Source organism: Lonchura striata, chromosome 37 (genome assembly GCF_046129695.1).
Source record: "Lonchura striata isolate bLonStr1 chromosome 37, bLonStr1.mat, whole genome shotgun sequence".
Lineage (NCBI taxonomy): Eukaryota > Metazoa > Chordata > Aves > Passeriformes > Estrildidae > Lonchura > Lonchura striata.
In genome coordinates this window covers 2,393,689-2,463,345 of record NC_134639.1, presented here as the reverse complement: position 1 = coordinate 2,463,345, position 69,657 = coordinate 2,393,689, and the positions used below count along the sequence as shown (strand labels likewise).

Here is a 69,657-nt window from a genome sequence, read left to right as displayed (position 1 = left end):
TCGGCCATGTGGCCGGCACCATTTTGAATAACATGTTTGCATAACTCGGGGATGGAACAGCAGGGCTTTAAACCAGGAGATTCGGGGTGTGGGACATGGGGGTCGGAGTGGCTTGAACTGGGATGGCCGGTCCCAGCACAAGAGAGGGACAGGGTGGAACGGGGAGCAGCAGGGAGACGGTGGCAACCCTGTGCCGGGGTTTGGCGGGGTCTGCTGCCCGATCCACCCTTAGGGGAAGTGGGAAGAGGATTGGGGGGGTGGAATGAGGGGTAGGTGAACCGAGACCCAAATTCTCCCCTTTTTGTTTAAATAATGTAAAAATAGAATGAAATAAAGGAAAATAATGACCCACCCTAAAATTCCCTTTGACCTGCTGGTCGTACAACAATCTCCCAACCTTTCCCCAAAAAATTACAGAACAGAAATCATCCCTGGTAGCATCAGGGAAATGATCAAAGATAAAGTTAACAAAAGATTTCAATTCCCTTTTCTTAAAAGAAACATTCCCCAAAACAAGGGAGGCTTTAACTTGGGAATAAAAATCCCTCCTGATTGGAGAAAGGCGGTTGCCCATTCTCCTAAGAAAGCAAAAATCCCCCGGAAGCAAAGGAGAGAAATAAAGCAGAAGGGGCTGGGTCAGTGCCAGAAAGGAAGGGCACGAAACTCACCAAATGGATGCCAGCAGAAAAGAAAAGAACCTCAGTGGGGCGGCAGGAGCATTGCAGGTCCCGTTGGTGCAAAGGCTTCACCCGAAGCTGCTGTTTCAAAGCGACGGGGTGTCTGCAGGTCACCAGGCAGCCGATCTCCTTGAACAAAGAGTGGTCGCCGGTGATACTGGACCCGAGCAGCGCTTTAAGTCCTCAAGGAGTGGGTCACGGATCCTATCTTCTCGGAGGAGTCGATCAGGGCTGACACCCCAGTGGTGTCGGCCAGTTCGGGCGCCAGTTGTCTCTAGGTCCCTTTGGTGGTTCCCCTGTGGATGGGGATTCCGAGGGGCAGAGACGATGGAATAAAGAGATCTCCAGCCATAGGCGGGTTGGCTCCGAAGCAGCTTTATTCTCTGAGGGCTAGGTGTCAGGGACTGAGCAAAGGGGTGCAGGAAGACAGCCTCACAGAAAGGGAGCTGGCTCCAAGAGCCCCGCGCAGGGGGCGGGCTGAAACATATATCTGGTCCAGGGTAGGAGGGTCAAGGTATGAGCTGTCCAATGGGGAACAAGCTCGGGAGTGGGGTAGGGGAAGACAGACAGGGGGAACATCCAATGGGTGTAAGAGGAAGGAGTGGCAACTGGGGAAAGACCAATGGGGTTACATAGAACAAGGAACTTTCCAGAACAGAAGGTGGATACCGCTAATGATTGATGCTACAAAGAGCGGCGGTAACACATAACTGACAGTTTGGGGGGCAGGGACTTAAACTACTTCCCATGGCATTGTTGGGGGGCTACTCTCCACACCCCCTCCCACAGGGCTAAAAAAAAATCTTTGGTGTGTCCTTGGGAAAATTCCTTCCCTCCCCATGTTCTTAATTTCGACCATTCTCACCAAAAGCTGAGTCAGCATGAAGTCAGTCCACAGATGGCACTGTCCATCATCCAGCAGGCCACAGGCGAGGAATCCCAGGCGCGCTTCTGGTTTCTCTCCTCCTGGCTGTCCTCCAGACTAAATGCCTTGGTGAAGGTCAGGTTTTTATCTTGAGCTTTCCGCTCCCTCTCTTCTTGAAATTGCGGAGAGTGTGTGCTGCTCTTCCGTTTTTGGTTTTTTTCTTCTTCTTTCTTTTTCTGCCGATGAAGGTTGGAGGTTGTTTGACGTTTCTTTTTCTTCTTTTTGTTGATGCCCACCCAGGGAGGCCAATTGTGAGAACCCCGGCCTTCCTCTGGAATCTCATGTGGTGGTGAAATTCCTCCTCCAACCTGTGCTTCCAAAGAAAAACTCCGCAGGCTTAGCTGTTCGGTCTCAAGGCAGTTTATTGCTAGTTATCTAACAGATTATGTTCTTGGACTGCGGCTATTTGATCAGTGGCCTGGGTAGAGGCACACACACACACTGACATCCTCTCTGTCTGCTGTCTTCTTCGTCTCTCCCTCTGCCCAGGGCTGCTGCTATCTTTTATAAGATACATTATGTATAACATGTTTACAATTATTCCCCAATACCTACTACCTACGTTGCCAAGTGTTTTTCTACTCTAAACCAATCTGTGAGTGCCAACATTACCAAGAACATGCAGGTAAGGAAAAAGAAGGAGGAAGAACAGAATCAGCCCACTTTCCTCCATCTTAGAACTTCTGACCCCCATGTATAAAGTGAAAACACCCCTGTACATGTGTTAAAACCCCCCTGTACAATACTAAAAAAATTTCCCCTCTACTTTGTAACTACTTTTACTATACTATCTAACCTTTTGTGACTGCTTGTTCCACCTCCAAAGTTGGTAATTAATTCCATGGCTCAAACTCAAAATCACAGCTGCTTTTCAGCTGTCTGCCAGTGTCTAGAATGCTTCTGACCAAGGCCTGGAACCTCTAAAAATGTCTGAGAGACATTTTGAGTTCCCACACCCATGGGCTTGTCTTGTTTGGGTGTTTTGAAGAAATGTGAATGTGCCTTTGTCACTAAATTTCTATACTGAAGAGCTCAAGAAAGAAGAGGCCTCTGGAGTAGTAAAGTTCATCACCAACCTCCAAGGTGCTGAGGATCCATCCCCATCAGAGCAGGAATGAACAGAAATGGGCACAGCTTTGTGGCTGCCCCAGCTCTGGGATGGGCCCTGGGCCTGGAGCAGGAGCAGCTCTGGAGGGCCCCAGGGCCGGGGCTCTTGTGATGGCCTGGGCAGATGGGATGGCAGGAGGGGCTGCAGAGCTCTCAGATCACCTGGAGAGGACAGCAGGACACCCAGGGAGCTCCTTTGCCTTGGCCAGGCCCCTTCCCCCATGGTGGGGCTGAGTCCTGGCTGAGCTGCAGCTGCTGCTGTGCCCTTGGCAGGGGCTGAGGCCGTGGGGCAGTGCCCAGAGCAGCCTGGCCTGAGCAGAGCTGTGGGGCCTGAGCCAGCTGGGCTGTGCTGGGGAGAGGCCCTTGGTGCTGCCCAGAGCTCAGGGCAGCTGGCAGAGCTGGCAGGGAGCTGGGCTGGGCTGGGAGAGCCTGGCACGGAAACCATCAGTGTCCATCTCAGCCTGGCTGAGCGGGCAGGGGCCAAGGACAGCAGAACATGGTCGGTAAGTTCTCTGTGTGGGAGCTGAGCTGGTGAGCCCTTGAGCCCTCCAAAGTGCTGGGGCTGCACCTCCAGCTCCAGAGAGGTGACAGATGGAGGCAGAGACAAATCATTCCTGCTGCATTCTTCATTGTGTTTGCCTGTACAGGTGACCTGGATCCATATGTAGATGAGCTGTTTTGTGTCTGAAAACACTGGTAAAGTAAGAAGAATATTATTTTTTAGCTAAAAATAATGCAGTGGCCCTTTGGTTTCACAGGCCTCAAAGTGTCAAAATGGCCTCCATGGTTCCATGAGGCCCTGCAGGGTCACAGTGGTTTTTTGGTTCCATGATGCCCCAGAGTGTCACAATGGCATCCTTTGTCCCACGGAGTCAGAATGGACCCTTCATCCCTTGGACACCCACAGTGTTCACTGTAGTCCCCTTGATTCCATGAGGCCCTGCCGTGCTCTAATGATCCCTTGGTTTTAGTGTGTCCCAAAGTGTCAGAATAGTCTCCATTGTTCCATGAGGCCTCGCAATGTCACTGTGCTCCCCTTGGTTCCACAGAGCCCCACAGTGGAACAATGGACTCTTGGTTCCATGAGGTTCCTCAGTCACAATGGTCTCCCTGGATCTGCAGCGTCACAATGGCACTTTGGCTCCGTGTGGCCACGCTGTGTCACAATGGCTCATGGTTCCATGAGGCCACACAGTTTAACAAGGGACCCTTGGTTCCACGAGGCCTTGCTGTGTCAGAGTGTCCCCTTGGTTCCCAGAGGTTTCTCAGTGTCACAATGATCTCCTTGGATCTGCACTATCACAATGGACCATTGGTTCAATGTGTCCCCAATGTGCCAAAATGGATTTTGGTTCCATGGGGTTCTGCGGTGTCACCATGGACCCTTTGTTCCATGAGTTTGGGCAGTGTCACAGGTGACTCCCGGGTTCTGTGAGGCCCCGCTGTCACCAAATCACAGAAATATCAGAATGAGGCTCCTTAACTCTAATTTGCTATTTCAGGAGGTTTCATTTATTCAGGCCTGAGGGCTAGTGAGGGATAACCCCTAACCTGACATGGACATGTAATTCTACCCGTGTGTTGCTCATATACAGTCACTAAATGCCAATTACAATTTACCCATTTCCATAAAACCCACCCCAAGTTCTCAGAATCAGTCCTTGTTTTCTCTGTCACTGCACCCTTGAGCCAGATGTCTTCTTCTTCTCTTCCAACTGTCCTTGTTGGGAAAGCAGCCCCTGCATGCCTTGTTCCTGTGCTGAAAGTTCACAGGCAGGGTAAAAATGGAATTAACCATTTTTGGTATCAGCCCAAGGCTTTGTGTGGCCAGGCAGGGGCAGCAGGAGGCAGAGCTGCCAGCAAAGGAAGAGGCCAGCCAGGTGGGGCAGCCGGAGGTGACAACAGCCTGCAGGGACAGAGGCGCAGGGCAGGGACACCGTGGGACAGCCTGGGCTGCAGAGGGCTCAGGGATGTGCAGCAGCTGCAAGGCCCTGACAGAGCCAACCTGTGCAGCCCTTTGGCCATGGCTGCTGGCCCTGGGCCTGAGCCAGGAGGAGGAGACAAGTGACCCTTGCAGCCCTGGGGCCTCAGTGCCTCCTTGTCCCTGCTCAGCAGCCTGGCAGGGGCCGCCCCATGGTCCTGCCCTTGGCATTGCACATCCCCACATGCCAGTGCCCATCCTGGGAAGAGCCCTGAGCAATGAGGGAGGGACAGGATCTGCCTTGCCAAGGACTGGGGCTCAGGCCTGGGCCCTTTGCATTCCTGAAACACATCCAGGTTTGCTCAGCACCAGAGACAACTTTGCCTTGTTTGTCCCACCTGTTATCAGTGCCTACAGTGTTCTGCTCTAACTGGAACCTGGGGACACTTTCTCAGTCCTGTCCCTCAGTGGGACCCATTAAAACTTCAGGAAACTTTGGAGTTTGATTGTAACTTTGAATTCTTGAGAGATTTCTGCCACTCCCTTTCAGGGACTGATGGCCAGGGACTCAGCAGCCAACCCACAGGAGAAGTCCTGATGCTGTGTCTGTGCTGCTGAGCTGGGCCGGGCTCCTGGCACAGAGGCAGCTCCTGGCCAGGGCAGCGCTGCAGAGAGACAGCTCTGGCCAGGAGCAGCTCCTGGGCACAGCCCAGCAGGGCTGGGGCACTGCCTGCAGCCAGCCCGGGCACAGCACAGAGGCACAGAGAGAGGAGAGGCAGTCTGGGCTGGGAGGGTGACTGAGCTCTCACTAGGGGAGAAATCTTCACAGCGTTTGAATGAATCATTCTCTGCCTCTAGGAAAATTCCACTTCCATTCCTGGAGGCTTCTCCTAAGGCTGGCCCGTGCCCCACTTTCCATGATCTTTTGCAAGGCCTCTCCCAGTTCCTCTGGGGCAGAGGATGTAGCCATACGGCAGACAGGGCAGTACCTGCAGGCAGCAAGGGCAGGCAGCAGCAGTGCCAAAGAGGTCAAAGGCAGCCTGGGGTGGCAGGACAGGAGAGACCCCATCAGGGGAGAAATCTGCACAGCCCCTGGACATGCTGAGTCTCTGGCTGCAGAGCAATGCAGGTGAGTTCCTGGAAGTGTCTCTGACAATGCCAGCACTGACAGGACCTGTCAGGGTGGCTCTCCTGGATGACCTGGCATGGAGCAGAACAAGCTCCAGAGCGGGGCTTCCCTGCTGCTCCCTCAGAGGCACAGGACATGTCCCTGCACAGGCAGAGCTGCCCCAGGGCCGTGGGGTGGGGATGGGCTCAGTGAGCGCTGGCAGGGAGTGGAGCTGGGCACAGGGAGACGCTGCTGGCAGGAACAGCCCCCTCAGCAGAGACATGGGCAGGGAGGGACAGGGAGCTGCTGCCACAAATGCCGGGCAGGGGGATGTGCCACCTCCCTGCTGTCCCTGTGGCTCAGACACCTTCCCCCTGCAGCTCCTGCCCAGGCTCCTTTCCCATCCCAAGCAGAGCCCCTGACCTCATCCCACACGGGCTCGGCTGTGCAGAGCCCTGCAGCAGCCAGAGCCCAGTCAGGGAAGGACAAGGCCATGATTTCCATCAGTCTCTCTGTCCCTCCTCCCCTGGCAGGAGCATTGTGACATTTCACTGCCATGCCCAGATGCCTGTGTTGTCCCCATTGCCACCATTGGGTTTTCTGAGGCAGTGCCAGGGTTTGGGGGTGGCAGGTGCCCGTCCAGGCAGGGAGCCTTGGGACCCTGCTGTGGACATGTGTCTGTGGGAGCAGAGTGCCCAGGTGCCCTCAGGGGCCCTTCAGCTGATTCCCTGGGTGTCCTGCAGGGCTGCAGGTGCCCTCCAGAAGGCACAGCTCTCCCGTGGTGTCTCTGGGCTGCGTGGGATCCTCATGGAGGAGACAGCTCAGTGTTAGAGCCAGGGAAATGCTGCTGGACACCTGCACCTGGGCAGCTGCAGTGATCCCTCTGTGCAGCAGCTTGGCAGGAGACAGCTGAGATCCCAGTGAGGCACCCTGAGGGAAGGCGAGGGCTCTGTCCATGTGCTGTCTGACCCCAGAGCCTCTGCTCGCAGCACTGCCCTGGTTCTCTCTAGGGGAACTCCTCTGCATGCCTCTCCTGCAGCTCGAAGCTGCCAGCCCTGATGGCCAGAGCTGCTCCATTGTCCCTGCACTGAGAGACCATCCCTGTGCCTCTCAGACCCACACGATTTCACCTGCAGTGCATTAGAAATGTCAGGGATTTCAAACAGCCACAACCACTCCTGATTGTGGCAGCTGCAGCTGGGTGAACAAATACAAGGAATTCCCTCAGCTCAGTTCTTCAGATGGGCAAAATGCAAACAGCAGAGCTGAAAAGATTTTTGGTGTTTCCAAGTTCATTTAATTGGTGATCACCCAGCATTCTCAGTTATCTCTCACTGCTCAAGAAGAAGGAATCCTCCTGAGCCCTGCTCTCAATTCCTGCAAAACCAAGAGCCCAGGTGAGGGGAATGTAGAGAAGTGTTCTTAAAAGGAGAGACCCTAAATGTTCCATTGCTATGAGATATGAAATAGACTTTGCTCATGGAAGTGTGGCCTGACTTAGTGCTGTAGTTTTCTCCTCAGGAGATAATAATTTCCTGTGGCAGAAATGTCCATCAGCAGCTCTGTCAGCCCCTTCCTCCTGCTGGCACTGGCAGACACGCGGCAGCTGCAGCTCCTGCACTTCTGCCTCTTCCTGGGCATCTCCCTGGCTGCCCTCCTGGGCAACGGCCGCACCATCAGCGCCGGAGCCTGCGGCCACCACCTGCGCACGCCCATGTGCTTCCTGCTCAACCTGGCCCTCAGCGACCTGGGCTCCATCTGCACCACTGTCCTCAAAGCCATGCACAATTCCCTCTGGGACACCAGGGACATCTCCTACTCAGGCTGTGCTGCACAGCTGCTTCTGTTTGTCTTTTTCATTTCAGCAGAGGTTTCCCTTCTCACTTTCATGTGCTACAACATCTACGTGTCCATCTGCAAACCCCTGCACTACGGGACCCTCCTGGGCAGCAGAGCTTGTGCCCACATGGCAGCAGCTGCCTGGGCCAGTGGCTTTCTCAATGCTCTGCTGCACACAGCCAATACATTTTCCATGCCCCTGGGCCAGGGCAATGCCCTGGGCCATTTCTTCTGTGAAATCCCACAGGTCCTCAAATGTTGCAGATGATAGATAGATATGATTGTTCTCTCAGCTAGCCGGATGTCACTTCTGCCCTTGGATGAATCCTGGAGTGAAATGGACTCTTCCATCCCACCCCCCAAAAGATTGTGGCTCATCCCACACCTCTGTACCTGCCCCTAAAACATCAAGTCTGTAACCCCATTGGCCCATGCCTTGTCCCGGCCCATCTGGGAGCCCCTGATAAAGGAGCTCCGAGGGGCCATGCGGTCTCTTGGACTTCTTCCCCCCTTGGAACCTCTCCCCACTCTTGGAACCTCTCCCCCTTCTTGGACTTCCTCCCCCCCTGGGGCTTCTCCTCTCCTAAACCCTCCGTCTGTCTCTCCCCTCCCCTGTCCTCTTAAGCTCGGCCACGTGCTACGCCTGACAGCACGAGGCTCGGGCATTCCTGGATCCCCAATAAACCTCTTTCCCCAAGAGCAAGCTTCAGAGATCTCTGCCTCCCTCCACCCACACTGTGCTGGAGCATGATCCCATCCCACACTCAAACTCTCCTGCTCACACTCTAAACTCAGGGAACTTGAGCTCCTTGCTGTTAGTGCCTTTTTGTCATTTGCCTGTTTTGTGTTCATGGTTTTCTCCTATGTGCAGATCTTCAGGGCTGTGGTAAGGATCCCCTCTGAGTAGGGATGGCACAAAGCCTTTCCCACCTGCCTCCCTCACCTGTCTGTGCTCTTCCTGTTTCTTGCACTGCAGCCTTTGCCTACCTGAAACCCCCCTCCCTCTCCTCCCCATCCCTGGATCTGGCAGTGTCAGTTCTGTACTCGGTGGTGCCTCCAGCCCTGAACCCCCTCATCTACATCCTGAGGAACCAGGAGTGAAAGGATGCCCTGAGGAAAATGATGACTGGCTGCTTCTCTGAAGCTACCTATTGCCTGTTTTCTTCTGCCAAACTTTTGGAATGGAACTCATGACACGCCCAACAGGCCTGTCCAGGTCCTTGGGTAATGTTCATTGTTTTTTTCGCTCATAAAAGTATCCTCAATAACATTTTTTAACCCCCACCATTTAATTCACTGTCTACCTCTTGAATGTGACTTATAAGCTCTGTTAACCAGGTTTGTGCTATCGCTACATTTGAACAAAATAAAGTACCCTGCAGTGCCTGTTTTATCTGGGATCCCAGCTCTGAGGCCTGCATGAAATTAGAGGGGAGAAGGGGAAGAGAGTTCCAGCAGAGCAGCACTGCCAGGGAGCAGCAGGGATTGTTCTTTTTGGAGCTGCCCTTCCCAAATCCACCCTCTCCTTGCCAGCCTTGAGGTGGCTGTGAGGCCGCAGTGCTCTGGCAGCTTGGTCACTGTCCTGCTGCGTGTCCATGCTGTGACCACAGGCAGGGACAGGCCGTGGGCACTGCTGGGACACAGCTGGGCTCCAGCACAGCAGCTCCATCAGCCAAGGGCATCTCCTGAGGGCAGGGTAGGAAGGCTTTGCTCTCCTCCAGAGATGCTGTCAGCAATGTGCTCCAGGAATGCCCTGGCACAGCAAAGCCCAGTGCCTGGGCAGAGGGGGAGTGTGCAGGGAGGGCACACAGCAGTGTCCTGGCACAGCCAGAGCTCCTGGCATGGCCCTGATGGAGCAGCAGAGTAGGGCCTGGGCTGTGTCTTTGTTCTGGGGACAGCCTGGGAAAGTGCCCCACGACAATTGTCCCACACCAGCCCCTGCAACCACCACTGCCAGCACTGGCCTCTCCCCCACCTGCAGGAGGTTGTTTGTCCCTGCATGGAGGGACACCAAGTGACCAGGCCAGCAGGCCATGTTTGCTCTGTACTGGGGAGATTTCAGCAGTGCATCCTGTGTGTGTGGGGAGATGAACCTGAGTGAGCACAAACACCATCAGCAGCACTTGGGGGTGGCACAATTCCAGTGGCACAAACAGTACCTTGAGGCCATTTTACTCTGAGAGTAACATCCTCGGGGAAACCACCTGAATTCTTTGCTGGGCTGTGGTTAGGACAGCATAGAGACAAATATCCTGGGCAGGGAGGCTCCAGGACAAAATGCTCAGGGCAGCCATGGACTGCAAAGAGAGACATTGGATGGAGTGAGGGTCTGTGGGGAGAAAACCCTGCTGCCTCCCTTCTGAACCACCCTGAGGACCTGGATCGGCTGTGCTGTGTTCTGGGCACTGATCTGGGACTGAGGGATGTGGAAAAGGCCTTTGGTGTCAGGCCTGTTGAGAAGGCTGGGCAGTGTCACTGTGGGACCTCTCTCAAACCCCCTGGAAAGGCCAGAGCCATCCCAGAGGGTCCTGGGCCCTTGGGAAGGGCAGCCATGGAACCAGTCTGGGCAGGGAGGGGCACTGGGAGAGTCACAGACTGGTCAGGCTCAGCAGGGAAGGGGATGTGGCAAATCCTCCTGCAGCCATTCCAGGCACTGTCAGGACAAGGCAGGGACTGCAGAACCCACGTGGGAGGGAAGAGAAGGGGATGTTGTGTGCCCAGGGTTCAGCAGGCCTGTGACAGGGTCTGCTGTGGTCTCCTCAGAGCCAGACTGGAGAGAGCTGGGCTAAAGAAGTGGAACATGGGGTGGGTGGGAATGTGGCTGAACAATGAGGGTCAAATGTCATCCATGGTACAGAGTCCTCTTGGCAGCCACGCCCTGGTGACATCCCTCAGTGACCAGCCCTTGACCACCACTGTGGATTATTTCTGTTATCTCTACAAGGACATGAAATGCACTTTCAATACTTTGTGGATGCTGCCAAATGGCAGGGAGTCTGTGACTGAACTCATCTAGTTAATGGTGACTGCTAAACATAACTGGGCAAGATGACTGAGTTGGGTAAATTTGTCTTGCCATCAGGTGCCAAGCAAGCCACAAGGAAAGGAAGAAAAAATGTATGCATGAGAAGAAAGGCAGTTCAACAGGGAAAAAAACAAAACCGACCAAAAAAACCCTCCAAACCCAACTAAAAAATGCACAGCAAGACACACTAACAGAAGAAAAGCAAATCCACAGGAAATTGCCTATCAGCAGAAAATGTTTGACAACCTTGTGGCAGGATAAGATTCTGTATGTGTAGGTGCTGCTTTGAAAGAAAAATCTCTTCAAACAGAAATTAATCCCCTACCCCCCTATTCACCCAGTTCTCTCAGTTGATTGCTGATCATGGTGTCACATGGAATGGAACATCCCTTGGGTCAGTCCAGTCCAGCTGCCGCATCCCTGTTTCCTCAGGAACACTTGCCCTCCCCAAGCCCAGAGGTTGGAGGGCTTGCAGACACACCTCATGCAGGGTGAGCACTGTGACAAGGACAGGAGAACAGAACAACATTTACTCTTATGAAGGACAGCAGAAAAATCCTTTTGCTCCATGTGGTGTCTGTGGCATGGTGGCAGAGGAAACTTTTCCTTTAAACATCCACCCCAGCACCAGCAGTCGGGGTGCCAGGAGGAGCTGTGTTTCCATGACAATCACCTCCAAGGTGGCTTGAACTCTTTCATGGGCGGCCAAGATTTCCTTCTCTGTAGGAGTGTAGTTGGTTTCAGACCCTCTGTAACTTTGGCTCCGGAATCCCAGTGGTCAGCCTCGAGTCTTCCCAGACACCTTCTGCCAAAGGCTCCAGGACAAACCATTGCTCCTGGCTACAGAGTAGAGCACATTCTTGACCTCAGGTCCTGTCCTGACTGGGCCAAGGGCTACAGCATGAGCGATCTCCTGCTTGATCTGGGCAAAGGCTTGCAGCTGCGCAGGGCCCCAGTGAAAATCGTTCTTCTTGTGGGTGACCAGGTAAAGAAGGCTCACAATCTGGTTGTACTCGGGAATGTGCATTCTCCAAAAGCTAATGGTGCATAGGAAAACTTGTGTTTCCTTCTTGCTTGCGGTGGTGTGTTTTTCTTTCATTTGATATTTGTTTAATATCTGTTTCCCCCCCCCCAACCCCCCTTTCCCTGCCCCTTTCCCTAGAACCTTCCCTGTCATTCATTCTAGCCCCCTCCTCAGCTTCCAGATGTTAGTTCTGCCCTAAACTCCTCCCCTGCTATTCCCTCATTGGTTGCTGTTCCTACACCCCTCCTCCTGAATTCTGTATAAAACCTTTGCCCCCCCGCCCGCCGGGGTCTTGGGGCTCATGGAATAAAACCATCTCGTTCACCCCCAAGTCCCGTGTCGCCTTCGTCTGTCCCTGCGCGCCACGAACTGAAACTGCAGAGCTTGCGGGGGAAAGCGGCCGCCCGTTCTCTTCCCTCACCGCCCAGCACGGCACCGCTCGGGGTGCCGCGGCGAGGAGCGCATGCCGCGCCACAACATATGGTAGCAGAGGATGGTTCCCTCCTTCGTCTTGTAAAAAAAAACGGGCAAATTCATGGGGGCGCCCGCCTCACAGAAGAAGAAGGAGGGAAGAGGAACATCTACGGCCGTAAAAGCTCTGCCTGATGCTAAGAGGAGCTGAGCGCCGAGCGAAAAACTGACGCTCCGGGACCCTCTTTGTTCTCGCCATCTTCCCGCCCGGGAGCAGCCGCGCTGCACGGGCAGCCGGGCTGCAGAGCTTTTTGGCGGGCAGACTTACCCGAGGACACAGAGAGCGGTTTTGGCAGCGGCTCGGGGGAACCTGAAGAGGGACTGACCGAGAAGAGGTTCCTCGGTCAGCATCTGCAGCGAGACCACCGGAGGCTGATAGTGGCCGAAACCAAGGCTTCGGGGACGAGTCTTGGTTTAACGGGAACACCCAGGCTTCCGGAAGGGCCAAACCGAAAGAGAAGGAACATCCCCAGTTTTTAGTGCGACTTTTCCATCGAGTCGAGGAGAAGATTCAAGCCATCTCCGTCCGAGCCTGCAAGGTAAGGTAGGCTACACGGGGTGGGGATCGCCCCGACGGGCGGCTGAGTCTGCCACTTTTTTTTTTTCTCGCGTTTTAACCCCCGTCTGCGCCCAGACTGGGGCTGTAGCCGTGCATGTCCCTGGCAAGCGGGTGAGTTTTCTTTTTCTGGGGGAAGCTAGCACTGAGTGCTATCCTTCGCCTAGTCTTCTGTGGGGACCTAGATTAGATCGCTTTTTCTTCTCCTCGAAAAAGTTGTCTTCTCTATCCTCCCCTCCCCATTCTGGGCTGGACGGAGGGGGTAGAAAAGACACCAGTAGGGATCAGCTAAGAGGGCGACACGTTAGCTATAGGAGCGTTGTTAAAAGGGGCCCTTTACACCCACGCATTGCGCCGACATCCAGCTGCGTCGGGCGGCCCCCCCCCCCCCCTCCTATAAATTTCCCCTTTTTGCTTCTGTGAAGCTCCCTATGCCCCCATCCCGTCGGACTTTCCTAAAACCCTTTCCTATCCTCCCTTGGGGATTGCTGTGGCCGAGCCGCCCCAAGTGCCCTGCTGGACACTGCTCAGGCCAAGTGCAGTGTACCCAGCACCCCCTCCCAAGATGGCGCTGGCCACGCCGCTCGGGACCCATTTCCCGCCTTGACCCTTCTTTTCCGCCCCTGGTTTCCCGCCAGTCCCATCTCTCCCCCAATAGCCCTGCACCGTCCCTGCACGAGGCTAGTCCCTATTGTGGGGAGGCGGGGTTGGATATTCCCCCATCCTTCTTCGGGCTCGTCCTCCGGGGGGAGGGTCGGGAGGGATCTTCTCCCGAGGAAATGGAGCCGAAACCCGGGACTGGGGATCCGTCATTTTGTCTTCCCCCTGAAATGGCGGCGCCCCGGTCCACCCCTTACCGATACCCCCTGTTAATCATGGCAATCACTAATTAAGTGATTGTCTGATTCCCCTATCCTATTCCTTAATGTACCCTACCCAATACTCCTTTTTATTTAACTACGAATTCCTCTTTTTGCTTTTGATTATTTTTGAATAATCTGTTTGTTGAGTTATATTTTATAGAAAAAAAAAATCATCCCAGTTAATTAATACTCAAGATATTATGCCCACCTCTCAAACGGACATTCAAATTGAACAAACCACATCGCTATCTGCTAACTCTACTTTAAGACAAGCGCCGTTATCCGCTGACTCTGCTTTAAGAATTTAAAAAGCTAAACATCACAAGCACCGCGACGAAGCAAATTCTAAATCAGATGAAGTCACAAATCCTGCTGTGCTTTGTACCCTTAATTTGGACTTTGATTTAGGACAATTTTATATATTCCAGATAAAGTTTTTATATATTTCATATGTTGTAATCACAATTAGTTTATAATTTTTTAATGTCTTTCAATTTATGGTTTTTTAATAATATGTAATGTTACAATTTGATTTTATATTAAGTTGTTTTGTTGTAATTATAATTAATTCAGTCTTTTCTGATATTTTTTAACTTAAAGGCTGTGTTTAACCATTATTGCTACAAGAATCACTCAGCTACTATATCGCTTCAGGCTTGCTGCATTGCTGCGAAATTTAAAAATTTATTAGTTATATTTAGTTGATCTTTTATTATATTTAATTCCAATAATTCCATTTAATTATTTTATTCAAATTAGATAGTTGTAATTTTAATCATTCTAATTAAATTTTTTAGTTTAATTTCTGTCAATTATTTCATTCTATTTCAATTATTTATATTATTTACATTATTTTAGATTGTTACTCAGAGCAGCAAAACAGCAAGTTTTGTGCAGTCTTGTGTCTAATTTAGGCTGTTACTACTCTTCCTGCCCTATAAATGCAATAATGTGTCTTTCATGTCCTTTAAATAATTTACAATGTTATCATATGATTTTATATTATTTGCATGTTTTATTAATTTGCTTAAACCACAAAATTCTCCTTCTTTTTGTAAAGGAAAAGAGGGAGATGCGGTGGTGTGTTTTTCTTTCATTTGATATTTGTTTAATATCTGTTTCCCCCCCCCAACCCCCCTTTCCCTGCCTCTTTCCCTAGAACCTTCCCTGTCATTCATTCTAGCCCCCTCCTCAGCTTCCAGATGTTAGTTCTGCCCTAAACTCCTCCCCTGCTATTCCCTCATTGGTTGCTGTTCCTACACCCCTCCTCCTGAATTCTGTATAAAACCTTTGCCCCCCCGCCTGCCGGGGTCTTGGGGCTCATGGAATAAAACCATCTCGTTCACCCCCAAGTCCCGTGTCGCCTTCGTCTGTACCTGCGCGCCACGAACTGAAACTGCAGAGCTTGCGGGGGAAAGCGGCCGCCCGTTCTCTTCCCTCACCGCCCAGCACGGCACCGCTCGGGGTGCCGCGGCGAGGAGCGCATGCCGCGCCACAACACTTGCTGCTTGGTGAAGACATCGCAGTGATCTTATTTGTGACCTCAGTGGGAATGTGACTCTGTCTGTCTTGCAACTTTGCTCCCAGGAACTGGATCTCTTGGGCAGGTCCCTTGACTTTGCTCTTCTTGATGGCGAAGCTGACTTCAAGCAGAATCTGGATGATGGGCTATTCTTTCTCAAACACTTCCATTGCTGTGTTCCCCCACACAAATATGCCATCGTTTTACTGCAGGTGTTCAGGAGCTTCTCCCTTTTCCAGTGCAGCCTGGATCAGTCCATGGCAGATGGTGGGGCTGTGCTTCCACCCCTGGGGCAGTCGGTTCCAGGTGCACTGCACGCTCCTCCATGTGAAAGCAAACTGAGGCCTGCATTCTGCTGCCAGAAGAATGGAGAAAAACGCCTTAGCAATGTTAATAGTGGCGTACCACTTTGCTGCCTTGGACTCCAGCTCGTGCTGGAGTTCCAGCATGTCTGGCACAGCAGCGCTCAGCAGTGGAGTCACTTCATTCAAGGCACAATAATGCACAATCTCCATTCTCTGCCAGACTTGCGCACAGGCCAAGTGGGGTTGTTGAAGGGCAAGTGGGTTTTGCTGAACACCCCTTAGCTCTCCAGCTCATGGATCATCCTCTGGATGGGGATCACAGCACCTCGATATATCCGATACTGCCAGTCGTGCACTGTCGAGGTGGCAATTAGTATTTGTTGCTCTTCCACCCTCAGGGGTCCTACTGCAGATGGGTTCTCTGATAGTCGAGGCAAGGTGTTCAATTGCTTAATGTCTTCTGCCTCTACAGCAGCTATGCCAAAAGCCCTCCTGAGTCCCTTTGGGTCTTTGTAATAGCCGTTCCGGAGGAAGTCTATGCCCAGAACACACGGGGCCTCTGGGCCGGTCACAATGGATGTTTCTGCCGCTCCTTCCCAGTCAGGCTCACCTCGGCTCCCAACAGGGTCAATTGTTGTGATCCCCCCGTCACCCCAGCAATGGAAACAGGTTCTGCCCCCACATGTCCTGATGGTATCAGGGTACAATGTGCACCAGGATCAACTAAGGCATCATATGTTTGTGGCCATTGGATCCACACCATCCAGAAGATCCAGTTTTCCTGTGCCTCTCTCTGGCTAGAGGCAGGGGCCTCTAACCCCGTTTATTATTTCTTTCCTAGGCATACATACTAGTGGTAGCTTCAAGGGGATCTGACAGATCATACCCAGCAGCTCGGTCATGGGAGGCTGAGGCTACCTTCACTTTACTGGAATTCCCTTGGTTAGTGTTTCCCTCCTTGAATGGACGCACCCTCACTGCCAGAACAGAAGTGGGTTTCCCATCTCTCCTTCCCATGTCTTCCCCATGCAAAAAAACCCCCACAAGTCAGCTTGTGGGGTGTATCCTCTCTCTCTAGCTGGGGGTATTGGGCTCTGACTATTGGGCCTGTGACTTGCACTGGTGCTGCACTGATCTTCCTCACCTCCTCCTTCATCTTCCTCATCTCCTCTTTAAACTCCTCTTTGAGTTCCTTGATCACAGCAGAGGCATGAGCCTGCATTGACCATACTCTCACAATTTCTAAACTTGTTGGCAGCAGAACCCACTGTCTCTCGGTTGGTATCAGCAGTAATCGTTGCAATGAAGGTGGTGTATTGACATGGCCCTAGATTTGCCAGACTCCACAGCATTTGCCCTTGTGCACCTGACCTTGTCGGGGTCATTATCATGCTGTCCATCCCTCCCAAAGAGTACCTCCAATACTGCCACTTTTCTCAGCTGTTGGATCCCTTCCTCAGGGGTCTTCCAGCTCATTCTATGGTGGTGCTCCTGCATTCTCTCCTCGTAGACAAACCTCTCTCTGACATTCATTAAAAGCCGCTCCCAGAGGAAAAGGGAGCCTGGCTCCCTTACAAAAATCTGATTCATACCTGGCTCCTGGGTCAAGGGTCCCAAATTCCTTGCCTCACCACCATCCAGTCGCATGCCTGTTCCCATAAGGTCCCAGACCCGCAGTAACCAGGTTGTATAAGCCTCATGTCCCTGTCGTACAATGTCTTTGTGCAGATTACAGAGACTTTTGTACGTCAGGGACTTGGTGATGATCTCAACCATTGGCTCCCCCGTGGGTGGCGAGTGCCCTCCTTTCTTATCCTTGTCTGGGTGTTCTGATTTCATCTCAGACCTCCTTGAGTGTGAATGAGGGCAGTGGGCAGTCAGCAGGGGCTGGCCGGGCGAGCTGCAATGCCTGGGCAGGGAGCTGCAGTCCCTAGAGAGGGCAGAACCAGAGACCATCTGGGCTTAACCGAGAGCTTTGGGTGTGCCTATAAGAGCAAATGAAGAAGCAGCACGGTGCCGAGATTCAGACTGTGCCAGAGCCTGGAGCGCCGTCAGGCAGTGCCGGGATCCCAGGTGTGGTTCTGGTCCCCAGAACCAAGGAATGGCAGCCCCAGCCTCAGAGCCAGTCAGAAAGCCAACCAAGTGAGACCAGAGGGAGGGCACCTTCCAGTTTCTCCTGGGTATGGCTGCAAAACAACCCATGCTGCTTCTTCCTCCACCTGTCTTTGGGGTGTGCTGGTGGCAGAGCCAGCCAGGTTGTGCTCTGCCTTCCAAGGCCTGTTGAGAGCAGGCATGAAAAACGCTGCGTGCACAGCAGAGAGTCCTGGAAGGTGCTGGCAAGAGCATCCTGCGGGAACAGGGCTCTGGGCTCTGGTTGGGAACAGCCTGGTTTTGCTGCCATGACCACAGGCTGGAGTTGAGGCAGGTGAAGAGGCAGTGGGCAGCTTGTGCTTGTAGAGGGCCTGGGGCTGCACCTCTGAGCCTCCACCTGGAAACACACTTGGGGGAATACGAGCTACAGCTGGAATGGCTGTCCTGAGAAGACCGGAAATTGTTCAGCCTCGCCAGCTTTTCTTAAGAGTGTGTTGGTGTTCCCCAGGAAAGCTACACATTTGGGGAAATGCCTTTGGAGGAAAGGGGCTTGCTTCTCAAGGACAGTGCTTCCCAGGGAGCTCCCAGTGATGCAGGTGCAAGGGTCCCCCTTTGGTTCTCTGGGGTCCTTTCAGTCCTTGAGGCATGTTGTGCTTGGCAGAGGGGCAGGGCAAGTGAGAAGGCTGTGAAGAGCAGGTTTGGCATCCGCCTCGACCTGCAGAGACCAACCCAAGCAGTAGTAGCAAGGTGTGATCCCCCGCTTTGGACAGAGGTGTGAGCAGGAGCATCTCTGTCCAGCTGTGAGCCCCAAAGCTCTCTGAGAACTGTGAATTAACAGCCTTTACGCACAAACTTTTCACATCTTCCCTGTCTGCTGTGTTTCAACTCTTGGCTACATGCATTTGCCCTTGCTTGGTAGAAGCTGCTGTGGCCCAGGGCCAGCACAGAGCTTGGCTGTGTGGGCCAGGCAGCGTGGAGAGTCTTGGCTGATCTTGGTGTGTGTCTGGCTGCAGAAAAGGCTTAGAAGGATTGCTTCCCAAGGTGTCCTGCTCCTTGGCTCTCCCTGTGCATCTTGAAGAGAACAAGGTAGGCCTTTCTGGCAGCTGGGCATCAGCAGGCCTTAAAATGGGGGCGTGTTGTGGAGCGAGCCCAGCTGAGACACCTTGAGAGGAGCCCAGGGCTCCTTGCTCCCCTCTGCTGACACCTGAGCATTTGTCTGGTTTCGGGATGACCCTGGCAGTGTCAGGGGTGCTATGTGGACACAATACAGGCAGTCCTGTCCTGCTGAGTCCCAGCAGTGCCTCACAGCAGTTCTGCATCCACGTCAGGATGCTGGCCAAGAGACGTCCTGGAAGCTGAGGCAGCAGATCTGAAGCTTGTGCAGCTGCCTACAGGTCAAGGCCAATGTTGTTCCCTCAGGATATAGCAGTCCTGAGGGGTCTCCCTCATTCAAAGAAATTGGCAGGCAAATGCACTGTCCACCAAAAGCTCTTTTATTGACCTGGTGGGAGGGCAGGGTCTGCACCCCACTCAAATATTCCTCCGTCACGTATAAATTTCAGTGGGTTGATGCAGGAATTGTACCAAACATACCATCCATCTTTACACTGCTGAGGCGATTCGATAGGCAGGGGGTTGGAAATACATTGGGTCAGATTCCTATCCTTGATGCTGATGTCCAGGCGCTGGCCAGGAGCGGTCTCCATGCCCTAAAGCAGCACAAAGTCTTCCTCATGGCTTCCCTGCACAGGGCTGTCTTCACACTTGCCCTTAGTTCTTCTGGTACACTATGTCTAAAGCTTTTTGTCAAGTCACTCTCAGGTCAAGTTAGGCCTGCCAGGTTTTTCTTATGCTAACTGGTGCTGTGTACTTATGTATGGCTGTGCTAATTACCTGTTTACTTTTGGGAATTGCTTGGGCTTACTTATGTCAAACAAAGGCTTTGTTTCATTGCCAAAGGTGCTTGAGGCCACCCCTCTCCTTGTGGCATCAGTTGCTTTCCTGTGGAATGTTCTACCTCCCCAAGAGTAAAGAGGGAGCTGGAGAAAGAGCTTGCCAGGCTGCTCTCCGTCCTTTACCAGCACTCCTGGTTTAGTGGAGAAGTCTGAGCTGAGCCCAGAGGTGCAGATGGAACAGCCGTGCACAGGAAGGCTTGGTGGGAAGGATGATCCAGGATCCATAGGCCTGGCAGCCTGAGCTTGCTCCAGGGGAAGGCCTTGGAGCAGATCCTTCCGAGTGCCATCCCATGGCATGTGCAGGGAACCAGGGCGTCTGCTGGAGGGTGGGAAAGCTCTGCAGAGGGACGGGGACAGCTGGGGCCCCTGACGGGGTGTTGAGGGCATCTGTGCAGGAGTTTGGGGGGGTTGATGTTGGTGGGGTGTTGGGGGAGGAGTTGTCTGGGAGGTGAGAGCTCTAGGCTGGAATTAGAGTCACTTTCAAGGCAGCATCTGTGCTTTGGCACAGCTGTGGTTATGGAGGGCAGAAAGAATATTTATGACTTTTCCTTTTCATGGTCCTGATTCTCCTGAAGGGAACAAGAGGGGAGAGCTGTACTTTATTGGACAATTAGGTATCTGTAGCAGGGGAGGATTAGCCCTTTTGCCATCTACTCATTTGTTTGAGCTACTTTTGTACCAAGGAGTGGACTTTCATTTCTTGAGAGCTTTTAATCCTTAAGAGACCTCGGGTATTATCATCCCTTCATAGAAAACCATTTGCAAACCAAAGAATGGTCCTTGGTTTTGCCCTTTTTTGTGTAGTGTTATGTTCTGTAAAGTGACCCTCAATGGATGAGGTTAAGGCAAATGAGTTGTTACTTTGAGATGGGAAGCAAAATTCCAAATCTTCACCTCTTCAGGCCATCCCAAATAATTTGGGAAGTTTTCAGTGTTTTGGAACTACTTGAGTTGAACAATGGGATGTCAAGCTTTCCTGAATTGAGGATTCTTCCTTGCCAGATTTTCCTGTGCCTTTGCCGCTAAGGTGTTTTTATGCTGAAGGCAGTAACTTCAATGAGAAAATAATTTCAGCATGGAGTAAGAGCTTCTGACAGAGAGCAAGCGCTGCCGGCAGTTGCTCCAGGTGCTCCTGCCAACAGACCCTGCAGGCAGGAGCACAGCCCCCAGTGCACCTGGGCTTTGGCTCCCTCTGGCACAGAAGCCCCCGGGGGCACAGGTCTCTGGGGCAGGACACAGCACCAGCGCTGCCAATGCTCGGGGGGTGGCAAGTCTGCTTGGGCAGGGACTCTGCCTCACCTGCTGGTGTCAGCGCTCCCTGGGCCCCAGGGCTCAGAGCAACATTCCTACCCTGGCCGACAGTTCCTTGTGTGTGCCACACCCGTAGGTTTAGGATGGCCAAGGGCTGGGACGTGTCCCAAGGAGGCCGTGCCAGATTCCATGGAAGGCCCTGTGACCTTCCCAGCATGGCTGCGTCGGCAGCCCTGGGGGCTCCTTCTGCTGCCCTGAGCCCACAGAGCAGGGCAGCGTTTGCTGATGGTCTGAGTCATTCCTGAAGACCCTGTTGGGCTGTCTCAGACACTTGGGGTGAGGGATTCCTTCCAACCTGAGCCACTTTGGGTGGGCCAGGGGCGGCCATAGTGCAGGGGGCAGTGTGTGCAGGGGCCCTTTGTGACACGCTGCAGCATGGTCACTATGGCATGGAACAGTGTGTCAAAGGGACCTTTGTGACACGTGGTGACATAGGAGCTGACGGTGACAGGACCATGCCACAGTGCTCCAAGCACGCGACGGGACAGGACGGGACAGAGCAGTGCTGTGAGGAGCCCCCGCACAGGGCACTCGTTCGTGTCTGACCCAGAGATTTCTGAGGCATTATTCCTGCAGCTGTCGAGGCCAGACCACAGGACTTGCTGACCCGTGGCCTTCCTAGGCTTCAATTCTGCAGGTGCCCTCAAGGGCAGAGCGTGGGACTTGGTGCCCTGGAGGCATCTCCCATCCCTGTCACCAGTGCCCTCGAGGCGAGAGCACAATCCTTGACAGGAGTCTCCTGTCCTTGTGGCAGGAGCCCTCGAGACCAGTGTGCAGGACTTGCTGTCTTGAGCCTTCCTGAGGCTTCTGTCTTGAAGGTGCCGTGCAGGCACAAAAGCAGGACTTGCTGACTCGGAGTTTTCCGAGGTATCTCTCCTGCAAGTAGCCACAGATCCAGTCACTGACATGGAGCAGAGACCCCCAAGACTGCCCAAGCTGGCCTGGGTGGAGAAAGAGGAAGAAGGCCCTGGAGCTGCCCCAGTGCACGAGACTGAAGAGATGGTGCCATTCAAGCAGCTGCAGGAGGGTGAGTGGCAGAGCTGGGTTGCTGGGCTGCATGGCTGGTGGCTGCAGCCAGCTTGGCCACAACCCATCCCATCCCATCCCATCCCATCGCACATGCCCATGGATACGACAGAAGCTGGGCTGGGGCTGAACCACATGGCAGCTCCATCCCTGGGGCATTGCGAGGTTCTCCCTGCCGGGCGAGAACAGGGCTGGGCTGTGTTCTCCAGCCTCTCCTGCAGCCTTTCAGCAGCTCTGGCCGCGCTCGCTCTTTACCAGATGCAGCCCTGGACCGGACACAAGAACAGGAACCCGCCCATGGCCGCTTCCGCAGAACAGCGCAGGTACCTGTGGCCATCCCCATCTGGGCTGGGCCTGCTGGCACTGCTCAGCCCAGCACAGAGTGGTTGGAGCACTCCATGCATTCTCTCTCTCTTCCTGCTCTTCTCCTGCAGACCATCTGTCAATTCATCACGTGCATTAGGCAGGAAGAGACCATTGGTGTGCGCACCGGGATCTTGGCAAGCTTTCACCTCTTCAGTGCTGAGACCAGTGCTGCCATGCTGAATTTGCTGGTGGAGAAGGGTGTCTCCAATGCAAAGCAAGTAAGCAGTCTGGGGCAAGGGCTTGATTGCCCCAGGAATGGTGTGGCACATCTTGCTGGGTCTGCTGGGCTTCCTCAGCCTGTGAGGTCCAGCCCAATGTGGTGGAAAGGGAAGCACTCCTCAGGGGAAGCTGGGCAAGTTGCTGCCCTGGCAGCTCTCCAAGTCTCCCTGTGCCTTCTGTAGGTGCCAGCCATGGTGAGGTACATCCACCAGTGGCTCACGGCCAACAAATCTGCTGAGCACAGGCTGGACAAGGCCCTTCTGGAGCTGACCAAGGAATACCCCTGTGACGTGCTGATCACTCTCTTGCGCTGGGCCCCATCGTGTGACAGGCATGGCATCCCCACCTGCCTTGAGGCCTTAGGCTTCACCGGCCCCCCCACCCCGTAGAGCCTGTCCCTGACAGACAGGTGGAGAGTTCCAGGAGCCTCTGGCCCCTCTGTTTTCCAGTCCTGGCATGTCAACTCCGGAGCCTGCTGCCATGCTCCCTCCCTGCCCCTCAGGGCCTGGGCCCACGTGGGCTGGCTGGCTGCTGCCAGCCAGGGCCAGGAGTCAGAGGCAGGGCTGAGGGCCAGTGCAGGCCCCTGCAGCTGCCCAGGCCACGCTGCTGTGGCTGAGACCCCCCTGACACAGAGCTCTGGCCCCACAGGGCTGCCGTGATCATGTGGGGGACCATCATGTCCTCGAGCAGGACCGCGGAGCCGGCGCTACAGATCCTTCTCGATGTGCTGAGCGCCTGGCCAGAGGACAGCGTGTACACCTCCGATGGGGACAGCACAGGGGTCTTTGCCCTGGCTGTGAGTTTCTGGAAGCGGCCTTTGCCAGCCCCCAGGCCACCTCTCCAGCAGCTTGCTCTCTGCCCTGCCCCCAGCTGCATCTCCCTGCCTCAGGCGCTGGGCTGAAACCTGGCTTGGGGGAAAGGTTCTGGGGCACCAGGCTGGCTGCTCCCCATGTGTCTCCCTTGGCCTCTCCCTCACAGGCTGAGGCCATGCCACATGCATGTCTTGGCACTGATTGCTGTCTCTGGCTGTTTTATTTCTTGCAGGCAACCTTGACACTGTGGAGGCTCTTCAATCTGACCTGGTGTCCACCTGTAGTGCTGGAGTATTTCCCCAACCTCTTTCTGCGTCTGCTCTTCCAAGCTTACATCAGCACGCTGAATATGCCAGAAGAGGTGGATACCTTCTGGAAGAGATGCCAGGAGCAACACGGCCTTGCCGCCCACCCCAACAGGTGCTCCATGCCAGTCTTCCCAGTCTCCCCATCCCTGCCATGCTCCCAAGGCAGGAGCCGGGCCTCCCAGCGTGACCTGGGCTTTGCTCTGCACACAGCTTTGCACTGCAGACCCTGAAGGCCCTGCTCTGCCAAATGCAGTACGAGGACGTGGTGCTAGCAATGGAACGCAGGTGTGCCTGGGACACACTGCTCTGTGCCAACACCCACCACTATGCAGTGGGTCTGCTGGCCAGGTGAGACCTCATTCTCCCCACCGCCCCTCTCCTTTGTGCCCAGATCACCCCACGCAGTCCCTGTGCTCATGGGCGGCAGGGCCTTGCCCTCAAGGGAGGGATGAGCAGACTGGAATGGGCTGGGAAAGGAGGGTGCCCTGGAGCAGCTGCCTCCCAAAGCACCCGTGCTGGGGAGTGCTCGGGAGAAGACCAGACTTCTGTGAGTCAGCCCTGGGAGAGGTTTGGCCACTCAGCTCAGGAGCAATGGTGCCTGTTTCTCCCCACCAGGGAGATGCGCCGTGTCTCCATCATCTGGTGTTGCAGCATGGCATCCTGCCTCTTTGACTTACTCAGCCAAGACAATTCAGACTGGGAACTGCCTGCCCTGGCCTTCCTGGTGGAGGTGAGCCCAATGGCCAGCGCTGCCTCGCTCAGCTGCCTCCCACACCTCTGCCCTCTGGTAGCCGCAGCTGCCAGGGATGGTGCCCTGTGCTGCTGCCTTGGCTCAGCCCTGTGCGGTTCTGAGCTCCTGCCAGCTGGGCACTCCTGTCACTGCTCCGTGCCTTTCAGGTCCTGGACTGCCTGGACTTGAGTGAATACGGTGAAAACGTCCTGCAGATCATGACAAGGCACCTGCAGAGCAAGTCCAGAGAGATGCGTCGCGTGGCGCTCAGAGGCCTCGTGGTGCTCAGCCAGGACCCCTCGATGGTGAGAAGGAGGCAGCAGCTGAAGCTGTGCTGGCAGCGTGGGGCTGGGGAAAGCAGCCCCCTGGGCTTGGCTGGCCTTTGGGAGCTGTGGCAGCTGCTTCCAGCTCTCCAGGGTGGCTGTTCAGCGGCCTGAGTACTCTGGGACAGGCCTTCGGTCTCTGAGCCCTGCAGCAGCAGCAGCAGCGTGAGGTTCCCCAGCCTTGTTTTCCACACAGAACGGAAGAATGTACAGCCTGACTGAAAGCCTTGGCAAACTCCTGCTGGCCGTGGATGAAGACATTGTTGAGATGACCGTCGTTGTTCTCAGCTCTCTGCTTTGCAACAAAGACCTTGCAATAGCCAGCCCCATTGCCCTGCAGCTGGCTGAGGCGCTCTGGCAACTCTTTGACAATGTAAGGCTCTGTGCCCCCAGCCACGGGCACCAGGCGCCAACTGGAAGCCTGGTGCCTTGTGCCTGTGCACAGGGGGTCCTGAAGCAGCTGTTGTGGAGGGGTTTTGCTTCCATTCCAACAGGACAACACCCTTGTGAAGCTGCTCTCCGTTCGCCTCTTCCAAGAGGTGATGAACTTGGTGGTGGCCAAGGGAAAAAAGCCCCTGAAGAAGCCTGTGAGCCAGAGCCTGCTCCCACTCTTCTTCAACTGCCACGATGAGAACTGGCGTGTGGCACAGGTGAGGGCTCCTGGGCGCCGGGGTCCCCATGGCAGGGGGCTCAGCTGTCTCCCCACAGCCTGGCTCCTCCTCATGGGCTCCAGCTCCCTCCTGGCCTTGGAACGGGGACGTGGCTCCTGTGCCCTGGGCTGCGGTGCCATCTCTGGCTCTCTGCCGCTCTGCAGGCCTCTCGGGAAACGCTGCTTTCTGCAGTAAGGTTCCTGAAGAGAAGGGATCTTCAGCAGCTGCTGAAGACGGATCAGATGTGGAGCTTTGCCGAGCGCTTGGTAAGCACAGCCCGGAAGCCCCAGCCCCGGCCTGGAGAAGCCGCCTGCCCACGGTGCCCAGTCTGTGCCCTGGCAGCTGCGGCCCCTGCCCAGTGCTGCCCGCAGGGGCACCGGCCGGCGCCCCACACGCCGCTGCCTTCCCTGGGCCGCGCGGGCTCTGCTCCAGGCTCCTCTGGCCCCAAGGCCGGTGCTGAGGGAGCCCCGAGGCAGCCGGGCTCTGCCGCGGGGCGGCACCGCGGCTCGCCGGGCCCTCTGCTCCCTGCAGAGCCCGGCGCCGGCGGCTGCTGGCCGGGCCTCGGCGCTGTGTGGGCAGGGGGAGCGGCGCCGGGCGGAGGGAGCGCCAGGCCGAGGGGCAGGGCCCGCACCAACCCTTCCCTTCGTGCCCCGCCGCTCTCTGCAGCTGGCAGAGGACAGGAGCCGAGCGGCCGAGCACCTGCGCCGGGCCCTGCCCTACGTGCAGAGCCCACAGGAGCCCCTGCGAGAGGCGGCCGTCAGGTTCATGGGTGAGCCACGAGCCCGGCTCCTTCCCCGCCCCGCCGCAGCTCGGCCCCAGCCCCGCCTGCTGCCCCGGCAGCAGCATCCGCGCTCGGCCATCTGGAGCCCCGCCTGGCCTCGGCGCTGCCGCCGCCCTCTGGCAGCCGTGCCCTGGGGCAGCAGGATGCGCCAGGGGCCCGGGCTGAGCCCTGCCGGGCCAGGAGCCCGTGTGGCCTCGGGCCGGGCAGCGCCCGCGGGCGGCAGCTGTGGCTCTGAAGCCAGCTCACGCTCTCTGTTCCCAAGGGATGGCCGGGCGCTGCCTCAGAGGACAGCAGCAAGAGTTCCGCATCCTCTGCAGGGGTGAGTGAGGCCAGCGGGCTCTCAGCGGGGGCTGCCGCTGGCAGCTGCCTTCCCTGGCCCGGCACGCACCAAGGGCAGCGTGGGCACAGCACACAGACCTTTTGGGGGGCCTGTGGCACATTCGTGGCCAGCACCTTCCAGCTCGCCCTTCTTGTCTCCTGCTTCCTCCAGGCCATGGCAAGAGCTGCCTGGCATGGACGTGGCAGGAGGGTCTCCCCATGTTTCTGCAGACGCAGGCTCTGACGGTGGCTCTGTTCCTCTCTCTCGTAGCCCTTCAGGACATGGCGGATGACGTCAGCCCTGCCATCTCATGCCTGGCCCTTCAAACCCTGTACATCAATTTAGCTGTACAGGCCATTCCCTCCTCCCGACTCCAGAATGTGCAGGATCAACTCCGCCGGCTCTGGAAGTCACGGCCTTTCCCGTGCCGCCGTGGCTGGCTGTCCTGCTGCAGCGCTGTGGAGAACTGATCCGCCAGGCTGCGTCTGCTGGGGCCACCTGAGCCTGCGAGGAACAACTGCCCTCTGCAAGCCCTTCCTTTCACCCCAGAGTAGCATTAATAAATTGTTGTTGTCATACCCGGAGGTCCAGGAGCTTTCTCTTGGTGCCCAGATTTTTCAGGCCAATGGGGAGGAGGGGAAAAAGGGCGCTTGCACTCGGCAAGTTGCCCAAGCCTGTGGTGGGCAAGGGAAAGTGGCCAAAAGCCTTTTGGCCTTTGGTGATCCTTTGGTTGAATGTTTTTCTTCCTGCATCAAGTCTTCGGGAGCTATGGGAACAAGTGTGTTCTGTGTCCATGGAACAGCAGAAAACGCCAAGATGTGTCTTCTTCCAGCACTTCTCTTGGCTCTTCCTTCACACTGCTGGCACCGTCATCAGAGACATGGAACAGCTTCTCTCATGCCAGCGTTATCCCAATCTTCTGCACTTCCCCAGGTTCCTCCCAGCTTCAGCAGGGAAATTCTCTGCTCGTGCCTGTCCATTCCCTTGCCCAGAAGGCAGCACCCACTTGTCTTTGGACATGAGCTGCTGGCCACAACCTGACAGGCAGCAACTGGAGCATTGCGCATCAGATGCTGGGCTGATGTTCTTTCCCAGAAAGCAAGAAAAAACAGAAGGACACAAGGAAACTTGACACTATATCTGTAAGAATGTCATTGTCCTCTGGAAGTCAACAGTGGATGGTGTTTTTGTGTCGCAGATTATCACTTCCAAGCAAAAATCATTCTAGGAAGGAGCAACAGCTTTTGACAGATACCAAGTGCGGCTACCAAGTGCTGCTCCAGGTGCTCCTGCCTGCAGCCACCTGCAGAAATGATCACAATTAGAGAACACCATGCTAAATTAACGAGGACAATTAGGGAACAGCATGTTAATTTCAGGAGCACAATTAGAGATCACCATGTCAAATTTCACGAGGACAGTTAAGAAACACCATGTTAATTCAAGGAGGACAATTAGAGAGCATCGTGTTAAAATTAATGAGGCCAATTAGAGAACACTGTGTTAATTTCAGGAGCACAATTAGAGAACACCATGCTAAATTCACGAGGACAATTAGAGAATATCATGTCAAAATTAACAAGGACAATTAAGGAGCTCTGTGTTAAAAATAACAAGGATAATTAGAGAACACCATGTTAATTTAAGGAGGTAAATGAGAGAACACCATGTTATTTTAATGAAGATAATTAGAGAATACCATGTTAATTTAATGAGTTCAATTAGAGAATACCATGTTAATGTAGGAGGACAATTAGAGAACACCATGTTAAAATTAACAAGGATAATTAGAGATCACCATGTTAATTTCAGGAGCACATACTAAAATATCATCAGAGGCTGTGAAACAGCAGGGCGGAGACACAAGAATAAATAAAATAAAAAAGTAAAACCAAAAAAACCAAAACAAAATAAAATAAAATAATATAAAGTAAAATAAAATAAATTAAAATAAATTAAAATAAAATAAAATAAAATAAAATAAAATAATAAATCCTAACCCTCAGGATGTCTTTGAGCCGGAGAGTGAAGGAGTCAGGCAAAGGAGCTCCCAAAACCTCAGAAATTTTAAAGAATGTTTGAAAACTGAAAATCGCAGATTATATGACTGGCTTTTGGCAAATATTAAAATTAATACATGATGTGTTATGTTGGAAAGATATGCAGTATTAATCTCTTAAATTTGGCTGTAATAATATTTTTTAAATTTGGCTGTATTAATCTCTTTTTCATTTTAATAGCGCAGTATTAATCTCTTTTAAGTTTTGCTGTATTAATCTCTTAAATTTGGCTGCATTCATCTCTTAAATTTCTCCTGTATTAATATCTTTTCAGTTTTGCTGTATTAGTATTTTTAAACTTTTTCCTGTATTAATCTCTTTTAAGTTTTTCCTGCACTAATCTCTTTTAAATTTTTCCTGTATTAATCTCTTTTCAGTTTTGCTGTATTAATCTCTTTTAAATTTTTCCTGTATTAACCTCTTTTAAATTTTGCTGCATTAATCTCGTTTAAGTTTTCCCATATTAATCTCTTCTAAATTCTTCCTATATTAATCTCTTTTCAGTTTTTCCTCTATTAATCTCCTTTAAGTTTTGCTGTACTAATATTTTAAATTTGCCTGTATTAATCTCTTTTATTAACCTCTTTTACATTTTTCCTGTATTAATCTCTTCTAAATTTTTCCTGTATTAATCTATTTTAATTTTTTTCCTGTATTCATCTCTTTTCAGCAGTGTGGCACATACACTTTTTAGCCTAGAGGACAATATTAAAAGAACAGCAACAGACACCAAAATCTCAAAAAAAAAAAAAACCCAAAACATTGTTGCCTCCTTCTCTGGAAATCTCAGATTTTCAAAGATTGATTTACGAGTAAAAGTAAAACTCCTAAAATTTCAACACAACGAGTTTTTCACAAATAACAAAATCATGACTATGCACACGCCTCAGCGCTGTCACCCTGCTGGAATTATTCTCCTTTTTTTATCCTATTACTGTTATTCTTATTATTAATAAACTTTAAAAACTCCAAACCGTCAATTCTGTTCCTCACACTTTCAGACCCAAACTTCCTTACTTTGAACCCAAACTCACTTTTCACACCAAAATTTTCCCCCTGCCTCCCTGGGTTGAATTTTTAAGGTCAGACTCCCATTTTTTAAAAATCCAGATTCTCCTTTTTAGGTCCAAACTGCTCCATTTTTCTGCTCAAACCCTGAATTATGGCCCAAATTCTCCATTTTTGGACCCAAACTCCCCCTTCTGGGGTCCAGACTTCCCATCTGGGCACCGAAATTCCCCTTTATGAGGCACAAATTCCCAAGATTTTTTTGTCCAAATTCTCCCTTTTTGAAACCGAATTTCCCTTTTTCGGTCCAAATTTCCCCTTTTTCTTGCCCAAATCCCCTTTTTGGGCCCAAATTCTCTCTTTTTGGACCCAAATCCCCCTTTTTGAGCCCAAACTTTCCCTTCCTGGACACAAATTCCTTCTTTCTGTGCCCAAATTCCTCCTTTTTAGACCCAAACTCCCGTTTTCACCCCAAAATCTCCTTTTTTGGCCCCAAATTTCCCCGCTCGGACCCGCCAGGTTGAGTGGTACTCCCCGCTCGCTTCCGGAACTGCATTTCCCATCACCCCTCTCTCCAATTTCCGGTGTAAACACCGCCTTCTTTCCTTTTCTCTTGAGGCGACTTCCGGCCGGGTGCCGCGCTGGCGCCGCCATGTTCCTGCAGTGCTACGAGAACGAGCGCGGGGAGCGCGTCTACACCCTGCGGGTACTGGGCGCTTTTTGGGGCGCTTTTGGGGGGATTTAGGGGATGGCTCTGAGGGGACCCGCGGTGTTTGGGTGTCCGCGGTGCGGGCTGGGGCCATGCGGGCCAGTTGGACTGTGCTGAGGGGGGGATTTGGGCTCTCCCTGACGCTCTGTCCCCACAGAAGGTGTCCCCGGACGGGGTCCCCACTCGCTCGGCGCACCCCGCCCGCTTCTCCCCCGATGATAAATTCTCCCGGCACCGCCTGGCCCTGAAGCGGCGCTTCGGGGTTTTGCCAACGCAGCGAGGCCGGACCGTGCTCTGAGGCACCGCAGAGATCCGCTGCGGAGCCCCGAGATGGCCCCGAGCTCCTGGGACGGATCTCCGCCATGAGAAAAGGTCAAATCGCCATGCCAGCGGACTGCACGGAAATGGGGGGGAAAGGAACGTTTTAAAGAGGAGGAAAAATGAAGTATTAAAAGTCGAGGGTCTCTGAGTTTTGGTATCCAAATACCTTGGGTTTTTTTTCCTGTTTTGGGGGTATTTTTGTGGTTTTTAGGGTCTGGGGAGGGAATTTAGAGGGGTATTGGGGGAAGCGCTAACGGGGCTCTATGGGGCGCGGGTATAACAGGGCTCTATGGGGCGCGGGGGATGATGGGAGTTGTAGGTGCGGGTATAACTGGGCTCTATGGGGCGCGGGGGATGATGGGAGTTGTAGGTGCGGGTATAATTGGGCTCTATGGGGCGCGGGGGATGACGGGAGATGGAGTCGCTGCTTTAATGGAGCTGAATGAGACCGCGAGGCATCACGGGAAGTGGAGGCATGGCAGTAAATGCGCGCGATGGGCGCCGCGAGGTATGATGGGAGCTGTAGTCCCGGAAGTGGCTGTAGCGGAGCGGTTGGGGGTCCGGGAGGGCACTTGTGGGTCTACAGGGGCACCCTGTGGGGTCGGGAAGCCCCTGGGGGCACCCGGGGAGCTCTGAGGGGTGTCTGTGGGGCGCAGGACGCGACGGGAATTGTCGGGCCTGAACTCGGCTCTGAGGAGGCTCTGTGGCCGCGGGGCATGACGGGAGCTGGAGTCCTAGCTTTAATGGCGCTCCGTGCGTACCGCGATGCATGGTGGGAGCTGTAGTCCCTTTGGTGGCACTCGAAGGCCTCTGTGTGGTTTGCGGCATCTGCGGGTCCGAGGAGCGTTCGGGGGTCCCGAATGGGCTCAGGAGGCACTCGGGGGTCCCGCAGGGTCTGGGGGGCTCCTGTGGGGCGCATGGAGGCGGATAAGGGGCGCCGGGCCTGACGGGACTTGTAGTCCTGGCTCGGTTAGGCCGCTATGGGGCCGCTGTGCACGACGGGACTTGTAGACTCAAAGTCGATAAAATGGTGCCGGCTCCAGGCCCCGCCTCCAGGTGCTGTTCCCGGGCGCTGATTGGTTGCAGACGGTGATGGGCGGGAGGCTCAACCAATGGGAGGCGGCGGAGGCGGGGGACCAGCCCATTCAACCCCTCCAGTCCCTCCCAGTACATCCCAGTTCATCCCAGTACAGCCCCAGTGCCCCTCCAGTTCATCCCAGTACAGCCCCAGTGCCCCTCCAGTCCCTTCCAGTTCATCCCAGTACAGCCCCAGTGCCCCTCCAGTCCCTCCCAGTTCATCCAAGTCCAGCCCAGTCCATCCCAGTACAGCCCCAGTGCCCCTCCAGTTCCTCCCAGTTCATCCCAGTACAGCCCCAGTGCCCCTCCAGTCCCTCCCAGTTCATCCCAGTCCAGCTCCAGTGCCCCTCCAGTCCCTCCCAGTTCATCCCAGTACAGCCCCAGTGCCCCTCCAGTCCCTCCCAGTTCATCCCAGTCCAGCTCCAGTGCCCCTCCAGTCCCTCCCAGTTCATCCCAGTACAGCCCCAGTGCCACTCCAGTCCCTCCCAGTGCATCCCAGTGCCACTCCCAGTTCGTCCCAGTATCCCCCAGTGCCACTCCCAGTTCGTCCCAGTATCCCCCAGTTCATCCCAGTCCTTCCGCGGCCAAACCTCTGCCCCGCCCCCATAGTTGATCACGCCCTTTTCATTGACCACGCCCATTTTCCATTGGCCACGCCCCCTCCAAGTTCTCCCCCTCCATTTCCAGTTCTTGCGGCTGCTCTGGGAAGGTGAGTGGGGCCCCAGTGATTCCCAGTTCATGCCAGTAATTCCCAGTAACCCCCAGTGATTCCCAGTTCATCCCAGTAACTCCCAGTAACCTCCCAGTAACCCTCCAGTCACTCCCAGTCCATCCCAGTAACCCCCCAGTTCATCCCAGTCTCTCCCAGTTTGCCCAGTTCTCTCCCAGTAGTCCCCAGTTGGTCCCAGTCCCCCCCAGCTCCCCCCAGTTTGTCCCAGTTCATCCCAGTTCTGCCCTGCTCAGGAATCCCAGTGACTCACCGGTCCCCAGTTCCCTCCCAGTTCCCTCCCAGTTTGTCCCAGTTTGTCCCAGTTCCCTCCCAGTTTGTCCCAGTTTGTCCCAGTCCCCTCCACCCCCCAGGGATCAAAGGTCACGGAATGGAGAGGGAACAGCTCCAGGCACTGGTGATACTGGGAGGTACTGGTTTGTACTGGGAGGGACTGGGGGGAACTGGGATGGAACTGGGAGGGAACTGGGAGGGACTGGGGGGTTACGGGAGGGACTGGTTTGTACTGGGAGGGACTGGGACACACTGGCACAGAGGGGTCTTTGTAACTGGTTTATACTGGGAGGGAACTGGGGGGTTACTGGGAGGGAACTGGGAGGGACTGGGAGGGTTTCGGGGGTTACTGGGATGGACTGGTCCATACTGGGAAGATTTTGGGAGTTACTGGTCCATACTGGGATGGACTGGTCCATACTGGGAAGATTTTGGGGGTTACTGGTCCATACTGGGATGGGCTGGTCCATACTGGGAGGATTTCGGGGGTTACTGGTCCATAGTGGGATGGGCTGGTCTGTACTGGGAGGATTTCAGGGGTTACTGGTCCATACTGGGATGGGCTGCTCCGTACTGGGAGGATTTTGGGGATAACTGGGGGGAACTGGGCCCAGTCCCAGCCCAAACTGGTTTAACTGTTGTCCCCTCCCCCTCCCAGTTCTGTCCCTGGCCAGAGGCGACACCCCCAGTGAGTGACTGGGATAGATGGGACAAACTGGGACAAACTGGGACGGACTGTGACAGACTGGGACAAACTGGGAGGGACTGGGACAAACTGGGACACACTGGGAGGGACTGGGACAGACTGGGAAGGACTGGGATGGAAAGCCCAAATTGGTTTATACTGGTCCATACTGGTCCGTGCTGGTCTGTACTGGTCCATGCCGGTCTATACTGGTCCATACTGGTTTTTACTGGTCCCTGCTGGTCTCTCTGACCCCTCCCTTTCCCCCCAGATGCCTCCAGTCCCTTCTAGTTAGGTGAGTGCGGGAACTGGGAGGGTCCCCAATGTCCCCAAAGTGTCCCCAAATGTCCCAAAATGTCCCCAAACTGTCCCCAAGGTGTTCCCAAATGTCCCCAAAGTGTCCCCAGCTGTCCCAGTGTCCCTGTCCCTGTCCCAGACTGGTGTCACCTGCGCGTCGGTGGCCTCACGGTGGCTGCGGTGCTGAGCGTGCTGGGGGTCCTTGTCCTGCTCAGTGAGTGCCACCCCTGTCACTGTCACCTGTGTCACCTTCTGTGTTATCTGTGTCACATTGTCACCTGTGTCACCTGTGTGCCACCCTTGTCACCTGTGTCACATTGCCACCTGTCACTTTCTGTGTTACTTCTGTGCCTTTTGTGTCACCTGTGTGTCACCTGTGCCACCCCAGTCACACTGTCACCTGTGTCACCTGTGTCCCCTCAGGTGGGAAATGCAAGTGCCAGAGCAAGGCCAGGTGAGACCGGGGGACATTTGGGGACATCTGGGGGATTTGGGGACATCTGGGGACATTTGGGGGATTCGGGACCATTCGGGGATACCTGGGGACATTTGGGGACATTGGGGACATTTGGGGACATTGGGGACATTTGGGAACATTTGGGGACATTTTGGGGACACTTGAGGACATTGGGGACATTTGGGGACATCGGGGAATGACACTGGGGACACTTTGGGGGATATGGGGACATTTTGGGAACCTTGGGCACACTGAGGGGGATTTGGGGTTGGAGGATTGGGGACATTTGGGGACATCGGGGACACTTTGGGGACATTGGGGGGTCGGGGACATGGGGGACGGGGTGGGTTGGGGACATTTGGGGGATTTGGGGACACTTGGGGACATTTGGGGGATTTGGGGACACTTGGGGACACTCTGGGGACACTGAGGTGTCCCCTCCCCCCCGCAGCCGTCGCCACCCCACCCCAGAGCTGTCACCTCTAGCTGGGACAAGTGAGTGTCCCCTCCCCCCTGGGGACACTTTGGGGACACCGCGGGACAGTGCCACCACCCTGACCACCCCCCTCTCTCCACAGGAGCCTGAGCTGTCCACGGGTGTCCCCAGATGTCCCTGACAGGTGACACCGGACAGGGGGGAAGGGGTGGCGTTGATTTCCCTGAAATGTCCCCAAAATGTCCCCAGGAAAGGCAATGAATAAAAAATGGGTGAAAAAAACGGATTTTGGTCAGCGGGGGAGGGGACATGGCGACGGCGGGACAGCGGTGGCACCGGGAGGGGACACAAGGCCTTGGGGACATCGGGGCCATGGTGGCCTTGGAGACATCGGGGCCATGGTGGCCTTGGGGACATTGGGTGATGGTGGCACCAGGAGGGGACATCAGGGCCATGGTGGCCTTGGGGACATCAGAGCGATGGTGGGACCATGAGGGGACATCGTGGCGATGGCGGCCTTGGGGACATCAGGGCCATGGTGGCCTTGGGGACATCGGGTGATGGTTGCACCAGGAGGGGACATTAGGGCCATGGTGGCCTTGGGGACATTGGGTGATGGTGGCACCAGGAGGGGACATCCGGGCCATGGTGGCCTTGGGGACATCAGAGCGATGGTGGGACCATGAGGGGACATCGTGGTGATGGTGGCACCAGAAAGTGACACAAGGCCAAGGGTGACATTGTGGTGGCAGTGACTCGGGACATAAAGGCCATGGTGGCCTTGGGGACATTGGGGCCACAGTGGCACCAGGAGGGGACATCGGGGTGACAGTGGCTTTGGGGATGTTGTGTCAGTAGTGGCCTTGGGGACATTGGGACTACGGTGACACCAGGAGGTGGCACAAGCTGTTGGGGACTCCGGGTCGCCGGTGGCCTTGGGGATATCGCGCGAGGGTGGCCCCAGGTCCCTGCCAGTGTCCCCACAGCGTCCCTTAACGTCCCATCTCCACATTGGGTTGGCCACCATGCCCACATTCCACCAGATGCCACCACACATCCCTCCAGGTGGCCACCATCCCCAGCTGCCACCACGCGACCCCTGATGTCCCCTGATGTCACCATCTCTATGGTGATGTGGTGGCCATCATCACCACATTCCTCCAGGTGCCACCACATGTCCCCATGATGTCCCCCAATGTCCCCATCTCTATGGTGGCATGGTGGCCATCGTGCCCATGTACCAACAGCTACCACATGTCCCTTGATGTTCCCCGATGTCCCTGTGCCTTCAGGGACATGGCGGTGGCCCTGGCCATGCCCTCAGGTGCCAACGTCCTCGGTGACGTGGGTGTAGATCTGGGTGGCCCCCTTGAAGCTGGAGGCCACCAGGAAGTGGCGGTGGCCAACGACGACGGGGACGAAGGCACGGGGGGTGGGTGCAGGCAGGTCCTGGGCGGGCTCCAGGCGGCCGCCGGCGCCCAGGCGGAAGACACGGCTCGGGGCGAAGTCATTGCCCAGCAGGACGTAGCGCTGGCCGGCCAGCAGCAGCGGCTGGAAGACCAGCGAGCCGCGTGCTGGCACCTGCTGCACCTCACGGAACATGGAGCCCTCCCAGCGCAGCACCTGGGTTGGGTTGGGTTGGTTGGCTTGGGTTGGGTTGTTTGGGTTAGGTTGGGTTGAGTTGGTTGGGTTGATTGGGTTGTGATGGGTTGGTTAGTTTGGTTGGGTTGTTTGAGTTGGGTTGGGTTGTGTTGGTTGGGTTGGGTTGTGTTGGTTGGGTTGGGTTGTTTGGGTTGGTTGGGTTGTTTGGGTTGGGTTGGTTGGGTTGGATTGGCTTGGTTGGGTTGCTTGGGTTGTGTTGGGTTGGGTTCGTTGGGTTGGTTGGGTTGTGTTGGTTGGGTTGGTTGGGTTGGGTTGGTTGCGTTGATTGGGATGGGTTGGGTTGGATTGGTTGGCTTGGGTTGGGTTGGGTTGGTTGGGATGGTTTGGGTGGTGGGAACATGGGGTGGGTGGTGGCACCATGGGATGGGTGGTGGGACCATGGGGTGGATGGTGGGACCATGGGATGGAGATGGGACCATGGGGTGGGTGGTGGGACCATGGGATGGGTGATGGGACCATGGGATGGGTGGTGGGACCATTCGGTGGGTGGTGGGACCATGGAATGGGTGGTGTGACCATGGATTGGATGATGGGACCATGGGGTGGATAGTGGGACCATGGGGTGGGTGGTGGCACCATGGGATGGGTGGTGTGACCATGGATTGGGTTGGGTTGGAGCCCTCCCTGCATTTCTCCTGCACTTGACATCAGGGGTCAGAGGTGGGATCTTGTGGCCCTGATGGGCCCCCATGGCCATGGAGTGGCCATCATGACCCTGGTGGCCCCACATGTGACCACTCGTGGCCCCAGGGCCCCCCCCATGTCCACATGGCCTAGATGGAACCCCATGGACCCATGACCCTGGTGACCCTGCATGACCCTGTGACCTTGATGGACCTCCATGACCACATGACCCTGATGAACCTCCATGACCACATGACATTGATGGAACCCCATGACCCTGGTGACCCTCCATGACCCCATGACCTTGATGAACTCCCACTACCACATGGCCTTGATGGATGTCCATAACCACAAGGCCTTGATGGACCCCCATGGATCCATGACCCTCGTGACCCCCTCATGACCACATTGCCTTGATGGACCTCCATGACCCCATGACCTTGATGGACCCCCATGACCCTGGTGACCTTCCATGACCCCATGACCGTGCTGGAACCCCATAACACCAATCCCTGCTGACCCCCCGTGACCTTGCTTGACCCTCACCAACCTACCCCGACCCCACCACCCACCCAACCCCACCACCCTCACCTTGACGTCGCCCAGGAACATGGTGACCCTCCATGACCCCATGACCTTGATGGAACCCCATGACCCTGATGGACCTCCGTGACCCCATGGCCTTGATGGAACCCCATGGACCCATGACCCTGGTGACCTTCCATGACCCCATGGCCTTGATAGACCCCCATGACACCATGACCTTGATGGAACCCCATAACCACATGGCCTTTATGGACCCCCATGACCACATGACCCTGGTGACCTCCATGACCCTGTGACTTTGATGGAACCCCATGACCCCGTGACCTTGATGGATCCCCATGACCCCATGAACCTGGTGACCCTCCATGACCACATAGCCTTGATGGAACCCCATAACTACATGACTTGCTGACCCCCTGTGACCACATGACCTTGATGGAACCCCATGGACCCATGACCCTGGTGACCCCCCCATGACCACATGCCCTTGATAGACCTCCATGACTGCATGACCCTGATGACCGTCCATGACCCCATGACCATGCTGGAACCTCATAACCCCAATCCCTGCTGACCCCCCGTGACCTTGCTGGTCCCCCACCAACCCACCACAATCCCACCACCCCTTCCAGCCCACCGCCCTCACCTTGTCGCCCAGCAACCTGGTGACCTCCATGACCCCATGACCTTGATGGAACCCCATGACCACATGACCCTGATGGGCCCCCGTAACCACATGGCCTTGATGGACCCCCATAACCTCATGACCCTGGTGACCCTCCATGACCCCATGGCCTTGATTGACCCCATGACTTTGATGGACCCCCATAACCACATGTCCTTGATGGACCCCCATGACCACATGACCCTGGTGACCCTCCATGACCCCATGACCGTGCTGGAACCCCATAACCCCAATCTCTGCTGACCCCCCATGACCGTGCTGGTCCCCCACCATGACCCCACCTTGGCGTCTCCCAGGAACCTGGTGAGGCACAGGAAGACGCTTCCGCGTAGGCGGAAGTGCTTGGCGGCGTAGGCGTCAGGCATGTGGGGGATGTCGGTGAGCGGCGCGAAGGCCTCGCCGCTCCAGCGGTAGACGAGCGGGCGGCGCGCGGCGCCGCAGAGCACCAGCGCCGGCCGCCCGCCCAGCTCCAGGAACTCCAGGTGGGTGTCGCGCTGCCACGGCCGCAGTGCCTGGTGCGGGTAGAAGCCGCCGGCGGCCCAGCGGAACACGGTGCTGGCGCCACCCTTGGAGCTGTCGGCCACCCCCAGGTAGAGGTGCCCGGCCAGGCGTGCGGCGGCCACGGCGTGGGGCCGGCGCAGGCGGCCAGCGCCCAGGGCCTGGTGGCGCACGAAGGCTGAGCCGGGGCCGCCCGAGCGCCGCCACACCCAGGAGCCGCCGCGCAGCTGGGCCACCACCAGCAGCAGCGTGTCCCCCAGAGGGACCGGGTGGCAGGCCACCGGCGAGGAGCCTGGGGGGACAGAGGGGGACGTCGGCAGGGACACAGGCACATCGGGGACAGCAGGGACATTGGGGACATTGGGGACCTTGGGGACACCAGGGACCTTGGGGACACCGGGGACCTTGGGGACACTGGGGACCTTGGGGACATTGGAGATGTTGGGGACCTTTGGGACCTTGGTTATTGGAGACCTCGGGGACATTAGGGAACATTTGGGGACATTTAGGGACATTTGAGGAGCTTTGAGCACCTTGAGGACCTTGGGGACATCGGGGCAATTCCTTTGTTCTCCCCAAGGTCATTTCAGGGACCCTCTGCCCATTTCTGGGGGGTCACCACAACTCCTGGTGTCCTCGGGTCCCTCTTGATGTTCCTCACTCAACTTTAACCATTCCCACCCCAACTTCAACCATTCCCACCCCATTTTCCCCATTTCCCTACAATTTTCCCCATTTTCACCTCATTTTCACCCCATTTTCCCTTTTCCCACCCCATTTTCCACATTCCCACCCCATTTCCCCCATTTTCACCCCGTTTTCCCCATTTTCACCCCATTTTCCCCATTACCACCCCATTTTCCCCATTTTCCCCCATTTTCCCCATTCCCACCCCATTTTCCCCATTTTCACCCCATTTTCCCCATTTTCCCCCATTTTCCCCATTCCCACCACATTTTCACCATTCCCACCCTGTTTTCGCCATTTTTCCCATTTTTTCACCATTTCCCCCGTTTTTTTCCATTTTCCCCATTCCCCCCCTTCTCACCCTTTCTGCCAATTTTCTTTTATTTTTGCCATTTTTCTCCCATTTCCCCCTCCATTTTACTCCATTTTCCCCACTCCCTCCATTTTCTCCCTTTTCCCCCCATTTTTTCACCATTTTCTCCCTTTTTCCCCATTTTACCCCATTTCTCTCACTGTTGGTGATGGTGGGGGAACAGAACCTCCCCCCTATTTTTTCATCATTTTTCCCCCATTTTTCCTCATTTTTATCCCCTTTTCCCACTTTTTTCTTGGTTTTTTTTTCACTGATTTATCCCTTTTCTCCCCATTTCCCCCATTTTTCCCAATTTTTCCCCATTTTTCTCCCATTTACCCAATTCCCTTCCTATTTTTTCCCATTTTTTCACTGTTTTCCCCCATTTTTCCCCATTTCCCCCATTTTTTCATTTTTCAACATTTTTTTTCCATTTTTCCTGATTTTCCCCCTTTTCCACCATTTTAACCCCATTTCCCCATCTATTCCCATTTTTCACCATTTCCTCCTTTTTTTCAACATTTTCTTCCCATTTTTCTCCATTTTCCCCCATTTCCCCCATTTTCTCATAGTTCTTTCCATTTTTTCACCATTTTCCCATTTCCACCCATTTTTACCCATTTTTTCACATTTTTTTCCACTACCTCCTCTTTGCCCCCATTTTTTCCCCATTTCCCCCATTTTTTCCCATTTTTTCCCACTTCCCCCCATTTCTCTCGCTGTTCATGATGGTGGGAACACAGAACCTCCCACTCCATTTTCCCCTCATTTTCCCCATTTTTCCTTTGTTTTTTCCCATTTTCCCCCCAAATTTTCCCACTTTTCCTCCCATTTTCACCAATTTATCCCCCATTTTCCCCATTTCCCCCATTTCTCTCACTCGTGTTGACAACACGCTGGGTGCAGAAGCTCCCCCTGAGCTGCTCCCACTCCCACCCCATTTTTCCCCATTTTCCCCCCATTTTTTCCCCATTTCCCCCATTTCTACCCTGTTTTTCCTCCATTTCCCCCCATTTTTCCCCCATTTTCCCCCATTTTTCCCCTTTTCCCCCATTTTCACCCCGTTTCTCACATTTGACGATGCACTGGGCACAGAAGCTGCCTCCCAGCTGGTCCCACTCCCAACCCATTTCTCCCCATTTTCCCCCAATTTTCCCCATTTCTCCCATTTTTCCCCATTTCCCCCCATCTTTCCCCCATTTTACCGTTTTCCCCGTTTTTCCCCCGTTTCTCTCACCGTTGACAACACGCTGGGCGCGGAAGCTGCCGCCCAGCTGCTCCCACTCCCACCCCATTTTCCCCCATTTCTCCCCTACTTTTTCCCCATTTTTCCCCATTTTCCCATTTTCCCATTTTTCCCCCATTTCTCACTGTTGACGACGCGCTGGGCGCGGAAGCTCCCCCCCAGCTGGTCCCACTCCAGCAGGGCGCAGGCTCCAGCCGCCGGCTGTGCCAGTGCCACCCCCGGGTGCCCCCCGAGCATGAAGGGCTCGGCCCCGAGCGAGGAGAACGGCAGCGCCTGGAACGGCCGCAGCTCTGCAGACACAGGGACAGTTGGGGACACTTGGGGACAGTTGGGGACATCCCCGGAGACACAGCTGGGGACATGGGGACATCCCTGGGGACAGCTTGGGGACATCCCCGGGTGTCCCCCGAGTGATGGGAATGGCAGCGCCTGGAACGGCCACAGCTCTGTGGACATGGGGACAACTGGGGACATGGGGACAGTTGGGGACATCCCTGGGGATATGGCTGGGGACATGGGGACATCCCTGGGGATGTCCCTGGGGACATGGGGACATCCCCGGGGACATGGGGACATCCCTGGAGACACGGGGACAGCTTGGGGACATCCCTGGGGACACGACTGGGGACACAGGGACAGCCCCAGGCCCTCCCCATCCAATTCCCCCTCCAACACAGAATCCTCCGTCCCAGTCCCTCCCAGTATATCCCAGTATGAACCAGTACAAGCCAGTCCCTTCCCAGTCCATCCCAGTCCAACCCAGCACATCCCAAGTTTGTCCCAGTCCATCCCAGTTTGTCCCAGTTCCCTCCCACTTCTCCCCAGTCCCCCCAGTCTCTTCCCAGTTCCCCCCAGTCCCTCCCAGTCCTTCTGAGTTCCCTCCCAGTATAAACCAGTCCCCCCCAGTTCCCTCCCAGATTGTCCCAATCCCTCCCAGTTTATTCCAATCCACCCAGTCCCTTCCAGTTACCCCCAGTCTCCCCCAGTTCCCTCCCAGTTTGTCCCAGTCCCTCTGAGTCCCCTCCCAATTACTTCCCAGTCCCTCCCAGTCCCTTCTCAGTTCCCTCCCAGTATACACCAGTCCCCCCCAGTTCCCTCCTTGTCCCCCCAGTCCTTCCCAGTATAAACCAGTCCCCCCCAGTTCCTCCCAGTCCATCCCAGTCCCATTTTCCCTCCTAAAATCCCATTTTTACACCTAAAATCCCCTGCATTTTCTCCCCCCAGTCCCTCCCAGTCCGTCCCAGTATAAACCAGTTGCCCCCAATCCCCTCCCAGTCCCCCCCAGTCTCTCCCAGTATATACCAGTTCCCTTCCAGTCCCATTTCCCCCCCCCCCCCCCCCAGAATCCACATTTTTATGCCTAAATTCCCCTGGATTTTGTCCCCCCAGTCCCCCCCAATTCCCTCCCAATTTGTCCCAGTCCCTCGCAGTTGCTCCCAGTCCCCTCCCAGTCCCTCCCAGTTGCTCCCAGTCCCTCCCAGTTCGTTCCAGTCCCTCCCAGTTTGTCCCTGTTCCCTCCCAGTTTGTACCAGTTTCCTCTCAGTCCCCTCCCAGTCCCTCCCATTCGCAGTCCCTCCCAGTCCTTCCCAGTCCCCTCCCAGTCCCCTCCCAGTCCCTCCCAATCCCTCCCAGTTTCCTCCCAGTCCCTCCCATTCCATCCCAGTCCCCTCCCAGTCCCCTCCCAGTCCCTCCCAGTATAACCCAGTCACCGTGGCGCAGGCACTGGAGCTGCCGGGGCCCGAGCAGGGCCAGGGCGGTGCCCGCGGTGCCGGCGGGGCCGTGGCAGCGAGCGCCGCCCTCAGGGCCGGGCCGGGAGCGCAGCCAGCGCAGCAGCCAGCGCAGCGCGCAGTCACAGCGCAGCGGGTTCCCGCGCAGGTCCCTGGGGACAGGGGACAGAGGGGACAGAGGGGACAGGGACAGAGGGGACAGCGAGGGGACAGGGACAGAGGGGACAGGGACAGCGAGGGGACAGAGGGGACAGGGATGGGACAGGGATGGGGACAGGGGACAGGGACACGGACAGGGGACAGGGGACAGAGGGACAGGGGACAGGGAGGGGACAGTGGGACAGAGAGGGGACAGCAGGGACACCATGGGGACACCACGTTGGGGACAGTGGGGACAGCACGGGGACACCAGGGACAGCGTGGGGACAGCACGGGTTGTCACGTTAGGGACACCACATTGGGATCACCGCGTTGGGGACACCAGGGGACACCACAGGGACACCATGGGGTTGGCACATCATGGACACAAGGGTCAGTGTGTTGGGGACACCACAGGGACACCACGCCGGGGACACCGCGTTGGGGACACCACGGGGACAGCGTGGGGACACCATGTTGGGGACACCATGGGTTGGCACGTTGGGGACACCAAGAGTTGGAACGTTGGGGACACCATGGGTTGGCACGTTGGCATGAAAGGGCAGAGAAATGGGGAAGAAAAACAGCAGCAAAATGAGAAAAATGACAAAAAGTGGCACCAAAGTGACAAAAAATGTCACCAGGTGTCACCAGAGTGGCAAAAAGTGGCAGCAAAGTGACAAAAAATGGCACCAGGTGTCACCAGAGCAGCAAAAAGTGGCACCAAAGTGAGAAAAAATGTCACCAGGTGCCACCAGAGCAGCAAAAAGTAGCAGCAAAGTGATAAAAAGTGGCACCAAAGTGACAAAAAGTGGCACCAGGTGTCACCAGAGTGGCAAAAAGTGGCAGCAAAGTGATAAAAATGGCAACAAAATGACAAAAAGTAGCACCAAAATGCAAAAAATGGCACCAAATGGCACCAGAGTGGCACCAAATGGCAGCAAAGTGACAAAAATGGCACCAAATGGCAGCAAAGTGACACCAAAGTGACACTAAATGGTCCCAATGTGACAAAAAATGGCACCAAAGTGGCACTAAAGTGGCAGCGGGTGGCACTGGGGTCACCAGGTGTCACCAGAGCGGCAAAAGGTGGCAGCAAAGTGACAAAAAGTGGCACCGAGTGGCACCAACCCTCCCAACCCCATAATGTCTCCAAATGTCCCCAAATGTCCCCAATGTCTCCAATGTCTCCAAATGTCCCCAAATGTCCCCAATGTCCCCAATCCCCCCAATGTCTCCAAATGTCCCCAATCCCCCCAATGTCCCCTCGATGTCCCCAATGTCCCCAGTGTCCCTGATGTCCCCAATGTCACCCACAGGTAGCCAAGGTTGGGCAGCTCCTGGAAGAGGCCGCGGGGCAGCGACTCCAGGCGGTTGTCAGCCAAACTCCTGCAGGGACAGAGGGGACAGAGGGGACATCGCTGGGGACATTGGGGACATTGGGGGATTGGGGACAGTGGGGACACTGGGAACTTCGGGGACATTTTAGGACATTGGGGACATTGGGGACATTGGGGGGATCGGGGACATTGGGGACATTTGGGGACCCTGGGGATATTGGGGACATTTGGGGACATTTGGGACATTGGGGGGATCGGGGACATTGGGGACACTGGGGACATTGGGGACATTTGGGACATGGGGACACTGGGGACACTGGGGACATTGGGGGATTGGGGACATTGGGGACATTTGGGGACATTTGGGACATTTAGGACATTGGGGGGATTGGGGACTTTGGGGACATTGGGGACATTTGGGGACCTTGGGGACATTTGGGACATTAGGGACATTTGGGACATGGGGACACTGGGGACATTGGGGACATTTGGGGACATTTGGGACATTTAGGACATTGGGGGGATTGGGGACTTTGGGGACATTGGGGACATTTGGGGACCTTGGGGACATTTGGGACATTGGGGACATTTGGGACATGGGGACACTGGGGACATTGGGGACATTTGGGACATTGGGTACATTGGGGACATTGGGGACATTGGGGACACTCACAGGAACAGGAGCCCCCGGAGCCCCCTGAGAGCCGCGGGGGGGAGGGAGCGGAGCTGGGAGTCCTCCAGGAACCTGCCCAGTACGGACCAGTATGGACCAGTTACAGACCAGTACAGACCAGCATGGACCAGTTAGAGACCATTACAGACCAGTTACAGACCAGTATGGACCAGTTAGAGACCAATATAAACCAGTATAAACCAGTACAAACCAATATAACCAGTCCCTCCCAGTTTGTCCCAGTCCCTCCCAGTACAAACCAGTTGAAATTAGTCCAAACCAGTATCCCCAGTCCAAACCAGTCCGTCCCAGTCCTCCCTGTATAAACCAGTCCAAATCAGTATCCCCAGTACACTCACAGCTACTCCAGTGCCCCCAGCCCCATTCCCAGTACAAACCAGTCCAAACCAGTATAAGCAGTCCAAACCAGTATAAACCAGTATAACTCACAGATACTCCAGTGCCCCCAGCCCCATTACCTGTATAAACCAGTCCAAACCAATATAACCAGTACAAACCAGTCCAAACCAGTCCTTCCCAGTCCAAACCAGTCCAAACCAGTTTGACTCACAGGTACTCGAGCACCCCTAGCCCCTCGAAGGCTCCATCCCCGACGCTCCCCAGGCGTCCCGAGGCCACCAGGCTGGGCAGGGACAGAGGGACAGAGGGACATGGGGACATCGAGGGGACATTGGGGACACTGGGGGGGTTGGGAACATTGGGGGAGTTGGGGGCATTGGGGGGATTGGGGGGTTGGGGGCATTGGGGGACATTGGGGACATTTGGGACAATTTGGGGACATTTGGGACAATTTTGGGACATTGTGGGACAATTTTGGGACATTTTTGGGAGATTTTTGGGTCAAATTTGGGGACAATTCTGGGACATTTGACGACATTTTAGGGACAATTTTGGGGTCAATTTAGGGAAATTTGGGACATTTTGGGGTCAGCTCTAGGGACAATTTTGGGACATTTGGGGACAATTCTGGGACATTTTTGGGCGATTTTCAGGTCAATTTTGGTGACAATTTGGGACAATTTGGGACATTTTTAGGACATCTGGGGCAATTTTGCGGACATTTTTGGGACCTTTCGTGGCAATTTTGGGACAATTTGGGTCATTTTGGGGTCAACTCCAGGACAACTGGGGACATTTGGGGACATTTGATGACATTTTGGGGGAAATTTGGGACAATTCTGGGACATTTTTGGGAGATTTTTGGGTCAATTTTGGGGACATTTGGGGACAACTTTGGGACAATTTAGCTCATCTTGGGGTCAACTCTGGGGACAATCTGGGGACATTTTGGGGACAATTTTGGGACAATTTGGGACAATTTGTGGCAATTTTGGGACACTTGGGGGCATTTGGAGACATTTAGGGAGAATTTGGGACATTTTAGGGACATTTGGGGACGTTTGAGGAAAAATTGGAACTTTGGGGGAAATTTGGGGACAATTTGGGGACGTTCAGGGACAATTCTGGGACATTTTGGGGTCAACTCCAGGGACATTTTTGGACATTTTGGAACAATTTGGGAGATTTTGGGAGATTTTGGGGTCAATTAGGGGGAAATTTTGAGGCATTTTGGGGACAATTTGGGGACATTTGAGGCAATTTGGGGACACTTTAGGGACAATTTTGGGGTCAATTTGGGTTGAATTTGGGACATTTTGGGAACAATTTTGGAACATTTGGGGACATTTTTGGGTGATTTTTGGGTCAATTTTGGAGACAATTCTGGGACATTTGACAACACTTTAGGGACATTTTTTGGGGTCAATTTGGGGAAAATTTGGGACATTTTGGGGACATTGGGGACATTTGAGGAAAAATCGGAATTTTGGGGACAATTTTGGGATAATTTGGGGTATTTGGGGGGATTTTGGGATATTTTTGGACATTTAGGATATTTGGGGGGATTTTTTGGGGGATTTTGTGGGTTTTTTTGTTCTTTTTGGGGGATTTTTTTGTGTTTTGGGGATTTTGGGGCTATTTTGGGACATTTTGGGGGGTTTTGGGGATATTTTGGGACATGTTGGGAGTTTTGGGGGATATTTTTGGGGATTTTGGGCTCATTTGGGGCAGTTTGAGTTGGTTTTGGGTGATTTGGGGGATTTTGGGGTGATTTGGGGACATTTTTGGGACATTTTGGGGGTTTTGGGGTGATTTTTTTGGGGATATTTTGGGACATTTTGGGTTGTTTTTGGGGTGACGTTTTTGAGATATTTTGGGGTGTTTGGAGGGATTTGGGGACATTTTGGGACATTTGGGGGTGATTTGGGTAGATTTTGGGATGCTTTTGGGGCATTTTGGGGTGGTTTGTGGTTGTTTTTTGGGGCATTTGGGGATATTTTGGGGATTTGGGGTATTTTGGGATATTTTGGGATATTTGGGGGGATTTGGGGGTTTTTTGGTTGTTTTGGGGATTTTGGGGGATATTTTCGGATGGTTTTGGGGTGATTTTTGAGGTGTTTTTAGGATATTTTGGGGTATTTTTGGGGTGACTTTTTTGGGGACATTTTGGGATGTTTTTGGGGTGATTTGGGGATATTTTGGGATGTTTTTGGGGTGACTTTTTTGGGGACATTTTGGGATGTTTTGGGGATTTTGGGGTGCTTTTGGGCCATTTTGGGATGTTTTTGGGGTGATTTTTTTTGAACACTTTGGGATGTTTTTGGGGGATATTTTGGGGTTTTTTGGGGGGATTTGAGGCCATTTTAGGGCTATTGGGGACTCACAGCAGCGTCAGCGCCGGGAGGTGCCGGAAGCTTCCCTGGGGCAGCTCCTCGATGTCCCAGCGGAGCAGTGAGCTGGGAAAAATGGGAAAAATGGGAAAATTGGGGAAAACCAGGAAAACTGGTGAAAAACAGGAAAGACGGGAAAATCGGGGAAATTGGGGGGAAATGGGAAAAATGGGAAAATTAGGGAAAACCAGGAAAATTGGGGAAAAACAGGAAAAACGGGAAAATTGGGGGAAAAACGGGAAAACTGGGGGGAAAATGGGAAAACTGGGGGAAAACCGGGAGAAATGGGAAAAAATTGGGGGGAAAAACCGGGAAAACTGGAAAGTTGGGAAAATTGGGGGGAAATGGGAAAAGTGGGGGAATTTGGGGGAATTTTGAGGAATTTTGGGGGAATTTGGGGAAAAATTGGGGGAAATTTTTGGGGAAAATTGGGAGAATTTTGGTGGGAAATTGGGGGAATTTCGGGGAATTTGGGGAAATTTTAAGAAATTTTGGGGAAATTTAAGGAAATTTGGAGGGAAATGGGAAAATTGGGGGAAATTTCAGGGAAATTTGGGGAATTTGAGGGGAAATTTGGGGAATTTTGGGGGAAATGGAAGAATTGGGGGAATTTGGGGAAATTGGGGAAATTTCGGGGAATTTTGGGGGGAATTTTGGGGGAAATTGGAATATTGGGGGAATTTTGGGAGGGGAAATGGGGATTGTTGGGAGAATTTCGGGGGAAATTTGGGGGAAATGGGAGAATGGGGAATTTGGGAAATTTCCAGGGAATTTTTTGGGGGGGGGGTCCCAAATTTGGGGGATTTTGGGGTTTGGGGGTCCCAAATTCGGGGGGATTTTTGGGGATTTTGGGTCCCAATTTAGGGGCCCATGGGGTTTTGGGGTCCCAAATTTGGAGGATTTTGGTGTTTGGGGGTTCCCCAATTTGGGGGAATTTGGGTTCCCAAATTTGGGGCATTTTTGGGGGTCCCGAGGAGGTTTCGGGGTCCCAAATTTGGAGGATTTTGGGGGCTTCAGAGGAATTTTTGGGGTTCCAAATTTGAGGGATTTTGGGTTTTGGGGGCTTCCAAATTTGGGGGATTTTGGGGGGTCCCGGGCAAGATTTTGGGGGGTCCTGGGGGATTTTGGGTTTCCAAATTTGGGGGATTTTGGGGGGTTCCGGGCGGGATTTTGGGGTTCCCAAATTTGGAGGATTTTGGGGGGTTCTGGGTGGGATTTTGGGGTTGCAAATTTGGAGGATTTTGGGGGGTGCCGGGCGAGATTTTCGGGGGTCCTGAGGGATTTTGGGGGCTCCCGGTCAGGATTCTGGGAGGTCCAGGGGGATTTTGGTGTTCCAAATTTGAAGAATTTTGGGGGGTCTAGGGAGATTTTGGGGGTTCCAAATTTGGGGGATTTTGGGGGGTTCCGGGCGGGATTTTGGGGTTCCAAATTTGGAGGATTTTGGGGGTTCAGAGGAATTTTTGGGGTTCCAAATTTGGGGGATATTGGGGGTTCCCGGTCGGGATTTTGGGGGGTCCCGGGGGGGGATTTTGGGGCTCCCCAAAATTGGGGAATTTTTTGGCTCCCAAATTTGCCGGGACTGTTCCAAAGGAGGGACAACCGGGGGGAGGGGGGAGGGGGGGGGGAAAGAAGCTCCAGAGAACCCCAAAATCTCTTTTGGGGGGGATCCCTGAATTTGGGGGGGGTCCGTGAATTTGGGGGGGGAGGGGCACTCACAGCGTGGCCAGGCCCGGGGGGAGCCCCCGGGGGACGCCCCCGGCCCCCCCCCGGCAGCGGGCGGTGGTTCGGTCGCAGACGCAGCCCCCGGGACAGGCCACGCCCCCTTTGGGGACCCCCCCAAAAACCGGGACCCCCCCAAAAACCCCCGGCAGCCCCCCAAAAAACGAAACCCCCCCAAAAAATAACGGGAGACCCACAAAAACCCCCGGGAGCCCCCCAAAAACCCCCGGCAGTCCCCCAAAAATCAACGGGAGCCCTCCAAAAAACAAAACCTCCCCAAAAATCCCCGGGACCCCCTCGGGAAGCGCCAGAAGTGCCCCGAGAAGGAGCAGGGGAGACATTGTGGGGGAGGAGGGGGGGGTCCCAAATAAAGGAGGAAATTCCCCAAAAAAATCCCAAAAAAAAGCACATTCACCAAAAAAATCCCCAAAAAATTCCCCAAAAAAAGCACAAAAATTCACAAAAAATCCAAAAAAATCCCCCCAAAATTCCCAAAAAAAGCACAAAAAAGCACAAAAATTCACAAAAAAATCCCCCAAAAATCCCCCCAAAAAATACCCAAAAAAGCACAAAAATTCACAAAAAATTCCCCAAAAATTTCCCCCAAAAGTTCCCCAAAAAAAGCACAAAAAAGCACAAAAATTCACAAAAAACCCCCCAAAAATTCAAAAGAAAGCACAAAAAAGCACAAAAATTCACAAAAAATTTCCCAAAATATCCCCCAAAAAGTTCCCCAAAAAAAGCACAAAAAAGCACAAAAATTCACAAAAAAGTCCCTAAAAAAGTCCCCAAAAAATCCCCCAAGAAATTCCCAAAAAAAGCACAAAAATTCACAAAAATTTCCAAAAAAATCCGCAAAAAACTCCCCCCAAAAAAAAGCACAAAAAAAGCACAAAAATTCACCAAAAAATCCCAAAAAATCCCCCCAAAATTAAAAAAGGCAAAAAAATTCACAAAAAAATCCCCAAAAAATCCCCAAAAATTTCCCCAGAAAAGCACAAAAAAGCGCAAAAATTCATAAAAAAATACCAAAAAAATCCCCTAAAAATTTAAAAAAAACCAAAACACAAAAAAGCAAAAAAATCCCCAAAATTTCCAAAAAAATTCAAAAAAAGCACAAAAAAGAAAAAAATTCCCCCCCAAAAAAAATTCTCAAAAAAGCACAAAAAAATTCCTAGAAATTCCCAAAAAAGGGGAAAATTCCCCCCCAAAAAATCCCCAAAATAGCAGCCAAAAATTCCCAAAATTCAAAAAAATTTCCTAAAAGAGCACAGAAATTCAAAAACAAATCCCCCAAAAGCACAAAAAAAATCCCAAAAATTTCCAAAAAACCACAAAAAATATCCTGAAAATTCCCAAAAAAGCACAAAATTTTAAAAAATCCACAAAAAATGCCCCAAAAAAATCCCAAAAATCAGAAAAAAATCCCAAAAACTCGAGAAAAAAATCCCAAAAAATCACAAAAATTCCCCCAAAGGACGCACAAAAAAAAAAAAAATCCCTAGAATTCCCAAAAAAGCACCAAATAAATCCCAAAAATTCACAAAACCCCCTAAAAATTTACCAAAAAAAAAAAATCCCCCCAAAAAACAGAACAAAATCATAAAAATTCCCCCCAAAAAAGCACAAAAGAATTTTCCAAAAATTCACAAAAAACCCAAATTTCCCAAAGAAAATCACAAAAAAACCCAAAAAATCCTCAAAAAGCACAAAAAATTCCCCAAAAAGCACAAAAAATCCCTCAAAAAAAATCCCCAAAAAAGCACCAAAAAAATTTTCCAAAAAAGCACCAAAAAATCCCAAAAATTCACAAAAATCCCCAAAATTCCCCAAAAAATTCCAAAAAAAGCCCCCCAAAAAATCCCAAAAAAATCCTGAAAAGGCACCAAAAAATCCCCAAAATTAAAAAAAAAACCCAACAAAATCCACCCAAATTTGGTTTAAATCCCTTCAAAACCCCCCAAAATAATAATTAAAAACTGCTACAAAAAAAACCCAAAAACACCTCAAATTTGTTTAAATGCCCCCAAAATACCAGAAAATAAAAAAATTCAGTTCAGCAAAAAATCCTAAAAAAATCCCAAAAACCCAACCAGAAATCCCAATAAAATCCCCCAAAATTTGGTTTAAATCTCACAAAAAAACCCAAAAACTTTAAAAAAATCCCCAAAAAAAAGCTCAAAAATTCCTAAAAATACCGAAAAATTCCACCCAAAAAAAAAAAAAAAACCACAGAAATTTTTTTTTAAATCTCCCCAAAAATGTCCCAAAATCCCGTCAAAAATTCCTACAAAAAAACCGGAAAATTCCCCCAAAATCCTCCGAAATTTTGTTTTAATTTCCAAAAATCCCCCACAAAAAATCCCCCACAAAACCCCAAAATAGTCTAAAAAATTCCTTTGAAAATTGAAAAAAATTCCCCAAAATTCCCAGAAAAACAAAACAAAATAAAATAAAATAAAATTTAAAATAAGAATATAAAACAAAACAAAACAAAACAAAACAAAACAAAATAAAATAAAATAAAAATGAAAGACCAAAAAAAGACCCCAAAAACACAAAAGCCCCGAAATAACCCCAAAATTCCCAAACCCGCCCTAAATTCGCCCCCAAACAGCCCCGAAAATCCCCCAAAAAATCCCAAATTCCGCTTCCCGCCGCCCCTCCGAGCCCCTCCCGGTCCTCGCGCCCGGAAAGTGACGAAAATTCCCCGAATTTGCCCCAAAATTCCCCCGAAATTGCCGCGAGTTCGGCTCCGGCGGCGCCGCGCGGGGGCGGCGGGGGGCGGAGCTGGCCGAGGAGGGGGCGGGGCTCTAGGAGAGCCCGCCCACTGCGGGCGGGGCCATGTCCAATAAGGAGCGGGTTGCCATATATGGAGGGGCGGCCGCGGCGGGGAGGCCACGCCCGCTCCCGGCACAAAGCGCTGCTTGTCGGGACTGGGACAGAGCGGCTTTGTACTGGTTTGGACTGGGAGGAACTGGGGGGGACTGTGGGGGAGCGGGGTGTGGGGAGTTTTGTGGATGAATGGCTTCGTGAGAAAGGACATGACTACGTGCAGTTAGTGAAGCAGTAGCTGAAAGTTGTGTAGTGCAGCAATAGCAGATGTAGCAGCAATATCTTATGTCCTTGGGTAAGCTGGTTCCAAACAGTAGAATGGTCAGCAAAAAGATAAGTGTAAGGGAAAACAAAGCAAGCTTAGAAAGCCTCAAAGGCGGGGTTGACCTGTTTTTGATACACCAATGATGAGCCTAAGTTTTGCAATATGCATGAGTTTCATTATAACGGGTATAACTGTACATGCGTGCTTGGAATAAACTGAGACTTGTTGACGTTATAGAATGGACTTGTCTCCTTTCATTTTTTCCACACCACAGCATCACCATGGTTTCCTTGGATACGCAATATCTCTATGGACCATTGGTTCCATGCGGCCCTGCTGTGTCACAGTGGTTCCGTGGTTCCATGAAGCCCCACTGCATAGCAATGGAATCTTGGTTCTGTGAGGTTCTGTGCGGTCACAATGGTGTCCCTGATTATGGAGACCCTTGGTTCCACAAGGTTCCATGATATCACAATGGTCTCCTTTGTTCCAGACTGTAACAATGGACCCTTGGTTCCACGAGATTTCATGATGTCACAATGGTCTCCTTAGTTCTGGAGTGTAACTATTGACCCTTGGTTCCACGAGGTTCCACGTTGTCACAATGGTCTCCTTGGGTCTGGACTGTAACAATGGAACCCTGGTTCCATGAGATTCCATGATGTCGCAATGATCTCCTTGGTTCCATGAGGCCTTGCTTTGTCACAATGGACCCATGGTTCCATGAGCTTCCGTAGTGTCACCATGGTCTCCTCGGATCTGCATTGTCACAATGGACAACTGGTTCCATGGGACCCTGCTGTGTCACAATTAACCCTTAGTGCCATTGGGTTTTCTAGGGTCACAATGGTCTCCCTGGTTCAACGACACCTTGCAGTGTCACAATGGCTGCTTGGTTCCCTGAGCTTCCATAGTGTCAGCCATGGTCTCCTTGTTTCTGCAGTGTCACAATGGACGCTTGGTTCCATGAGCTTCCTAAATGTCACTGGTCTCCTTGGTTCCATGTGGCCCTGCTGTGTCACAATGGTCCCATGAGTCTATGTCCCTTGGTTCCATGAGTTTCTCTACTGTCAGCAATGGTTCCTCTGTTCCAATGTGGGCCCACTGTGTCACAATGGACCCTGGGTTCCATTAAGTTCTTCAGCATCACAATGGCCCTTTGGATCCATGAGGTTCCTTCGTGTCACCACGGTCTCCGTGGATCCACATTGTCATAATGGACAATTCCTCCCATGCAGTCCCACTGTGTCGCAGTGACCCCTTGTTTCCATGAGGCCCCACTTTGTCACCATGGACCCTTGGTTCTATAGGTTTTATCCTCTAATAATGGACTCCTTGGTTCTGTGAGTTACCCTGCATTTTACAGAGGTTTCTTTGCTTGCCACAAGGCCCGGCTGTGCCTCAATGCACCCTTGGTTCCATGAGGATCTGGAGGATCACAAAGGATCCTTGGATCCACAGCGTGTTGAGGAGTTTCTCGTGGAACAAGGACATGCTATCCTTGATGCTGTTCCTTTGCAGGAGCTGGACAACCCTGGCCTGCAGATTACAGAATTACTTTAGTTACTTTAAAGTACTTCGGACATCCTTGGAAAGACAATAAGCCTTGCACAAACACAATAGCCAATGCTGGGTGCTGAGCAGTATATGAAAGCTCTAACGTACTATAACCTGATCAGATGCTTGTAGAATAACAGCCAATCAATAAGTGACAATAGCAAATAAATATTCATTGGTTAACATAATATGATTACATTTATTACGTTAACCAATGAATGTTAATTTGCTATTGTATTATGTAAGGTGATAAAGGCATAAAACATGAAAAAATTAGACAATAAAGGAGGATGACATCAAGCCATATTGGTTTGGGTGTCATTACTCCAACTGGGTCTCCGTGGGACCCTCTTCAGATTGTCATCAACAAGAGGTCTTGATTTTCATACCTACTAGAAATGGATTAGGAAATGCTGGGGATCCATATCAACTGAGGATTGATGATATCAATCTATAAATAGGAAAAGTAAAGAGGACAAAACAATTCCCTCTGCACTGTTTTCAATATAGTAGGTTGACTTTGAATACACTTCCGCAATCTGTTGAATTAACCACTGAAGAATTGAAGACTTGAATTATTCCCATGGGCTTGTCTTGTTTGGGTGTTTGGAAGAAATATGAATGAGACTTTGTCACTGAATTTCTATACTGAAGAGCTCAAGAAAGAAGAAGCCTCTGGAGTAGTAAAGTAAATCACCAACCTCCAAGGTGCTGAGGATCCATCCCCATCAGAGCAGCAATGAGCAGAAATGGGCACAGCTTTGGGGCTGCCCCAGCTCTGGGATGGGCCCTGGGCCTGGAGCAGGAGCAGCTCTGGAGGGCCCCAGGGCCGGGGCTCTTGTGCTGGCCTGGGCAGATGGGATGGCAGGAGGGGCTGCAGAGCTCTCAGCACCTCAACCAGAGGAGAGAAGGACACCCAGGGAGCTCCTTTGGCCTTGGCCAGGCCCCTTCCCCCATGGTAGGGCTGAGTTCTGGCTGAGCTGCAGCTGCTGCTGTGCCCTTGGCAGGGGCTGAGGTCGTGGGGCAGTGCCCAGAGCAGCCTGGGCTGAGCAGAGCTGTGGGGCCAGAACCGGCTGGGCTGTGCTGGGGAGAGGCCCTTGGTGCTGCCCAGAGCTCAGGGCAGCTGGCAGAGTTGGCAGGGAGCTGGGCTGGGCTGGGAGAGCCTGGCACAGAAACCATCAGTGTCCATCTCAGCCTGGCTGAGCGGGCAGGGGCAGGACTCAGCCCAGGCCTTGTGGGGCAGGGCCAGCGCCCAGGCAGGCACTGAAAACAGGCAAGAGCCCCAGAGAGGAGGCTGCTCTGTGGCCTTGGGGCACGGACAGAGCAGGGAGGGGCCCAGGACATTTGTCAGCGCCAGCCTCTGTCTGTGCCAGCCCTGGGCAGCCCTGGCTGCTGAGCCCAGCTCTGCCCTGGGCTGAGTTTGGCTGTGGCCCAGCTCCATCCTCCTGCGGGGCTCAGGGCCTGTTCCCGGCCATGGCCAGCCCTGGCCGCCTCTCTGCCAGCCCAGAGGCCGGCAGAGCCCGGGCAGGGCTGTCTGTGCAGCCCCACAGGTGCCACGGGCTCGGCAGGAGCTGGCAGAGGCTGCCCAGCAGGGAGGCCATGGGGCACAGAGCCCCAAGGCTGCCCAGGGCCCCACGGCACAGGGGCCGTTCCCAGCCGCAGTGCTCCTGTCCTGGGCTGGGCTGCACAGGGGCTGTGGCACCATGGCTGGGCCAGCACAGGGCCACAGAGGGGCCACGCAGCCGCTGCCGGGGCTGGCAGCAAGGCCGGGCACAGACAAGGAATTGCTGAGCATGGCCTGCGCTGGCCAGGGCTGCCTGTGCCCAAGGCAGAGCTCAGCTGCCCTTGGGGGCTGCAGGAACACTCAGGAGCCCAAAGAGCCTCCATGGCTGTGCTGGAGACCAAGGCTGGAGCAGGGAAATGCAGGGATGCTGTGCCATGGGTAGAGCATGGAATTCCAGCACACACCTCAGCTCTCTGATGATCCCGGCACCGTGCTGAGCCCTGTTCCAGACTGGAGCAGAGCAGATGTTGATGGCACAGGAGCCCTGCAGGGCTGGCAGGGACCTGCAGCTTGCAAGGTGCTCTGCTCTCCCTCAGCTCCTCTCTGAGAGATCCAGTCCCAGCTCGGCACCTCAGGGCACAAGTGGCACTGCCTGGTCATGGGCACACAGCTGATGCCTGCCTGGAAGTGGGCACAGGTTTCAATATTTTTACTTTTCATATTATGGAAGCAAATTTTTATTATCTGGGTTACTTCAGTACTTTTAAGAAAGACCAAAGTTTTCTGTCCAGGAACAGGAATTTCCTGTACTAATGGCAGGAGGAGAAATACTGACATTGCCTTCTACTTGTGTCGCCAATATTCTGTTTATTCCTTGCTCTCCCTCTTCATTCAGGTGTTTCCAGCTCTCCTGTTTAAGTGGCCATGTCTAAGGACATCACTTCACTAGGCCAGCTGCATCTATGTACTTCCTGCTGCTCCCAGATTTCCTTCATCAGATGCTTTCTGGTCATTCAAATGCCTCTCAAATCATTGGTTTCATGCTTTGAGCTTCCGGGATTTGCCCAATCTTTCCAAAGTTAATATAAATATCATATCAGTCAACATCCTTATTGTGCTTATATCTATCAAAGAACTCCCTTTTCTTATGTCTTTTTCTGAAGCTGTTCCTGTATGGAAATCCCTTGGGGATGGCGAATATGTCAGATGCTGCTGGGACATCACAGAGAGCTGAGGGAAGAGCTGTGATGCTTATTAAACTCTTCAAATGTTCAACTTGTGTTTGTTGGCAAGAAACCTTTCTGTGCCTCTGTCACCAGTCCCTGAGCCCAAAGGACACAAACCTGATGAGTTGTGGTTCCCACTGCAGGGGCTGCACTTGGACCTTGGCTCTGCACAGGAGAGCTCTTCATCCACTTTCCCTCTTTTCCTCCTCTGGCCATGGAGGGAGCTCCTGATTTCAGCCTGTGACTCGGGTGTGCAAAGAGCAAATCTGGGCAGAATCGGGGCAAGGAGGGTTGGGGGGACCTTGGGATCGGTGCTGGGCACAGAAGGTGTTTTCCACTGCTCTGAGACTGCCTGCTGTGCACAGTGGATTTAATAGCCAGCAGAGGAATGACTTGCACTTGATGGAGCTGTGCCTTCCCCAGGCTTTGTTGGCTGGCAAGAAATGAACATCCCTCTGTGTCTGGGGCAGCTCCTTCTCCAAGGAAAGCAGGTGGGAGTGGGAGCCAAGGGGCTGAAAGCTGCAGGTGCAGCCTGGGCTGGAGGGAGCTCAGATTTGCACAAGGCTGCTCTGAGTGCCAGGGCTTGGATGGGCGAAATGGTGGGGTGGGGATAGGGACAGAGTCTGATGGATTGTCAGCCATAAAGGGTCTTGATTTTCATATCAATTTAAACTGCATGGAAAGGTACTTGGATTCAGTGTCAATTGGAGATTGCACATATCAATGTATTAACTAAAAAAATCAAAAAAGGACCTAAAAAATGGTTTCTCACTCCCTGTGTAAATAAAATTCATTCACTTCAACTACACTAATGGAATCCGCCTAACCAACCACAAAGGATTTGAAGGCTTAAATCAAATTATTCCCAGAGGCTTGGCTTGTTAAGGTGTTCTGAATGTTAATGAGCCCTGGGCCACTGAATTCCTGAACTGAAGAGCTGAAGGCTGAAGAAGCCTCTGGAGCAGTAAAATTCAGCAGCAGCCTCCAAGTTGCTGAGGATGTCAGCAGCCCCCACTGAGGCCATCCCTGCCCAGAGACCCTGGGGGAATGGGCAGACAAGGAGAGCGTCCCTGGGGCTGGGGCAGCAGAACTCATGACACCTACCAACCCCTGGATTCCAGCAGTGTCCAGATGGAAATTCCAAGAGGAGGTAGGGTCAAGATGTGTGCTTGCCTTGTGGTCAGCCTTAAATACCCCTTGGTGTTACTGGGCCCTTCCCCCAGGTGGGACTTGGGGTCATTTGGTCACTCAGGAGCTGGGCTGGTGCTCCAGAGGTGGCTGTGGAGCATTGCCTGTGCTGTGCCACGGACTGGCAGACACTGCTGGGCTGGGATAGAGGCTCTGGGGGGATTGGGGTTCCAGGGCAGGGCAGGGCTGGGGTTCCAGGGCAGGGCAAGGCTGGACCTGCCCATTCCTCCCCCTGCACATGAAATATTTCCAGCCAACAATCTCCTCCAGTCTGTCACAACAGTCAACATTGGAGGTGAAATCCCAATATGGCAATTGGCACCTGCAGGAGAAGGACAGTTCTTTTCCATAGGAAGGAAAGCCCAGAGCCCCAGTGCTTGGAAGACAGGGGAGAGCCTCACTAGGCCAAGGCCAGCCAGACTTTTCAGGAATGGCAGATTTTGTCCTGGGTCAGTCTTTGAAGATAGGGAATTTTGGAGACAATCTCAATTTTGGCCATGGCACCTGGAGAAGCAATACAATTCTTTCCCAAAGGAAGGAAAGTGTGGAGCCTTCCCCCGTGTTTTGGAGGCAGATAAGCAGTGACCCTTACCAAACGAATGCTTGCCAGATTTGTCCTGGCAATATGTCCATGGGAACAATCCCTGGATATAAGGAAATGGAGGTGAAATCCCAATTCTGGCCATGTGTGCCTAGAGGAGGAGAGTTCTTTTCCATAGGAAAGAAACCCCGAGCCCCAGTACTTCAATAGCAGATGAGAAGAGACCCTCTAGGTGCCAAGCTGTCAGGGAGTCCCTGGAGGCCAAACCAGCCAGACCTGTTCTGTGTTCCCTTGGTTCCTTGGGGCCTCGCAGTGTCCCAGGGGTCACCATGGTTCCCCAGGCCCCACAATGACATGGGACTCCTCTGTTCCATGAGGCCGCAATGTCACAATGGACCTTTGGTTCCCTGCAGTCCTGCAGTGTCACAAAGGCCTCTTGGTTTCATGAGGCCCCACAGTGTCACAATGGTCCTCATGGTTCTGTGGGGACCCCCGGGGTCACAATGGTCTCACTGGTGCCATGAGGCCTTACAGTGTCACAATGCTTTGTTTATTCCGTGGGGCCTCATAGTGTCCCAATGGTCTCCATGATCCCATGAGTCACCTCGTGTCACAATGGTCTCCTTGGTTCCACGGTGCCCCACAGTCTCACAAAGGCCCCTTGGTTCCATGAGGCTGTGAAGTCTCTTAATGGTGTCTCCATGATTCCATGAGGCCTTGCAATGTCACAATGGACCTTTGGTTCCCTGGGGTCTCGCCATGTCACAATGGTCCCTTGGTCCGATGACATCCCAAAGAGTCAGTTCCCTGAGGCCCTGTGGTGTCACAATGGACCCTTGGCGCCTCTCAGTGTCGCAATGATCCCAACATTCCATGGAGTCACACAGCGTCAGTATGGTCCCTTGGTCCCACAAGGCCGCAGTGGTCACAATGTTCCCTTGGTCTCACAGGCCCCACAGTGTCACAATGATCCCTTGGTCTCACAGGCCCCACAGTGTCACAATGGTCCCTTGGTTCCATGGCTCCTGTGCTGGTGCATTCCCCCCTCCCCTTCTCAGGCCGCCCTGCCAGCTGAGAAATGCTCGCTGGGCCTCAGCCTTGGCCAGCAGCCCCTGGGCTCATCTCCTCTGGAGCTCATCACAAACACGCTCTGCTCCAGGCACTGCTGCTGCCCAGCCAGCTCCTGGCTGCTTCAGGAGCAGCCCTGGGAACTGTTTGTGTTCCCTTGGTGGCACAACATCCCTGTTCTCAGCCTGCCAAAGAAAGCTGCTGATGCCAAGTGCGGCCAGGGTGAAACATGGCTGGGACTGCAGCCCCTCTCTTGGGGCCCTACAAACAGCGCTCCAAAAGGAGCCCTTGGAGCTCTCCTGGGCCAGCGACTCCCTCTGAGTGGGGCCTCTCCGAGCCGGGAACTCTCCCGTTTGCTGCACTCGGGGATCCCAAAAAACGAGGGAGCCTGGGCCGATCCCCCCAACTCCTCGAGGCTCAACCCTTCCCTGCTGGGGAGATGCCAAAACATCCTCAGGGAGCATTTCCCTGCCCTCAGGGGAATTTCTCACAGGTGCCCTGCACTGACTCTCTGTGTCTGTGTGCACACAGGAGTGCCTGTGCTGGGGAAATGTGGCAGAAATGCTGCTCTCTGAGGGGTCTGAGTGCCTTGAATAGCTGAGCCAGTCAGGCCTGTAAGTGAGGTTAAATCACAAGGTCTAAGCTAAGTTAAATGCTGGTAAGAGTTGTTCTTTTGCCAAGTTCCAATGTTTAATATAAGTTATCATCTAATTTGAATATTGTTAAATGCTATTCCTTTGCTAAATTGCAAAGTCATGGGTTATTAATTAGGTTAAATACACTTAACCTCTGTTCTTTTGCTAAATTGTGAAGTTGAAGGTATTAGTTTATGTGAAGGTATAATTACGTCCTCTTAAGTTTGAATACAGTAAAGCTTTTAGGCCATATTCCTTTCATCGTTGCCCTCACTGTCCTTGTGTCACACACACACAGGGACACTTCTTGGTTCATTTCTGGTTTGATTGCGTGGATTTTGTTTGGTTTTGTTGTTGCTTTGTTTCCTTGGTGTGCCTGAAGTGTCCAGTCAGGAGCAGAGTGACTCTTGCCAAGGAACTTTGTGCTGCTCTCACTTTAATATTAAATCTGGTTTTTGCTGATCCCTTGCCAGGGATTTTTGCAGCACTCTCAAACCCTCGTTGGTAACAGGGTGAAAGAGCCCTGGCCCAGGCTCTAGCGCTGGGGGACATGGGGACGCTGCCAGGGGGTCCCTGTCCCCCTGTCCCACCCCCCATGGCTCCAGCCCCCGTCCCTGTGTCAGGCTCTGGGGTCCATCTTGTGGAACATCCTCTGGGGGAGGCTGCAGTGCCGGGGGTGGGGGGACCCAGGTGGACAGGGGACCCCGCTGTGCACAAGCAGTTGGACTTCTGGGGGGGGAACTGGGAGAGGGGCTGGGGCAGAGTGACCTCCCCAGTGACTTCACAGAGTCCCTGTGATGTCACAGAGTCCCTGTGATGTCACACAGGCCCTCTGATGTCATATTTCCCCTGTGATGTCACACAGCCCCTGTGATGTCTCACAGCCCACTCTGAGATGTAACAGGCCACCTGTGATTTCACACAGATTCCCTGTCATGTCACAGCCTGCTCTTTGAGGTCCCAGTCTGCCCTGTGATGTCCCAAAATCTGTCCTGTGATGTCACATCACAGCCTGTGATGTCACAGACACCCTGTGATGTCACAGCCAGCTCTCTGATGGCACAGCTACTTGTGTGATGTTATGCAGCCTCGCTGTGATGTCACAGCCTGCTCTGTGATTTCACAGTCAGGTCTGTGATGTCACAGCCCACTCTATATTGTCTCAGCCTTCTCTGTGACAGCACACAGCTACTCTGTGATGTCCCAGAGCCTTATCTACAATGGCAGAGTCTTCTCTGTGGCCTCACAGCCAGTCTGTGATGTCACACAGCCAGCCTGTAATGGCACAGCTGATTTTGTGACATCACAACCTCCTCTGTGATGTCACAGCCTGCTCTATGATGTCACAGCCTGCTCTGTGATGGCAGAACTCATTTATCAAGTCACACAGCACCTCTGTGTGCTCACAGACCCACCCTGTGATGTCACAACACCTTCTGTGATGTAACACAGCCACCCTATAATGTCACAGCACACACTCTGACCTCACAGCCTGCTCTGGGATGTCATAAAGGCATCCTGTGATGTCCCATCCTGCTTTCTGATATCACATAATAGACCAGTGATATCACTGTTGACTATATGATGTCACAACCTGGTCTGTGATGTCACACAATCACAGAATCACAGAATTACTGCGTTGGAAGAGACCTTTAAGGTCATAAGTCCAACCCACACACTAACACCACCTTCGCAAAATTATGGCACTGAGTGCCACATCCAGTTTTTTTTTTAAACACATCTCATGATGATGACTCCACCACCTCCCTGGACAGACTATTCCAGTACTTTATCACCCCTTCCATAAAAAACTTTTTCCTAATATCCAACCTAAATTTTTCTTGGTGTAGCTTAGGACTGTGTCCTCTTGTTCAGTCACTTGCTGTGAGGAGAAAGAGACCGACACCCACCTGACTGCAACCACCTTTCAGGGAGTGTAGACAGTGATAAGGTCACCTCTGAGTCTCCTCTTCTCCAGGCTAAACAACCCCAGCTCCCTCAGTTGTTCCTCACAGGACTTGTGTTCCAGACCCCTCACCAGCCTTGGTGCCCTTCTCTGGACATGCTCCAACCCCTCCATGTCCTCCCCAAACTGGGGGTCCCAGAACTGGACACAGCACTTGAGGAACAGTGCCAGGACAGGGGAGGAATGCCAAGTACACCAGTGCCAAGTACAGGGGAAGAATGACCTCCCTGCTCCTGCTGGCCACACCATTCCTGATCCAGGCCAGGAGCCATTGGCCTTCTTGGCCACCTGGGCACACTGCTGGCTCATGTCCAGCCTGCTGTCGACCAGTGCCCCCAGGTCCCTTTCTGCCTGGGCACTGTCCAGCCACACCATCCCCAGCCTACAGCGGTGCAGGGGTTATTGTGGCCAAAATACAGGACTTGGCACATGGATTGATTAAACTTCATCTTGTTGGACTTTGCCCATCCATCCAACCATTCCAGGCCTCCCTGCAGAGCCCTCCTACCCTCCAGCAGATCCACACTCACATCCAGCTTGGTGTCACCTGGAAAGATGTCCTTGGTTCCAAGGGGCCCCTGAGTGTCACAATGTCCCTTTGGTTACACCAGGCCCTGCACTGTCACACTGGTCTTCTTGGTCCCATGGGGCCCCAAAATGTGACAATGGACTCCTTAGTTCCATGGGGTTTCTCAGTGTCACAATGTTCTCCTTGGTGCCGCAGTTTCACAGTGGCCCCTTGGTTCCATGGGGCCCCAGGGTGTCACAAAGGCCCCATGGTCACATGAGGTCCCACACTGTCACAATGCTCTCTGTGCTTCCACAAGTTCCCTCAGTGTCACAATGGACTCCTTGTTGCCATGAGCCCACAGCGTCACAACGACCTTCCAGATTCCCTGAGGCCCCAGAGTGTCACAGTGGCCCCTTGGTTACACAAGGTCCTGCAGTGTCACAGTGTCCCCTTGGTTCCATGAGGCCCCACAGTGTCAGAAGGGCCCCTTGGTTCCACTGGGCCCTGGACTCTCCCAATGCTCTCCTTGGTTTGGCAGTGTCACAAGGGTGAAACCCCTCGGTCACACGAGGCCCTGCAGTGTCACCATAGCCTCTGTGGTTCCACCAGGACCCAGTGTCACGGGGACTCCCTGCTTCCATTTGGCCCCAGAGCACCACAATGGAGCCCTGGTTCTATGGGACTGCACAGTGTCACCATGGTCCTCTTAGTTCCACGAGGCCCTGCAGTGTCACAATGGCCCCAGAGTGCCCCAATCATCACAGAATGACAGAATCAAATAGGCTGGAAAAGACCTTTGGGATCATCAAGTACAACCAATGCCCTAATACCGCCTTGTCACCCAGACCATGCCACTGAATGCCACTGGAGAGGGACAGTGACTCTACCACCTCCCCCCTGGCCTGCCCATTCCAATGCCCACTCACCCTTTCTGTGAAGAACTTCTTCCTCTTGTCCAGCCTAAACCTCCCCTGGTGCAGCTGGAGGCTGTGTCTTCTTGTCCTGCCCTCCAGCAGATCCACACTCACACCCAGCTTGGTGTCACCTGCAAATTTGGGGATAGTGGGCTTGATCCCCTCACCCAGACCATCATTGAAGATGTTAAACAGGGCTGGGCCCAACATAGATCCCTGGGGGACAGCACCAGGGACTGGACACCAGCTGGGTGCAGCACCATCCCCACCCCTCTCTGGGCCCAGCCTCCAGCCAGCTCTTCCATCCTCCAGCCAGGAAGGAACCTGCCCAAGCCGTGGGCTACAGCTTTTCCAGGGAATGCTGTCAGAGACAGTGTCCAAGGCTTTGCTGAAGTCCAGATGGACACATCCATGCACGGGTGGGTCACCTGGTTATAAAAGGAGATCAGGTTGCTCAGGCAGGACCTGCCCCTCTTAAATCCACGCTGGCTGGCTCTGACCCCTCGGCCATCATGTGGGTGCCCTGTGGTGGCTCTCAAGGTGATCTGTTCCATAACCGTCCCAGACACCGAGGTCAGGCTGACAGGCCTGGAGCTCCCCAGATCCTCCTTCCAGCCCTTCTTGGGGGTGGGCTCACACTGGCACCTCCAGTGCTCTGGGACCTCCCTGCTGAGCCAGCACTGATGGTAAATGATGGGGAGCAGTTTGGGGAGCTCATCCACCAGCCCCCTCATCCCTCTAGGATGGATCCCATCTGATCCCATACACCTGTGAGCATCTGAGTGGCTCAGCAGGTCACCAGCTGCTTCCTCCTGGATTACAGGGGGCTGTTCTGCTCCCTGTGCCCATCTACCAGCTCAGGAGAGCTCTTGTCCTGAGAACAGCCTATCCTAATATTGAAAATTAAAAGAAACAAGATGTTAAGGAGCTTGGCCTATTCCTTATCTTTAGCTACTATATTTTCCACTGCATCCAATAAAGAGTGGAGGTTCTCATTATCCCATAAATTGCAACTGAGTTATTTGTAGAAAAGTTTTCTAATATTTTTCACAGAAGTGGCCAGGTTAATCTATTATTGAGATTTCACCTCTTTCCTCTTTTTTCCTGCATGACCTAACAACATCCTTAAATGCTTGCTAAGTTGCCTGACCTTCTGTCCAAAGTTAATGCACCCTCTTCTTTCCCCTGAGTTCCCACAAAAGCTCCATGGGCAGTCAGGGCAGTCATTTTCCTCACCAGCTCATCTTTTGCCACACTGGGACAGGCTGCTCCTTCCCCCTTAAGATTACTTTCTCAAAATGTACCCTTTGTTCCTGAACCCCTTTGTTTTTAAGGGCTTTTTCCCTTAAAAATATCAGTACCTGATTTGGTACTCCTCAAGTCAGCATCCTAAATAGGCCAAAGACTGCCCTTCCTAATTCCAGTGTGGAAGTTTTGTTGCTGTCCCTCCTTCTTTCACAGATCATTGAAAACTTGATTATTTCATGGTCCCTGTGCCCCAGGCAGCCTCTGAACCCCACATCTGCCACCAGCCCTTCTCTGTTTGTGAGCAGCAGGAGACAGAGCTTTCCTTGGGAGTGGAGTGTTACAAAAATTGGGTAAAACAGGAAACTCAACACCAGTGCAGCTTTAAGAAGCAGCATTCTTTATTCAGCTAGATGCATGGGGGATAGCTCCTCCCAAAGCCGAGCTTGCTGAGTACAGGAAAGTTTCTGTTCATGTTCTGTATTTTGCACACATATTCATTGATTGTCCTGGACTAAACACACATCTGATAAGCATTTTTCCAGAATCATTAACATATTTCCCCTCCCCATTACCCATGCTGTCTTCTTCCTGGGGATCTTCCCTGGTGGTCTCTGGTGCTCGTGGACCCAAATGTTCCCGTGGGCCTGGCTGAGCTGGCAGGACACTGAGGCTGGTGAACTTCCAGTTCCCCTTCTCCCACAGTTGGCATTGTGTGGTTTCCATAGGCCTGGGGAGTTGGAGAACAAGCTCCAGTTGTCAGCTCACCTGGTGGAGACAATTCATCATCTGGTGACATGAGGTCACAGAGTGGACTGTGACATCACAGAGTGGACATCAAGCAACTACAGCATCATTGACTGTCTGTGTGACATCAGATAACAGGCTGTGACATAACAGCAGACTATGATATCACAGAGTGACATCAGAGACCAGCTGTGTGGCATTAGAGATCTGGCTGTGACATCTCAGAGAAGGCTGAGACATCACAGAGGGGCTGTGTGACATCCCAGGAGGGCTCTGTGAGGTCACTGGGTTGGTCACTCCGCCCCAGCTCTCCCTCACAGTTTCTCCCAACAAGTCCAATGCTGTTCATACCCAGCGGGGTCCCTGTCCCCTGGTATCCCCACGGTCCACCTGGAGCCACAGGCTCCACCCAAGGATGTTCCATAGGATCCACCCCAGAGCCTGACATGGGGACAAGGGGCCAGGGCTGTTTGACCAGGACATCAAGGATGTGGATTTTCCAAGTCCCTGTGGCCTGAGTTGAGTTCCCCAGGGCAGGAAAGATGTCTGGCAGCTGGAGCAGGGCTAGGGAAGGGCCTCCAAGGTGGGGCTGGAGCCCTTGGGCTGTGAGCAGAGGCTGAGGGAGCTGGGCTTGTCCAGCCCGGAGCAGGGAAGGCTGAGAGGCTCCTCATCCCTGCCTGGCAGTGCCAGTGAGGAGGGGATGGAGAACACAGAGCCAGGCTCTTCACCAGGGGCCTGGTGGGAGACAAAAGCCAATGGGTGGAAGGGGAAAGAGGGGAGATCAGCCAGGCCAGGAGAAGATTAAATGAGTCAGGTTGGTTTCAGCATTTCCTCAACACCAAAACCAGCCTGACCTCCCTTCTTCATCCACCACTGACAGCTTTGCAAATCAGGAATTGTTTGAGCTCTTTTGCCCCCACTCCAGGATGAGCATCCTGATGCAAGAACTTAACTGTGTTTATATCTATCAGAGAACCATGTAAGTCTAAAATCAGTTTTAGTATGGAAATCACTTGTGGATGGTGGACTTATCAGATGCTGCTGGGATGTTGCACATAGCTCAGGGAAGAGCATGATTGTTATTAATTTGTGTCCTGTTCTACCATGGTCTGTTGGCCATGAAGAGAAACTTTCTGTGCCTTTGAGTCTCACCAGTTCCTGACTCCCAAAGGACACAAACCTGATGAGTTGTGGTTCCCACTCCAGTGGTGGTACTTGGAGCTCCCTCCATCCCCAGAGCAGAGCTCCCTTGTCCCAGAAAGTCCCTGGAAATGCAGGGATGAAGGAAACAGGACAGGCTGTAGGGATCAGGGGCAGGGCACAGACAGGGATTTGGGGTGGTTGTGAGCCCAGGGCAGGACCCGGCCCTTGGCCTTGGTGAACCTCATCCCACTGTCCTGGGCCCATGGGTCCAGCCTGTCCAGATCCCTCTGCAGAGCTTCCTGCCCTCCAGCACAGCCACACTCCACCCAGCCTGGGCTCACCTGGAACTGACTGAGGGTGCCCTCGATGGCCTTGTAGAGATCAGCAATAAAGAGATTTCACTGACCTGGCCCCAGCCCTGATCCCTGGGGACACCCCTGGATGTGACTCCATTCCTCAGCTGCTCTGAGTGCCAGGGGGTGGATGAGGGAAATGGTGGGGAGGGGGTAGGGACAAAGCGTGATTGATTGTCAGCCATGAAGGGTCTTTGTCACTGTTGAGGCAGGACGGGAATTAAGAGGCTCTGACTCAGAAGGCTGTTGAGAGTAAACTCCGGTTAATTCAAAATGCACTGCTCTTTTATACAGAGCTCTGCAAAGACCAAATCCATTGGTTCTGAAGTGAAAACAACCCACCACCATTGGTGCAGTGTGGAGAGTTTTGTGGATGAATGGCTTCGTGAGAAAGGACATGACTACGTGCAGTTAGTGAAGCAGTAGCTGAAAGTTGTGTAGTGCAGCAATAGCAGATGTAGCAACAATATCTTATGTCCTTGGGTAAGCTGGTTCCCAACAGTAGAATGGTCAGCAAAAGGATAAGTGTAAGGGAAAACAAAGCAAGCTTAGAAAGCCTCAAAGGCGGGGTTGACCTGGTTTTGATACACCAATGATGAGCCTAAGTTTTGCAATATGCATGAGCTTCATTATAACAGGTATAACTGTACATGCGTGCTTGGAATAAACTGAGACTTGTTGACGTTATAGAATGGACTTGTCTCCAGTCATTTTTTCCACAAAAATGGTGACCCGATCGACGTGATAGACGCCACGCTGGAGTGACGAAAAAGGGTTCGGGTCCTGATGCAGCCAGGACGGCAAAAGTGCTGAAATGAAATAGAGTGCACCGTGCCCCAGGTGACTGCAGAGGCAAGCCTGGCTGATACGTGCTGCCGACGACCTCAGAGGGCTGCAACAATGCTGACAATACAGGTATGGAGAGGCAAGCAGCATATGATTTATTTACAGCATTCTTGCAGAGAAGGCAGATTAAAGGCATTGATTTGCATAAAGATCTGCCAGGGTTATTAACATATGGGTATTCTAAGTGGTTCTTTGTAAATACTCATACAGTACATGAGTTGTCTGAGTGGCGTAAGTTCGGGGATAAACTGTGGGAGGAAGTTTTAGATGATGATAAGACAGCTAAAAAGTTGGGAAAGTGGTGGAAGGTAGTTCACAATGAGTTATTGCAACATCAGGCAGAAAAGAAAGCTGCTGAACAGAGAACTTCTGCACTAGAGAAAAATAGAGGTTATAGCGGGGAGGATTGGTTGCCTGGTGTTTCCATGCCACCTGCTGTATCTACAGTGGAGTTACCTCCATTGCGACCTGTGTCTGAGGACACGGAAACAGAGTCACATTGTGAGCCCACGGCTCCTCCAGCCCCCCCAGAACAGAGATCGTCGGTTTGTCGAGGTTTGTCTGTCAGTAAGCTGATCCCTAGGACAGAGTCTGACCTAACGGAGGCTCTGGCCAGGGAACAGAGGGAAGCTTGGGCAACTCTGGCAAGAGAGGAGCTGGACAAAGGAGATGGGCAGGCTTTGGAGCTAGCAGCGGAACTAGCTTGTCCTGTAATTTTTCAGCAGCAGGCAGGTGGAGGGCTAACAGCTCAGATTACACTGTTAGATTGGAAGTTGTTGTCACAATTGCGAGCCACAGTGAGTCAATTTGGAGTTACTAGTGAACCAGCTAGGCAGATATTGGATTATGTTTGGAGTACTAATATATTACTGCCAGGAGATCGTAGAAGTCTTGCTAAGATTATTTTCTCGCCACATCAGAGGCTTTTGTTTGGTGCACACTGGCAGGCAGAGGTTAATGAAGCTGTAGCTATACAAAGGCAGCCTGGAGATCCTCTTCATGGAGTAACTGTAGATGAATTGATGGGCTTAGGACCATATTTTCACACTGAGGCACAAGCTATGCTAGGACCTGAGAAGTGTCGAGAGGCAATGAGACTAGCTCGAAGGGCTATAGATAAGGTGAAAGACCCGGGAGGTTTGCCAGCGTATATGGGAATTAAACAAGGAAGGGATGAGACTTTTGGAGCGTTTATTGATTAGGCAGCGGCAGCAATAGAAAGAGCTGGAGTGCCTGAGTTTATGCGTGGGTCATTGTTGAAGCAGTGTGCTTTGCAAAATTGTAATGCTTCTACAAGAAGTGTGCTAAACACATTAGGAGCTAATTGGACTATAGAAGATACATTAGAGAGGATGGCTACTATACCAACGGGGCAGCAGACATTTTTAGTTGAGGCTATTAAAGAGCTGGGGGAGGGGTTAAAAGAGCAGGCAAAAGCTTCACAGACACAGGTGTTAGCTGCTCTTGCACCCCTCCAAGCATCAGTAGCAACCCAGGGAAATATTTACGGCAGCCGTATGAGATGTTTCCGATGTGGAGGGACAGGACACGTTCGGCGAGAGTGCTCTGCTGCTGGAGTATGGTGTCCTAAGTGCAAATCGGATACTCATAACATTGCTGCCTGTAAGAGGAGACCGGGAAATGCCCGAAACAGCGCGAACAAGAGCAGCCGCGCTCCGACACAAATAGCTGCTCCAGCTTTTCCAACAGTGACACCTTGCATCCAGCCACAAGAGAGAGCCTCAGGATGGACTTGGCAGCCGCAGTAGAAGTGACTTTAATGACACCTCAGCCGCAGAAGGTCCCCACTGGAGTTAATGGACCTGTTATAATCGAGGGCAGGACAAAGGGAGCTTTGTTATTGGGAAGATGGTCGACCTCTATGTTTGGATTATTTGTGCTGCCTGGTGACATTGATGCAGACTATACTGGTGAAATCATGATTATGGTTCATACTCCATTTCCTCCTATTCAGATTAATATAGGACAAAGGATTGCTCAATTGGTTCCTCTGGAGCAAGTTACTAAGGCTGTATCCTCACGGAAGGCTGTGAGCCGTGGGGGAGATGGATTTGGATCTACAGGAGGCCTGACTATTAACTTTGGATCTGAACGACAGGCCAAGAAAAGAGGTTTTGTTCGAGTATAAGGGACAAAAATGCATGCTTACAGGTGTGGGATG

General features: G+C 53.1%; 3 protein-coding genes across 3 annotated transcripts; 2 read left to right on the top strand and 1 right to left on the bottom strand.

Annotated features, from left to right (window-relative positions):
- Nucleotides 1-29,912: 29,912 nt before the first annotated feature.
- NOP10 (NOP10 ribonucleoprotein) lies at nucleotides 29,913-30,480 on the top strand. Its single transcript, XM_021550501.3, has 2 exons — nucleotides 29,913-30,008; nucleotides 30,169-30,480. Exons 1-2 carry the CDS (start codon nucleotides 29,955-29,957, stop codon nucleotides 30,307-30,309), a joined length of 195 nt encoding a protein of 64 aa, XP_021406176.1. The 5' UTR covers nucleotides 29,913-29,954; the 3' UTR covers nucleotides 30,310-30,480.
- Nucleotides 30,481-31,444: 964 nt separating this feature from the next.
- On the top strand, nucleotides 31,445-34,521 carry LOC110481739 (uncharacterized). Its single transcript, XM_077789796.1, has 7 exons — nucleotides 31,445-32,118; nucleotides 32,490-32,546; nucleotides 33,366-33,389; nucleotides 33,493-33,605; nucleotides 33,815-33,845; nucleotides 34,300-34,343; nucleotides 34,427-34,521. The coding sequence occupies exons 1-7, from the start codon at nucleotides 31,445-31,447 to the stop codon at nucleotides 34,432-34,434; spliced, it is 951 nt and encodes a 316-aa protein (XP_077645922.1). The 3' UTR covers nucleotides 34,435-34,521.
- Nucleotides 34,522-34,553: 32 nt separating this feature from the next.
- Nucleotides 34,554-67,937, bottom strand: LOC116184718 (leucine-rich glioma-inactivated protein 1-like). Its single transcript, XM_077789795.1, has 10 exons — nucleotides 67,932-67,937; nucleotides 64,962-65,116; nucleotides 47,207-47,278; nucleotides 45,034-45,162; nucleotides 44,463-44,534; nucleotides 43,767-43,838; nucleotides 42,294-42,463; nucleotides 40,710-40,874; nucleotides 38,083-38,591; nucleotides 34,554-35,907 (listed from the first exon to the last, which is right to left on the bottom strand). The coding sequence occupies exons 1-10, from the start codon at nucleotides 67,935-67,937 to the stop codon at nucleotides 35,605-35,607; spliced, it is 1,653 nt and encodes a 550-aa protein (XP_077645921.1). The 3' UTR covers nucleotides 34,554-35,604.
- Nucleotides 67,938-69,657: the final 1,720 nt, after the last annotated feature.

Excerpts from the sequence above, each read along its gene's own strand:
- NOP10 (XM_021550501.3), top strand. The coding sequence starts at position 29,955 with ATGTTCCTGCAGTGCTACGAGAACGAGCGCGGGGAGCGCGTCTACACC. Across the intron at positions 30,009-30,168 it reads AGCGCGTCTACACCCTGCGG|AAGGTGTCCCCGGACGGGGT; the intron begins GTACTGGGCGCT and ends CTGTCCCCACAG.
- LOC110481739 (XM_077789796.1), top strand. The coding sequence starts at position 31,445 with ATGGGAGGCGGCGGAGGCGGGGGACCAGCCCATTCAACCCCTCCAGTC. Across the intron at positions 32,119-32,489 it reads CTTGCGGCTGCTCTGGGAAG|GGATCAAAGGTCACGGAATG; the intron begins GTGAGTGGGGCC and ends TCCACCCCCCAG. Across the intron at positions 33,606-33,814 it reads GGGGGTCCTTGTCCTGCTCA|GTGGGAAATGCAAGTGCCAG; the intron begins GTGAGTGCCACC and ends GTGTCCCCTCAG.
- LOC116184718 (XM_077789795.1), bottom strand. Across the intron at positions 44,535-45,033 it reads CTAGGGGTGCTCGAGTACCT|GTTCCTGGAGGACTCCCAGC; the intron begins GTGAGTCAAACT and ends CGTACTGGGCAG. Across the intron at positions 38,592-40,709 it reads CGCCCAGCGCGTCGTCAACA|GCTCCTCGCCGGTGGCCTGC; the intron begins GTGAGAAATGGG and ends CTGTCCCCCCAG.